The sequence below is a fragment of the Echiichthys vipera genome, assembly GCF_963691815.1.
Source record: "Echiichthys vipera genome assembly, chromosome: Y".
Taxonomy (NCBI): domain Eukaryota; kingdom Metazoa; phylum Chordata; class Actinopteri; order Perciformes; family Trachinidae; genus Echiichthys; species Echiichthys vipera.
Genome location: NC_139849.1, coordinates 473,609 through 544,706, shown reverse-complemented (window position 1 = coordinate 544,706; position 71,098 = coordinate 473,609). Strand labels below are relative to the sequence as shown.

At 38.8% G+C, this 71,098-nt stretch overlaps 2 protein-coding genes across 2 annotated transcripts; one reads left to right on the top strand and one right to left on the bottom strand.

The window, feature by feature from the left end:
- Window positions 1–14,624: 14,624 nt before the first annotated feature.
- On the top strand, window positions 14,625–29,185 carry LOC310966188 (MKRN2 opposite strand protein-like; the record flags this gene model as incomplete). The annotated part of the gene is made up of 4 exons (XM_083940046.1): window positions 14,625–14,926; window positions 16,159–16,208; window positions 16,334–16,502; window positions 28,901–29,185. The coding sequence occupies 4 exons, from the start codon at window positions 14,625–14,627 to the stop codon at window positions 29,121–29,123; spliced, it is 744 nt and encodes a 247-aa protein (XP_083796172.1). The 3' UTR covers window positions 29,124–29,185.
- Window positions 29,186–33,378: 4,193 nt separating this feature from the next.
- Window positions 33,379–46,650, bottom strand: sec13 (SEC13 homolog, nuclear pore and COPII coat complex component). Its single transcript, XM_083939995.1, has 9 exons — window positions 46,552–46,650; window positions 46,295–46,339; window positions 45,201–45,316; window positions 44,971–45,122; window positions 43,573–43,706; window positions 38,556–38,689; window positions 36,888–37,008; window positions 35,650–35,796; window positions 33,379–34,068 (listed from the first exon to the last, which is right to left on the bottom strand). Exons 1-9 carry the CDS (start codon window positions 46,552–46,554, stop codon window positions 33,958–33,960), a joined length of 963 nt encoding a protein of 320 aa, XP_083796121.1. The 5' UTR covers window positions 46,555–46,650; the 3' UTR covers window positions 33,379–33,957.
- Window positions 46,651–71,098: the final 24,448 nt, after the last annotated feature.

Below are 71,098 nucleotides of genomic sequence, written 5' to 3'. Positions count from 1 at the left end.
TGTTAAATAAAAACATAAAGTACCCGACTTCACTTGAGTCACACATTGATTTTGATCATTTTACAGATGTTTAACGGTCAAATTGACCCCGAGAATAAATGGTGTTAGTCAAATTTGAGGGCAACAGGAGGGTTAAGGTGCTACACCGACTTCATTTCTCAAGGGACAAACTGGCAAGAATTTATCAGGGTACTGATCCGACTTGCCCTCGATGTAAACCAGCCAACATAAGTCGTATGTTCTGCCGTTGTCCCAGGCTCAAAAAGTTCTGGCTCAAAATTTTTGAAACTTTTTCATCCATTTCCAACACAGACATAGAGCCTGATCCTCTGACAGCTATATTTGGTGTAGCACAACTCACGTGTGCTCAAAGGAAAGGAAAGGAAAGGAAAAAACGACAAAAAAAAAAAAAAAAACGACAAAAAAAAACAAAAAAACGCAAAAAGACGCGAAAAAACACAAAAAAGACGCAAAAAAGACGTAAAAAAGACGCAAAAAAGACGAAAAAAAGACCAAAAAACGAAAAAAAAGACAAAAAATACGACAAAAAGACGTCTTTTTTGCAACCTAACCCCAACCCTGTTTTTTCGTACTTGAATCCCTTTCGTAAAATCGCTGTTTATTCGCAGACGTTTTCGGTCGTTTCCGACTTTTTTTCCGATGCTAACCGAGTGTCGACTGAAAACACCACAAAAACGACTGAAAACACATGAAAACACCACAAAACGACTGAAAACACATGAAAACACCACAAAACGACTGAAAACACATGAAAACACCACAGAAACGACTGAAAACAGGTGAAAACACCACAAAAACGACTGAAAACACCACAAAAACGACTGAAAACACATGAAAACACCACAAAACGACTGAAAACACATGAAAACACCACAGAAACGACTGAAAACAGGTGAAAACACCACAAAAACGACTGAAAACACCACAAAAACGACTGAAAACAGATGTAAACACCACAAAACGACTGAAAACACATGAAAACACCACAGAAACGACTGAAAACAGGTGAAAACACCACAAAAACGACTGAAAACACCACAAAAACGACTGAAAACAGATGTAAACACCACAAAAACGACTGAAAACACATGAAAAAACCACAAAACAACTGAAAACACATGAAAACACCACAGAAACGACTGAAAACAGGTGAAAACACCACAAAACGACTGAAAACACATGAAAACACCACAGAAACGACTGAAAACACATGAAAACACCACAAAACGACTGAAAACACATGAAAACACCACAGAAACGACTGAAAACAGGTGAAAACACCACAAAACGACTGAAAACACATGAAAACACCACAGAAACGACTGAAAACAGGTGAAAACACCACAAAAACGACTGAAAACACCACAAAAACGACTGAAAACACATGAAAACACCACAAAAACGACTGAAAACAGGTGAAAACACCACAGAAACGACTGAAAACAGGTGAAAACACCACAAAAACGACTGAAAACACCACAAAAACGACTGAAAACAGGTGAAAACACCACAAAAACGACTGAAAACACCACAAAACCACATGAAAACACATGAAAACACCACAAAAACGACTGAAAACAGGTGAAAACACCACAAAAACGACTGAAAACACCACAAAAACGACTGAAAACACATGAAAACACCACAGAAACGACTGAAAACAGGTGAAAACACCACCAAAACGACTGAAAACACCACAAAACGACTGAAAACAGATGAAAACACCACAAAAACGACTGAAAACACCACAAAAACAACTGAAAACACGTGAAAAGTAGCATTGGATAAAAAGGCAAAACTGGATATGGAGAGATGGTCATCTCTTCCTATGTCAACATAAGTCACATGTTCTGCCGTTGTCCCAGGCTCAAAAAGTTCTGGCTCAAAATTTTTGAAACTTTTTCATCCATTTCCAACACAGACATAGAGCCTGATCTTCTCACGTGTGCTCAAAGGAAAGCAATAGCATTCTCTTCATTGCCAGAAGACTGATTTTATTTAACTGGATAAAGGCGACCCCGCCATCTCATGAACGGTGGGTAGAGGAGGTGATGGCACATCTTCAATTAGAGCGTCTTAGATTTGCTTTGCAGGGCAACACTAAGAGATACTTGAAGGTCTGGCAGCCTTTTATTTTTTATTTTGAACATGAGTTTTCATGTGTTCCAACATAATTAGCAGCTGCGATAACATGGACCAATACATGAGCAAAGCCCAGAAGGGCATTGCTAGAGACACCAGAGGAGAGGTGCTCCAGTTTGGGGCCCCCAGGGCGAGACCCTTGATGCTGTACCGGGGCACCTTGATGAGGAATGGGCTCCTGGGACGAGGGGACAGGATCAGGGTGAGAAGTCCAAGAACGAGTTTCAGGTATAAAAAAAACGTACAGCACCCGGCCCGGGCGGACACGATCCACGCCTACTGGCTAAGGAGACTCACAGCACTCCACGAGCGCAATGCAGCACTAATGAACCAGGTGCCGAGAGACGGGACCAAGAAGTGCTAACCAAAGGGCGAAGGGTCCTGATCATGAAGTACCCCATAAAGGGTGTAGTCCCCTCCGACTATCGGCCGATAACCTGTCTCTCCACAACACGGAAGCTCATATCCGGCATCATGGCGGCTAAGATGAGTGGGCACATGGACCAATACATGAGCAAAGCCCAGAAGGGCATTGGTAGAGACACCAGAGGAGCCGAACACCGGCTCCTGGTTGACAGGAGAGTCGCCCAAGACCGCGAGTCCCGACACACCAACCTGTGCACAGCCTGGACTGATCACCAGAAAGCCTACATTTCGGTGCCCCACACGCGGATCACGAAAGGCTCGAAGTTGTACAACATCACCAGGACTCCAAGAGCCTTCGTTGCAAACTCGATGGGGACGTGGAAAACCACACTCGAGGCCACTTGCACAAGTATCCATCAGATGTGGCATCTAACAAGGAGATGCTCTGTCCCCACTGCTGTTCTGCAGAGGTCTGAACCCCCTAGGCCAAATAATCCGCCTCAAGAATGGAGCTACGATCAGTCACGTCCTCTACATGGATGACATCACGCTGTACTCTAAGAAGGAATGGGACATTAGTTCCCTGATCCACACCACCAGGATCTACAGCGATGACATTGGGATGTCATCCGCCCTCGTGAAATGTAATCGGATGTCCTTCATTCATGACAATCGACCCAAGTCCTTCATCCAAGACGATCAACCCACGGCCTTCATCTCGATCAACCCTCTCATCATTCCCTAAACCCTCTTTTCATCCCACCTAAACGCACCCTCACCCCACCTTCTTGCATTCCCAAGCTATCACAATTAAACTTCTCCAATATTGTATAATGGTGTGGTCTTGTTAGTTAACTTTGCAGACATCCGTATAGAACACATCCGCCTTGGAGTAGGTCACTACCTCAAACACACACACACAGACACACACACACACACAATTTCCGATCATCAACCCAATGATTTTCCGTAAACATTTAGCTCATTTCAAAGAGCTCTGGTTTGTCTATGCCTCACACGGGTCACCAAAGAATGTCGGGAATAATATGAAGGAAGGAAAAAATCCAACCATAAGGATTAAGCCTTTATATGAATTAATCACCCTCTTAATTATTAATAAGGCTAATTATTTTGACTTGTTAAAAAGGCACCATCCCCTCTATTTCATTTCACCCCTGCATAAACGTGTTAATCAGACCTACGCAACACAGAACCCCATATCACTCCAAACACTCACCATCGGCAGATGACCACCTCATCCCCGTCATCCAGACCAAACGTGCTGGATACATCTTCTCCCCCATCATCCCAACTCCTAAAGTATGTTAGCAAATTTGGATTCCAGGTCCCAAATACCCTCTGGTCATCCCAAAAAGCGATATCGGAACAGTCCATTCTCGTCTCATCCAATGAAGTGTTGGGTGTTGATGAACACACATCAAGGTGGAACCCCCCCTCTGAGGTCCGCTCCCCAGGGCAGGTGTGAAATCCACACAAACCTCAAACCTCTTTGCACAATTCATCCCCGACGATCGACCCACGTCCTTCATCCCCAACGATCGACCCACGACCTTCATCCTCGACGTTCAACTCATTATCTTCATCCCCGACGATCGACCCTTGTCCTTCATCCCCGATGATGGACCCACGACATTCATCCTCGACGTTCGACCCCCTAACCCTAACCCTAACCCTACCTTGGATTACCACGGGCAAATGGCGAGCTCGAACAGGAAACGAGGAAAGCGGCAACTTTCAAATACTTCCAGCAAGAAAGACAAGTCCCGGGCAATAAACAGCTGCGCCCTGCCAGTGATCAGATACCCTGCGGGAATAATCAGGTGGCCAAAGGACGAGATTCAGAGCACAGATGTTAAGACCTAGTAGCATCTCACCACGCATGGCAGGTTCCATACCAAATCCAGCACCCTGAGACTGTACGCACGCCGTAAGGAAGGAGGCCGTGGACTAGTCTAAATTCAAGCTCCATGAACACATCAAGGATAAGGCCCCCACAGATGACGTACTCAGTGAATGTCTCAGACAAGGGCGAGCAAATGAGGAGGTGCTGGAGGAGGAGCCAACATGGGAGGACAAGCCCCTACACGACAAGTACCACCGGAACATCACTGAGGTGGCTGATCTCAAGAAGTCCTACCAGTGGCTAGAGAGGGCCGGCCTACAAGACAGCACTGAGGCACTCGTCATGGCTGCACAGGAGCAGGCCCTGTGCACCAGAGCGATAGAGGCCCAGATAGACCACACCAGACAAGACCAAAGGTGCAGGTCGCGCAAAGAGGCGCCTGAACTACTTATTAGGTATTAAACCTTCACTAAAGTTTAGCCTAATCCAAAATTAAAAATGTTATTAATTAATATAAATGCTTAATCTTTATGGTGGGATCTATCTCACCTTTGTATCATTCCCTATATTTCTGGTGCCCCGTGTGAGGCATAGACAAACCACAGCTCTTTTATAGCGCCCGAACCAAACCAACTGTGGGGTAGAAATTGGTTTGTACAGGCGTCTCTGGATCGAGGCATTTTGTAATGTGGTGATGCCTTTAAGGGTGGGTAGGTGTAGTGTAGGTATATATGACAGTGATTTGGGGTCTGGAAAATAACTTGTAAAGATTGATTGATGACTTAATTGATTTCAATTAAAGATGGTACGGTCCATGGAAGGAGCTAGGCCTTTAAATCGAGGGGTTCGACACTGCCTTGCGACCTTTTTTGTCAACATTTTAAGGCTAGACCGCCCCTTTTCCAGGCAAACTACCCTCACCACCGAGTGTGACAGTGGTGGGATGGCCACCCAAAAGGTCCCGGGGGGGGGGGGGTGGGGGCAAAGGAAAATACAAACCGGGAGCAAGACAGCTAAACTTAAAGCAGAACCTGAACCAGCCACAGAGGCTGAAGAATGGCAGACTGAATCGGATGATGATGATGAGGAGGAACCCTTATCCCAGAAAGAATGGGATGATGACCAGCCAATATTCCCGCCTTGCCCTGCAGCGTCGCCGAAGCAGGGGTTGGTTACTCTGCTACCTCGGTTTCTGGGCGCTCATGGGGTTGGGAAGAAGCAATCTTATGGGAACTCCGAGGTCTGCGGACAGCCATGAGCGGTGGCCGTCAGTCGCCTTCACACCCAGTACCAAAGCCGCAGCCACCAGAACCGGCTCCACGGAAGGACCCCAAGTTGCTTCCATTCCAGTTTGGTGAAAACTACCTCCTCCGCTTTGAGCGGATTGCCAGAACTTGGGCGTGGCCAGAGATTGAGTGGGCATACAGACTTGTGCGTTCATTGACGGGAAAGGCGTTGGAGGCCTACCCCAGGGAGAGGCACCGACTGAAACCTACCAACGCTTGAAAGTCCTGTATCAACGTTGGATCGAGCCAGACCACTGCAGCGTGGAGGGCATCGGAGAAGCCATCGTGTTGGAGCGGCTGCTAAGAGTGTTTCCATCCGACATCTGCACGTGGGTCAAGGAGAGAGAGCCGTCACCGGTTTAGAGGCGGCGAAGCTTTCAACCCAGTATGTCAATGCCCGGAGGCTAGTACTGACCAGGTCCTGACAGCGGCCGCCAAACAGAGGACAAGGAGACGACCGGCAAGAGGGTCAGAAGTTGGGTAACTATGGGAACCGAGGGAAGGTGTGCGTCAGCAGAGGGGGACAGCAGACTAAGGCCAGTCAGGGGACAGGGGGGGGGTGGGGGCTTGTAGATCTGAGCAACAGCAGCCTGGCCACAAACTACCTTCACTCTAGGCCAGAGTGTGACAGGCATCATACCAGCGAGCTAGGCTCTTCACAGGTTCCTAGGCGATGTGGAAGCGGTGGTTTGACGGCTTCCCCTTGACATTGGAGACGCTCCCGGACTTGCTCGGCTTGATCTTCATGCTACCCAACTCTTTGTTGTCCTTGTTTGTCCTGGAGGAATAAAAGTGTTCATTCAAATGAATGTTTGCGTGTGGGATGATAATAATGAGACAGAGTGACGTGTTGTTCAAGCGTGTTTGTGGAACAGATCAAGGAACAAACAGCCGGCAGCAGTCGGTGAACATGTGAGCAGAGACGAGCCCGGGGCTCCTCACGCCTCACTATTTATACCTGAGCAGGTGAACTGTGGAGTCATGAAGTGAGACGACTCGCTGCTGCAGACATGATGACTCCAAAGATCGCCCTGACCGTCGGTGAGTGCGCTCTTCATTCACTTCATCACGACAAAGCGACGCGGCGTCCGGATGCAGACGATACGGAGACGCGTCGCAGAGGAGCCAGCAGACGCCATTGTTGTTGTTGTGTGTAAAAATGTTGGTCACATAAAGTTTGATTGTGTTTAACCAGTGTTTATTACAGCGTCTCCCACAGCCAATCAGAGTCACATGTTCAGTTCCAGGAGCAGGAAGCTGTGGCTCCTTCACAATAAGAGCCCTATGTGTGTAACGAGTGTGTGTGTGTGTTTCAGCCCTGGCAGCTGGACTCCTCCTGCTTTCTGTAACTGGTGAGAAAGTCACACACACACACACACACACACACACACACTTTGATCAAATGTTGTGGTTGTTGACACACTGAGGACGACAGGAAACAGGAAACACGTCCAAACTGTTCATTTGTGTGTTTCAGACGCTCGACCCTCCGAGTCACAGGACGACTACAGGTGAGGACACGTCCTCATGTCTTCTCACACGTCCCTGTCTCACACCACGTCTGAGCTTTCATTCATGCGTTCACTCACTCCCTTATTCAAGGAGTCTGTATTTATGGACTTCTTCAGCTGATGTTTAGACGTTCTCCACTCATCGTTTGACTCTGTCCTCGTTCATGTTGTTGTCTCTTTGTCCGTACGTTCATGTTTCCGTGTCCTCCGCTGTAGTTCCGACCTCGCTGAGATGGAAAACGAACTGCAGCAGCAGGAAATGGTAAAACCCCCACCTTTCATTTGTGCTCGTCATCATTATCGTCCACGCTAAAATCCTCTGTTTTAAATCCGACTGTGGTTCCTTCTTCAGATGACCGTGGAGGAGATGGTCGGCGCGGTGTCCGAGGCGTTGGAAGGGTAAGAAGCGTGTTTTAAATTTTTAGATTGGACGCACTAAAGTTCGGCGCCAAACGTGGCGTCCGTATTGAGTGTGAGGGAGCCCGGAGGGGACACTTGTGTGATGATGAAGTGATGTGTTTGGTGAAGTCATGAAGCTGCTGAACTGACACAAACCCTCTTGTGTGTCTCCTGCTGCTGTTTAGAGCTCCGGCGCTCAAAACCACGTAAGAAACGTTTGAGTAACACGATGAAGAGTATGAGGAGGAGGAGGAGGAGGAGGAGGTCACCAACTACAAAGACTGAATGCACCTGATTGGACGCTGCTGGGGCTCAACGTTCACTAAACACTGGATGTGATTGGTTCCCAGTTGAATGTCTCACACAGATCATGACGATGCTCAGATATGATGAGATGTCTCCTCTCATACAAACGTGAAGTGATGAAGTGATGTCACATGGATCCAGATCATCTGGGACACATCCATGACTGTGTTATTCACCGATCAGCTGATCCATGGGAACCAATCACATCAAGTCATTAGTTCAACACGAGCAACAGGAAGTCCTGATCCTCGCTCAGTCATCACTTTATTGTTTCTTCACATTTGACTCTCAAATATTTTGCTCATATTTTGTGTGAAGTCATAATGGAAATGCTCTTCTGTTTCTTCTGCTGCAGGTTTGACAATTACATGAAAGCGCTGAAGGTAAAACGCACCTTCATCATCTTCTTCTTCTTCTTCTTCTTCTTCTTCTTCTTCAAATCATTTCACATCATTCCTCTTATTGTTGTTTCAGGCGTAGACGACGACGGACGAGAAAATCACGGAAGTCAAGACGCCGAGTAAGAAATCAATCAAACCAAACAAACGACCCGTCAACCGTGTCCGTTTAATCACAGTTTTAAAATCTCGAAGTTTTCTCTCTCTGATCGTGTGTGCTAACATATTAGCCATAGCAGGAATGCGCGTCTTGGTGCTATGAGCCCCAGAAGTTTAAGACTTATAAGTCCTGGTGCTACATTGGGCGGGTTCTCTTAAAGGAGACAAGAATGTCGACATTTTGGGATGAATGATAACTGAGTGAAAAGGAACGGAAGCTAGAGGAGATTTAGTCGAAAGGAACTGAACACTAGAGCCAGAGAGAGGCAAGATCAAAGGGTTTCTGTACACACACACAATTTCTGATCATCAACCAATGTTTGTCTGTAAATATTCAGCTCATTTCAAAGAGCTGTGGTTTGTCTATGCCTCACACGGGGCACCAAAGAATATAGGGAATGATATAGTTGCAGCGGTAAGAGGCGACTAAAAAATGTACAGAAGAAGAATAAAAATTAATTACAAAGATCAGTTTAACAAAGGCTGGAACAACAACAACAACAATAATAATAATAAAAACAGGTTTAAAGGGAAAGTGTTGATGTTGACAGAAGACAGAAACTAACAAGTTTGTTCTTGTGTTTTCACTCTGATCCTGTTCAGGAGTGGAAGGAAGCATCTGCTCCGACTGAAGCATGATGTGTGAACTCTAGCTACATCATCTACATCTCTACATCATCCATGCATAGAGTATATATATATATTCATATACTCAACTATATATATGCTGAACTTGTTCCTGTAGAGAAACTCTTTCTTTTCCTCTGATAATGTTAATAAATGCAAATGAAAGAATCTGCACACTCCACTGTCTGAGTTATTTATCCAAACATGAAATGATCCTGGAAACACGCTCAACAACTGTGATGAAATATTTTAACCCAAGCTCCGCCTCTTAAAAGTACTCCATTACCTCAGAGTTCTTCCTCTCATTTTAGTCTGGCAACTAAAGAGTTAACTCCTCAGGGTAACAGCTGTTCAATTCAAAAAACTTTATTTGTCCCCCGGGGGGAAATTCAGGGCACAGAAACATTCAGCTCATTTCAAAGAGCTGTGGTTTGTCTATGTCTCGCACGGGGCACCAAATATGTAGGGACTGATATGAAGGGAAGATAGATCATACAATGAAAACACCACAAAAACGACTAAAAACACATGGAAACACCACAAAAACGATAAAAAATAGTTGTAAACACCACAAAAACGACTGAAAACGGATGAAAACACCACAAAAAGTGACAAAAACAACTGAAAACAGATGAAAACACCACAAAACGAGTAAAAACAGATGAAAACACCACAAAAACGAGTTAAAACGGATGAAAACACCACAGAAACGACTGAAAACCGATGAAAACACCACAAAAACGACTAAAAACAGATGAAAACACCGCAAAAACAGCTACAAACAGAAAAAAACACCACAAAAACGACTAAAAACAGATGAAAACACCATAAAAACGACTGAAAAAAGGTGAAAACACCACAAAAATGACTAAAAACAGATGAAAACACCACAAAAACTAATGAAAACACATCAAAACTCCACAAAAGTGACTGAAAAAAGATGAAAACACCACAAAATTGACTAAAAACAGATGAAAACACCACAAAAACGACTGAGAACAGATGAAAACACCACAAAAACGAGTGAAAACGGATGAAAACACCACAAAAATGACTGAAAAAAGATGAAAACACCACAAAAACTACTGAAAACAGATGAAAACACCACTGAACGAGTGAAAACGGATGAAAACACCACAAAAACGACTGAAAACAGAGCAAAACACCACAAAAGTGACTGAAACCAGATGAAAACACCACAAAAACGACTAAAAACACATGGAAACACCACAAAAACGATTACAAATAGTTGGAAACACCACAAAAACGACTAGAAAGAGATGAAAACACCACAAAAACGACTGAAAACAGATGAAAACACCACAAAAACATTACAAAACGACTGAAAACAGATGAAAACACCTCAAAAACGATTGAAAACAGATGAAAACACCACAAAAACGACTGAAAACGGATGAAAAAAACACAAAAACGACTAAAACAATTGGAAACACCACAAAAACGACTGAAAACAGATGAAAACACCACAAAAAGTGACAAAAATGACTGAAAACAGATGAAAACACCACAAAAACGACTAAAAAGAGATGAAAACACCACAAAAACGACTGAAAACAGATGAAAACACCACAAAAACGACTAGAAAGAGATGAAAACACCACAAAAACGACTGAAAACGGATGAAAACACCACAAAAACGACTAAAAAGAGATGAAAACACCACAAAAACGACTGAAAACAGATGAAAACACCACAAAAACGACTGAAAACAGATGAAAACAGCACAAAAACGACTGAAAACGGATGAAAACACCACAAAAACGACTAAAAAGAGATGAAAACACCACAAAAACGACTGAAAACAGATGAAAACACCACAAAAACGACTAAAAAGAGATGAAAACACCACAAAAACGACAGAAAACAGATGAAAACAGCACAAAAATGGCTGTTAGGGGTTAGCTGTTAGCGGTAAGCAGTTAGCTGTTAGGGGTTAGCTGTTAGCGGTTAGCTGTTACCTGTTACTTGTTAGCGGTTAGCTGTTAGGGGTTACCTGTTAGCGGTAAGCAGTTAGCTGTTAGGAGTTAGCTGTTAGGGGTTAGCTGTTAACGGTTAGCTGTTAGCTGTTAGGGGTTAGCTCTTAGCGTTCAGCTGTCAGGGGTTAGCTGTTAGCGGTCAGCTGTTAGGGGTTAGCTTTTAGCAGTTAGCTGTTAGGGGCTAGCGGTTAGCTGTTAGGGGTTAGCTGTTAGGGGTTAGCTTTTAGCTGTTAGGGGTTAGCGGTTAGCTGTTAGCAGTTAGCTGTTAGGGGGTAGCTGTTAGCGGATAGCTGTTAGGGGTTAGCGGTTAGGGGTTAGCGTTTAGCTGTTAGGGGTTAGCGGTTAGCTGTTAGCAGTTAGCTGTTAGGGGGTAGCTGTTAGCGGATAGCTGTTAGGGGTTAGCGGTTAGGGGTTAGCGGTCAGATGTTAGCGAATAGCAGTTAGCTGTTAGCTGTTAGGGGTTAGCTGTTAGGGGGTTAGCTGTTAGTTGTTAGCGTTTAAGGAGGTGACAGGTGAGACATGTAAGGTAACAGGTGAGACAGGTAAGAAGACAGGTGAGACATGTGAGGTGACGGGTGAGACAGGTAAGGTGAGACAGGTAAGGTGACAGGTGAGACAGGTAAGGTGACAGGTGAGACAGGTAAGGTAAGACAGGTAAGGTGACAGGTGAGACAGGTAAGGTGACAGGTGAGACAGGTAAGGTGACAGGTGAGACAGGTAAGGTAACAGGTGAGACAGGTGAGGTGACAGGTGAGATAGGTGAGGTAACAGGTGAGACAGGTAAGGTGAGACAGGTGAGACAGCATAATTAGCATTAGCATTAGCATTAGCGCTAGCAGGTGAGACAGGTAAGGTGAGACAGGTAAGCAGGTCGACGCCTGTTCCCATGACGACGTCTCCAACACAGTCCGAAGGTCACCTGCTCCGTTTCACGGCAGCTGCGACCTGATTGGCCGAGAGCGGGCGGTGATGTCACCTGATAGGCTGTAACCTAGCAACCAGGTGTGTGACCCAGAGGGGGGGGGGGGGGGGAGAGAGGGAACAGACGACGGAGCGAAGGAGAAGAAGACACGTCAGAGAGAGAGAGAGAAGAAAGGAGGAGAAGACACGTCAGAGAGAGAGAGAGAGAAGAAAGGAGGAGAAGAAGACACGTCAGAGAGAGAGAGAGAAGAAAGGAGGAGAAGAAGACACGTCAGAGAGAGAGAGAGAGAGAAGAAAGGAGGAGAAGAAGACACGTCAGAGAGAGAGAGAGAGAAGAAAGGAGAAGAAGACACGTCAGAGAGAGAGAGAGAGAAGAAAGGAGGAGAAGAAGACACGTCAGAGAGAGAGAGAGAAGAAAGGAGGAGAAGAAGACACGTCAGAGAGAGAGAGAGAGAAGAAAGGAGGAGAAGAAGACACGTCAGAGAGAGAGAGAGAGAAGAAAGGAGGAGAAGAAGACACGTCAGAGAGAGAGAGAGAGAAGAAAGGAGGAGAAGAAGACACGTCAGAGAGAGAGAGAGAGAAGAAAGGAGGAGAAGAAGACACGTCAGAGAGAGAGAGAGAGAGAAGAAAGGAGGAGAAGAAGACACGTCAGAGAGAGAGAGAGAGAAGAAAGGAGGAGAAGAAGACACGTCAGAGAGAGAGAGAGAGAGAAGAAAGGAGGAGAAGAAGACACGTGAGGAAGAAAGGAGGAAGTAAAGGAGGAGAAGAGGAAGTAAAGGAGGAAGTAAAGGAGGAGAAGAGGAAGTAAAGGAGGAAGTAAAGGAGGAAATAAGGAAGTAAAGGAGGAAGTAAAGGAGGAAAAGAGGAAGAAAAGGAGGAAGTAAAGGAGGAAGTTAAGGAGGAACTAAAGGAAGTAAAAGAGGAAGTAAAGGAGGAAATAAAGGAGGAAGTAAAGGAGGAAGTCAAGGAGGAAGTAAAGGAGGAACAAAAGAAAGTAAAGGAGGAAGTAAAGGAGGAAGTAAAGGAAGTAAAGGAGGAATTAAAGGAAATAAAGGAGGAAGTAAAGGAAGTAAAGGAGGAAGTAAAGGAAGTAAAGGAGGAACTAAAGGAAGTAAAGGAGGAAGTAAAGGAGGAAATAAAGGAGGAAGTAAAGGAGGAACTAAAGGAAGTAAAGGAGAACTAAAGTAAAGGAAGTAAAGGAGGAAGTAAAGGAGGAAAAGAGGAAGTAAAGGAGGAACTAAAAGAGGAAGTAAAGGAGAAAGTAACGGAGGAAGTAAAGGAGGAAGTAAATGAGCAGCAGAGGAAATAAAGGAGGAAATAAAGGAAGTAGAGGAGGAAGTAAAGGAGGAAGTAAAGGAAGTAAAGGAGGAAGTAAAGGAGGAAGTAAAGGAAGTAAAGGAGGAAGTAGAGGAGGAACTAAAGCAAGAAAAGGAGGAAGTAAAGGAGCAGCAGAGGAAATAAAGGAGGAAATAAAGGAGGAAGTTAAGTAGGAAGTAACGGAGGAAGTAAAGGAGGAAGTAAAGGAGGAAGTAAAGGAAGTAAAAGGAAGTAAAGGAGGAACAAAAGGAACTAAAGGAAGTAAAGGAGGAAGTAAAGGAGGAAGTAAAGGAAGTAAAGGAGGAAGTAAAGGAGAAAGTAAAGGAGGAAGTAAAGGAGGAAGTAAAGGAAATAAAGGAGGAAGTAAAGGAAGTAAAGGAAGTAAAGGAGGAACTAAAGGAAGAAGTGAAGGAGGAAAAGGAGGAAGTAAAGGAGGAACTAAAGGAAGAAGTGAAGGAAGTAAAGGAGGAAGTAAAGGAGCAGCAGAGGAAGTAAAGAAAGTAAAGGAGAAAGTAAAGGAAGTAAAGGAGGAAGTAAAGGAAGTAAGGAGGAACTAAAGGAAGTAAAGGAGGAAGTAAAGGAGGAAGTAAAGGAAGTAAAGGAGGAAGTAAAGGAAGTAAAAGAAGGAAGTAAAGGAGGAACTAAAGGAGAAACTAAAGGAGGAAGTAAAGGAAGTAAAGGAGGAAGTAAAGGAGGAAGTAAAGGAAGTAAAGGAAGTAAAGGAGGAACTAAAGGAAGTAAAGGAGGAAGTAAAGGAGGAAAAGGAGGAGGTAAAGGAGGAAGTAAAGGAAGTAAAGGAGGAAGTAAAGGAAGTAAAGGAGGAAGTAAAGGAGAAAGTAAAGGAGGAAGTAAAGGAAGTAAAGGAGGAAGTTACGGAGGAAAAGAGGAAGTAAAGGAGGAACTAAAGGAGGAAGTAAAGGAGGAAGTAGAGGAGGAACTAAAGCAAGTAAAGGAGGAAGTAAAGGAGCAGCAGAAGGAAATAAAGGAGGAAGTAAAGGAAGTAAAGGAGGAAGTAAAGGAGGAAAAGAGGAAGTAAAGGAAGTAAAGGAGGAACTAAAGGAAGTAAAGGAGGAACTAAAGAAAGTAAAGGAGGAAGTAAAGGAGGAACTAAAGGAAGTAAAGGAGGAAGTAAAGGAGGAAGTAAAGGAGGAAGTAAAAGAGGAAGTAAAGGAGGAACTAAAGAAGGAACTAAAGGAAGAGGTAAAGGAGGAAGTAAAGGAAGTAAAGGAGGAAGTAAAGGAGAAGAGGAAGTAAAGGAGGAAGTAAAGGAGGAAGTAAAGGAGGAAGTAAAGGAGGAGAAGAAGAGGGGGATGACGGAGGACGGGCTGCTCCTCCTCACCCACTGTCACACGCAGATCTTCTGCCTCTCGGTGCCGGACGAGTGTCCGAGCTGCGGGGAGGAGCTGAGGGGGAGGAGCCAGCAGGAGGGGGAGGGGCCTGCGGTGGGAGGGGCCAATAGGAGAGCGAGGAGTCAGCGGGAGGGGGAGGGGTCTGCGAGAGGAGGAGGGGCCTGTAGGAGGGGGAGGGGCCTGCTGGAGGCGCCCGTCCGCCTCCACTCCCCCCTCAGGGACGGCCACCAGAGCAGCTGCTGCCTGCTGGTGCACACACACAGGTACACACACACACACACACACACACAGGTACACACACAAACACACACACAGGTACACACACACACACACACACATATACACATACACTCATGTTTTTGTCATCATTTTGTTGTGTTTTCATGTGTTTTCAGGCGTTTTTGTGGCGTTTTCATGTGTTTTTAGTCGTTTTGTCATGTTTTTGTGGTGTTTTCATGTGTTTTCAGGCGTTTTTATGGTGTTTTCATCCTTTTTTAGTCGTTTTTGTGGTGTTTTCGTCTGTTTTTAGTCGTTTTCTCATCTTTTGGTGGTGTTTCCATGTGTTCCAAGGCGTTTTTATGGTGTTTTCATCCGTTTTTTGTTGTTTTTGTCACGTTTTTGTGGTGTTTTCATGGAAAGATGAACAGATGAAAATACCACAAAAACGACTGAAAACACATGAAAACACCACAAAAACGATCGAAAACACATGAAAACACCACAAAAACGACTGAAAACAGATGACAACACAAAAAAACGATCAAAAACACATGAAAACACCACAAAAACGACTGAAACCAAATGAAAACACCACAAAAACGATCGAAAACACATAATAACACCACAAAAACGACCAAAAACATATGAAAACACCACAAAAACGACTGAAAACACATGAAAACACCACAAAAACGACTGAAAACAAATGAAAACACAACAAAAACGATCGAAAACACATAAAAACACCACAAAAACAACTAAAAACTGATGAAAACACCACAAAAACGACTGAAAACAGATGAAAACACCACAAAAACGACTAAAAACGACTGAAAACACATGAAAACACCACAAAAACGACTGAAAACACACAAAAACACCACAAAAACAACTGAAAACACATGAAAACACCACAAAAACGACTGAAAACAGATGAAAACACCACATAAACGATCAAAAACACATGAAAACACCACAGAAACTACTGAAAAAACATGAAAACACCATAAAAACGACTGAAAACAGATGAAAACACCACAAAAACGACTAAAAACTGATGAAAACACCACAAATACGACTGAAAACAGATGAAAACACCACAAAAACGACTGAAAACACCACAAAAACGACTGAAAACAGATGAAAACACCACATAAACGCCTGAAAACACATGTTAACGTGTGTGTGTGTGTGTGTGTGTGTGTGTGTGTGTGTGTTTGTGTGTGTGTGTGTGTGTGTGTGTGTGTGTGTGTGTGTGTGTGTGTGTGTCCCTCAGCGACTTCGACGGGACGTCCGAACTCCACACCGGCATCTCCAACACCTCAGGTACGAACGTGACGCCGCGTTCACACACACACACACACACACACACACACACACATTTAACCCAGGCGCGTGTGTGTGTGTGTGTGTGTGTGTGTGTGTGTGTGTGTGTGTGTGTGTGTGTGCAGGGCTCGTGTATAACTACACTCGTGCCGGAGTGTGTCGGGACGCCAGCGGGTGGGAGCGCTGCGTCAGCGTTCCTCTGGTGCGGCCCGACATGTTCCACCTGCGGGCGCAGTGGGACCAGGACCTGGAGCGCTTCTCTGAGGGGCCCATGTGGGACCCCGCCTGGACCAGGTGAAAAATTGTGACAAAAACGACCAAAAGAGGATGAAAACACCATAAAAACGCCTGAAAACACCACAAAACATGACAGAAACGACTGAACACAGATGAAAACGCCACAAAAACGACCAAAACCAGATGAAAACACCACAAAAACGACTAAAATTAGATGAAAACACCATAAAAACGCCTGAAAACACCACAAAACATGACAAAAACGACTGGAAACACATAGAAAACACCACAAAAACGCCCAAAAACAGATGAAAACACCACAAAAACGACCAAAAACAGATGAAAACGCCACAAAGGACGCAGGTGAGCCTCACACCTGTTTTCATCTGTTTTAAATCGTTTTTGTGGTGTTTTCATGTGTTTTTGGTCGTTTTTGTGGTGTTTTCATGTGTTTTTGGTCGTTTTTGTGGTGTTTTCATCTGTTTCTAGTCGTTTTTGTGGTGTTTTCATCTGTTTCTAGTCGTTTTTGTGGTGTTTTCATGTGTTTTTGGTCGTTTTTGTGGTGTTTTCATCTGTTTCTAGTCGTTTTTGTGGTGTTTTCATCTGTTTCTAGTCGTTTTTGTGGTGTTTTCATGTGTTTTTGGTCGTTTTTGTGTTTTTTTCATCTGTTTTAAGTCGTTTTTGGGGTGTTTTCATCGGTTTATAGTCGTTTTTGTGGCGTTTTCATCTGTTTTCAGTCGTTTTTGTGGTGTTTTCATGTGTTTTTGGTCGTTTTTGAGGTGTTTTCATCTGTTTCTAGTCGTTTTTGTGGTGTTTTCATGTGTTTTTGGTCGTTTTTGTGGTGTTTTCATCTGTTTCTAGTCGTTTTTGTGGTGTTTTCATGTGTTTTCAGTCGTTTATGTGGCGTTTTCATCTGTTTTTGGTCGTTTTTGTGTTTTTTTCATCTGTTTTAAGTCGTTTTTGGGGTGTTTTCATCGGTTTATAGTCGTTTTTGTGGCGTTTTCATCTGTTTTTAGTCGTTTTTGTGGTGTTTTCATCTGTTTTAAGTCGTTTATGTGGCGTTTTCATCTGTTTTTGGTCGTTTTTGTGTTTTTTTCATCTGTTTTAAGTCGTTTTTGGGGTGTTTTCATCGGTTTATAGTCGTTTTTGTGGCGTTTTCATCTGTTTTTAGTCTTTTTTGTGGTGTTTTCATCTGTTTTAAGTCGTTTTTGTGGCGTTTTCATCTGTTTTTAGTCGTTTTTGTGGTGTTTTCATCCATTTTTAGTCGTTTTGTGGTGTTTTCATCTGTTTTTAGTCGTATTTGTGGTGTTTTCATCTGTTTTTAGTCGTTTTCTCATCTTATTGTCGTGGTTCATGTGTTTTAAGGCGTTTTTGTGGTGTTTTCATCTGTTTTCAGTCGTTTTTGTGGTGTTTTCAACGGTTTTTGTGTTTTTTTCATGTGTTTTCAGTCGTTTTTGTGGTGTTTTCATTTCTCAAAAAAAGATGAAAACACCACAAAACATGACAAAAACGACTAAAACCAGATGAAAACTCTCTGAGGGGCCCATGTGGGACCCCGCCTGGACCAGGTAAAAAATTGTGACAAAAACGACTCAAAACGCCTGAAAACACCACAAAACATGACAAAAACGACTGGAAACAAATAGAAACACCACAAAAAGATGAGAAAACGACGAAAAACAGATGAAAACACCACAAAACGCCTGAAAACACATGAAAACACACAAAAAATGACAAAAAATGGATGAAAAATACACAAAAACGCCTGAAAACACCACAAAACATGACAAAAACGACTGAATACAGATGAAAACACCACAAAAATGCCTTAAAACACATGAAAACGCCACAAAAACGACCAAAACCAGATGAAAACACCACAAAAACGACCAAAAACAGATGAAAACGCCACAAAGGACGCAGGTGAGCCTCACACGTGACACAGTTGAGCCTCACACCTGTTTTCATGTTTTAAGTCGTTTTTGTGGTGTTTTCATGTGCTTTAGGTCGTTTTTGTGGCGTTTTCATCTGTTTTCAGTCGTTTTTGTGGTGTTTTCATGTGTTTTTGGTCGTTTTTGTGGTGTTTTCATCTGTTTCTAGTCGTTTTTGTGGTGTTTTCATCTGTTTTTAGTCGTTTTTGTGGTGTTTTCATGTGTTTTTGGTCGTTTTTGTGGTGTTTTCATCTGTTTCTAGTCGTTTTTGTGGTGTTTTCATCTGTTTCTAGTCGTTTTTGTGGTGTTTTCATGTGTTTTTGGTCGTTTTTGTGGTGTTTTCATCTGTTTCTAGTCGTTTTTGTGGTGTTTTCATGTGTTTTCAGTCGTTTATGTGGCGTTTTCATCTGTTTTTGGTCGTTTTTGTGTTTTTTTCTTCTGTTTTAAGTCGTTTTTGGGGTGTTTTCATCGGTTTATAGTCGTTTTTGTGGCGTTTTCATCTGTTTTTAGTCTTTTTTGTGGTGTTTTCATCTGTTTTAAGTCGTTTTTGTGGCGTTTTCATCTGTTTTTAGTCGTTTTTGTGGTGTTTTCATCCATTTTTAGTCGTTTTGTGGTGTTTTCATCTGTTTTTAGTCGTATTTGTGGTGTTTTCATCTGTTTTTAGTCGTTTTCTCATCTTATTGTCGTGGTTCATGTGTTTTAAGGCGTTTTTGTGGTGTTTTCATCTGTTTTCAGTCGTTTTTGTGGTGTTTTCATCGGTTTTTGTGTTTTTTTCATGTGTTTTCAGTCGTTTTTGTGGTGTTTTCATCTCTCAAAAAAAGATGAAAACACCACAAAACATGACAAAAACGACTAAAACCAGATGAAAACACCACAAAAACGACTAGAAACAGATGAAAACGCAACAAAAACGACGTAAACCAGATGAAAACAACACAAAAACGATTAAAAACAGATGAAAACGCCACAGAAACGCCTGAAAAAACATGAAAACACCACAAAAACGACTAAAAATGGATGAAAAAAAACACAAAAACGACGTAAACCAGATGAAAACGCCACAAAAACGACTAAAAACAGATGAAAACACCACAAAAATGACAAAAAAACAGACGAAAACACCAAACAAATGCCTGTAAACACATGAAAACACTCCAAAACGCCTAAAAACACATGAAAACGCCACAAAAACGACTGAAAACAGATGAAAACGCCACAAAAACGACTAAAAACAGATGAAAACACCACAAAAACGACTAAAAACAGACGAAAACGCCACAAAAACGACTAAAAACAGACGAAAACGCCAAAAGAACGCCTGAAAACAGATGAAAACACCACAAAAACGACTAAAAACAGATGAAAAACACCACAGAAACACATGAAAACGCCACAAAAACGACTAAAAACAGACGAAAACGCCAAAAGAACGCCTGAAAACACATAAAAACGCCACAAAAACGACTATAAACAGATGCAAACACCACAAAAACGACTAAAAACAGATGAAAACACCAAAAAAATGACTAAAAACAGATGAAACACAACAAAAACGACTAAAAACAGATGAAAAACGCCACAGAAACACATGAAAACGCCACAAAAACGACTAAAAAACGCCTATAAACACATGAAAACACCACAAAAACGACTAAAAAACGCCTATAAACACATGAAAACGCCACAGAAACGCCTGAAAACACATGAAAACACCACAAAACAACTAAAAACACATGAATACCCAACAAAAACGACCAAAAACAGATGAAAACGCCACAAAAACGCCTGAAAACACATGAAAACACCCCAAAACGACTAAAAACAGATGAAAACACCACAAAAACGACTGAAAACAGACGAAAACGCCACAAAAACGCCTGAAAACACATGAAAACGCCACAGAAACGCCTGAAAACACATGAAAACACCACAAAAACGCCTGAAAACACATGAAAACACCACAAAAACGACTAAAAACAGGTCGTTTTTGTGGCGTTTTCATCTGTTTTCAGTCGTTTTTGTGGTGTTTTCATGTGTTTTTGGTCGTTTTTGTGGTGTTTTCATCTGTTTCTAGTCGTTTTTGTGGTGTTTTCATCTGTTTTTAGTCGTTTTTGTGGTGTTTTCATGTGTTTTTGGTCGTTTTTGTGGTGTTTTCATCTGTTTCTAGTCGTTTTTGTGGTGTTTTCATCTGTTTCTAGTCGTTTTTGTGGTGTTTTCATGTGTTTTTGGTCGTTTTTGTGGTGTTTTCATCTGTTTCTTGTCGTTTTTGTGGTGTTTTCATGTGTTTTCAGTCGTTTATGTGGCGTTTTCATCTGTTTTTGGTCGTTTTTGTGTTTTTTTCATCTGTTTTAAGTCGTTTTTGGGGTGTTTTCATCGGTTTATAGTCGTTTTTGTGGCGTTTTCATCTGTTTTTAGTCGTTTTTGTGGTGTTTTCATCCATTTTTAGTCGTTTTGTGGTGTTTTCATCTGTTTTTAGTCGTATTTGTGGTGTTTTCATCTGTTTTTAGTCGTTTTCTCATCTTATTGTCGTGGTTCATGTGTTTTAAGGCGTTTTTGTGGTGTTTTCATCTGTTTTCAGTCGTTTTTGTGGTGTTTTCATCGGTTTTTGTGTTTTTTTCATGTGTTTTCAGTCGTTTTTGTGGTGTTTTCATCTCTCAAAAAAAGATGAAAACACCACAAAACATGACAAAAACGACTAAAACCAGATGAAAACACCACAAAAACGACTAGAAACAGATGAAAACGCAACAAAAACGACGTAAACCAGATGAAAACAACACAAAAACGATTAAAAACAGATGAAAACGCCACAGAAACGCCTGAAAAAACATGAAAACACCACAAAAACGACTAAAAATGGATGAAAAAAAACACAAAAACGACGTAAACCAGATGAAAACGCCACAAAAACGACTAAAAACAGATGAAAACACCACAAAAACGACTAAAAACAGATGAAAACGCCACAAAAACGACTATAAACAGATGAAAACACCACAAAAATGACAAAAAAACAGACGAAAACACCAAACAAATGCCTGTAAACACATGAAAACACTCCAAAACGCCTGAAAACACATGAAAACGCCACAAAAACGACTGAAAACAGATGAAAACGCCACAAAAACGACTAAAAACAGATGAAAACACCACAAAAACGACTAAAAACAGACGAAAACGCCACAAAAACGACTAAAAACAGACGAAAACGCCAAAAGAACGCCTGAAAACAGATGAAAACACCACAAAAATGACTAAAAACAGATGAAATACCACAAAAACGACTAAAAACAGATGAAAAACACCACAGAAACACATGAAAACGCCACAAAAACGACTAAAAACAGACGAAAACAGATGCAAACACCACAAAAACGACTAAAAACAGATGAAAACACCAAAAAAATGACTAAAAACAGATGAAACACAACAAAAACGACTAAAAACAGATGAAAAACGCCACAGAAACACATGAAAACGCCACAAAAACGACTAAAAAACGCCTATAAACACATGAAAACACCACAAAAACGACTAAAAAACGCCTATAAACACATGAAAACGCCACAGAAACGCCTGAAAACACATGAAAACACCACAAAACGACTAAAAACACATGAATACCCAACAAAAACGACCAAAAACAGATGAAAACGCCACAAAAACGCCTGAAAACACATGAAAACACCCCAAAACGACTAAAAACAGATGAAAACACCACAAAAACGACTGAAAACAGACGAAAACGCCACAAAAACGCCTGAAAACACATGAAAACGCCACAGAAACGCCTGAAAACACATGAAAACACCACAAAAACGCCTGTAAACACATGAAAACACTCCAAAACGCCTGAAAACACATGAAAACGCCACAAAAACGACTGAAAACAGATGAAAACGCCACAAAAACGACTAAAAACAGATGAAAACACCACAAAAACGACTAAAAACAGACGAAAACGCCACAAAAACGACTAAAAACAGACGAAAACGCCAAAAGAACGCCTGAAAACAGATGAAAACACCACAAAAATGACTAAAAACAGATGAAATACCACAAAAACGACTAAAAACAGATGAAAAACACCACAGAAACACATGAAAACGCCACAAAAACGACTAAAAACAGACGAAAACAGATGCAAACACCACAAAAACGACTAAAAACAGATGAAAACACCAAAAAAATGACTAAAAACAGATGAAACACAACAAAAACGACTAAAAACAGATGAAAAACGCCACAGAAACACATGAAAACGCCACAAAAACGACTAAAAAACGCCTATAAACACATGAAAACACCACAAAAACGACCAAAAAACGCCTATAAACACATGAAAACGCCACAGAAACGCCTGAAAACACATGAAAACACCACAAAACGACTAAAAACACATGAATACCCAACAAAAACGACCAAAAACAGATGAAAACGCCACAAAAACGCCTGAAAACACATGAAAACACCCCAAAACGACTAAAAACAGATGAAAACACCACAAAAACGACTGAAAACAGACGAAAACGCCACAAAAACGCCTGAAAACACATGAAAACGCCACAGAAACGCCTGAAAACACATGAAAACACCACAAAAACGCCTGAAAACACATGAAAACACCACAAAAACGACTAAAAACAGGTCGTTTTTGTGGCGTTTTCATCTGTTTTCAGTCGTTTTTGTGGTGTTTTCATGTGTTTTTGGTCGTTTTTGTGGTGTTTTCATCTGTTTCTAGTCGTTTTTGTGGTGTTTTCATCTGTTTTTAGTCGTTTTTGTGGTGTTTTCATGTGTTTTTGGTCGTTTTTGTGGTGTTTTCATCTGTTTCTAGTCGTTTTTGTGGTGTTTTCATCTGTTTCTAGTCGTTTTTGTGGTGTTTTCATGTGTTTTTGGTCGTTTTTGTGGTGTTTTCATCTGTTTCTTGTCGTTTTTGTGGTGTTTTCATGTGTTTTCAGTCGTTTATGTGGCGTTTTCATCTGTTTTTGGTCGTTTTTGTGTTTTTTTCATCTGTTTTAAGTCGTTTTTGGGGTGTTTTCATCGGTTTATAGTCGTTTTTGTGGCGTTTTCATCTGTTTTTAGTCGTTTTTGTGGTGTTTTCATCCATTTTTAGTCGTTTTGTGGTGTTTTCATCTGTTTTTAGTCGTATTTGTGGCGTTTTCATCTGTTTTCAGTCGTTTTTGTGGTGTTTTCATGTGTTTTTGGTCGTTTTGTGGTGTTTTCATCTGTTTCTAGTCGTTTTTGTGGTGTTTTCATCTGTTTTTAGTCGTTTTTGTGGTGTTTTCATGTGTTTTTGGTCGTTTTTGTGGTGTTTTCATCTGTTTCTAGTCGTTTTTGTGGTGTTTTCATCTGTTTCTAGTCGTTTTTGTGGTGTTTTCATGTGTTTTTGGTCGTTTTTGTGGTGTTTTCATCTGTTTCTAGTCGTTTTTGTGGTGTTTTCATGTGTTTTCAGTCGTTTATGTGGCGTTTTCATCTGTTTTTGGTCGTTTTTGTGTTTTTTTCATCTGTTTTAAGTCGTTTTTGGGGTGTTTTCATCGGTTTATAGTCGTTTTTGTGGCGTTTTCATCTGTTTTTTGTCTTTTTTGTGGTGTTTTCATCTGTTTTAAGTCGTTTTTGTGGCGTTTTCATCTGTTTTTAGTCGTTTTTGTGGTGTTTTCATCCATTTTTAGTCGTTTTGTGGTGTTTTCATCTGTTTTTAGTCGTATTTGTGGTGTTTTCATCTGTTTTTAGTCGTTTTCTCATCTTATTGTCGTGGTTCATGTGTTTTAAGGCGTTTTTGTGGTGTTTTCATCTGTTTTCAGTCGTTTTTGTGGTGTTTTCATCGGTTTTTGTGTTTTTTTCATGTGTTTTCAGTCGTTTTTGTGGTGTTTTCATCTCTCAAAAAAAGATGAAAACACCACAAAACATGACAAAAACGACTAAAACCAGATGAAAACACCACAAAAACGACTAGAAACAGATGAAAACGCAACAAAAACGACGTAAACCAGATGAAAACAACACAAAAACGATTAAAAACAGATGAAAACGCCACAGAAACGCCTGAAAAAACATGAAAACACCACAAAAACGACTAAAAATGGATGAAAAAAAACACAAAAACGACGTAAACCAGATGAAAACGCCACAAAAACGACTAAAAACAGATGAAAACACCACAAAAATGACAAAAAAACAGACGAAAACACCAAACAAATGCCTGTAAACACATGAAAACACTCCAAAACGCCTAAAAACACATGAAAACGCCACAAAAACGACTGAAAACAGATGAAAACGCCACAAAAACGACTAAAAACAGATGAAAACACCACAAAAACGACTAAAAACAGACGAAAACGCCACAAAAACGACTAAAAACAGACGAAAACGCCAAAAGAACGCCTGAAAACAGATGAAAACACCACAAAAATGACTAAAAACAGATGAAATACCACAAAAACGACTAAAAACAGATGAAAAACACCACAGAAACACATGAAAACGCCACAAAAACGACTAAAAACAGACGAAAACGCCTAAAAAACGCCTGAAAACACATAAGAACGCCACAAAAACGACTATAAACAGATGCAAACACCACAAAAACGACTAAAAACAGATGAAAACACCACAAAAATGACTAAAAACAGATGAAACACAACAAAAACGACTAAAAACACATGAAAACACCACAAAAACGCCTGAAAACACATGAAAACACCACAAAAACGACTAAAAACAGGTCGTTTTTGTGGCGTTTTCATCTGTTTTCAGTCGTTTTTGTGGTGTTTTCATGTGTTTTTGGTCGTTTTTGTGGTGTTTTCATCTGTTTCTAGTCGTTTTTGTGGTGTTTTCATCTGTTTCTAGTCGTTTTTGTGGTGTTTTCATGTGTTTTTGGTCGTTTTTGTGGTGTTTTCATCTGTTTCTAGTCGTTTTTGTGGTGTTTTCATGTGTTTTCAGTCGTTTATGTGGCGTTTTCATCTGTTTTTGGTCGTTTTTGTGTTTTTTTCATCTGTTTTAAGTCGTTTTTGGGGTGTTTTCATCGGTTTATAGTCGTTTTTGTGGCGTTTTCATCTGTTTTTAGTCTTTTTTGTGGTGTTTTCATCTGTTTTAAGTCGTTTTTGTGGCGTTTTCATCTGTTTTTAGTCGTTTTTGTGGTGTTTTCATCCATTTTTAGTCGTTTTGTGGTGTTTTCATCTGTTTTTAGTCGTATTTGTGGTGTTTTCATCTGTTTTTAGTCGTTTTCTCATCTTATTGTCGTGGTTCATGTGTTTTAAGGCGTTTTTGTGGTGTTTTCATCTGTTTTCAGTCGTTTTTGTGGTGTTTTCATCGGTTTTTGTGTTTTTTTCATGTGTTTTCAGTCGTTTTTGTGGTGTTTTCATCTCTCAAAAAAAGATGAAAACACCACAAAACATGACAAAAACGACTAAAACCAGATGAAAACACCACAAAAACGACTAGAAACAGATGAAAACGCAACAAAAACGACGTAAACCAGATGAAAACAACACAAAAACGATTAAAAACAGATGAAAACGCCACAGAAACGCCTGAAAAAACATGAAAACACCACAAAAACGACTAAAAATGGATGAAAAAAAACACAAAAACGACGTAAACCAGATGAAAACGCCACAAAAACGACTAAAAACAGATGAAAACACCACAAAAACGACTAAAAACACATGAAAACACCACAAAAACGACTAAAAACAGATGAAAACACCACAAAAACGACTAGAAACAGATGAAAACGCAACAAAAACGACGTAAACCAGATGAAAACAACACAAAAACGATTAAAAACAGATGAAAAAAAACACAAAAACGACGTAAACCAGATGAAAACGCCACAAAAACGACTAAAAACAGATGAAAACACCACAAAAATGACAAAAAAACAGACGAAAACACCAAACAAATGCCTGTAAACACATGAAAACACTCCAAAACGCCTAAAAACACATTAAAACGCCACAAAAACGACTGAAAACAGATGAAAACGCCACAAAAACGACTAAAAACAGATGAAAACACCACAAAAACGACTAAAAACAGACGAAAACGCCACAAAAACGACTAAAAACAGACGAAAACGCCAAAAGAACGCCTGAAAACAGATGAAAACACCACAAAAATGACTAAAAACAGATGAAATACCACAAAAACGACTAAAAACAGATGAAAAACACCACAGAAACACATGAAAACGCCACAAAAACGACTAAAAACAGACGAAAACGCCTAAAAAACGCCTGAAAACACATAAAAACGCCACAAAAACGACTATAAACAGATGCAAACACCACAAAAACGACTATAAACAGATGCAAACACCACAAAAACGACGTAAACCAGATGAAAACGCCACAAAAACGACTAAAAACAGATGAAAACACCACAAAAACGACTAAAAACACATGAAAACACCACAAAAACGACTAAAAACAGATGAAAACACCACAAAAACGACTAAAAACAGATGAAAACACCACAAAAACGACTAGAAACAGATGAAAACGCAACAAAAACGACGTAAACCAGATGAAAACAACACAAAAACGATTAAAAACAGATGAAAAAAAACACAAAAACGACGTAAACCAGATGAAAACGCCACAAAAACGACTAAAAACAGATGAAAACACCACAAAAATGACAAAAAAACAGACGAAAACACCAAACAAATGCCTGTAAACACATGAAAACACTCCAAAACGCCTAAAAACACATTAAAACGCCACAAAAACGACTGAAAACAGATGAAAACGCCACAAAAACGACTAAAAACAGATGAAAACACCACAAAAACGACTAAAAACAGACGAAAACGCCACAAAAACGACTAAAAACAGACGAAAACGCCAAAAGAACGCCTGAAAACAGATGAAAACACCACAAAAATGACTAAAAACAGATGAAATACCACAAAAACGACTAAAAACAGATGAAAAACACCACAGAAACACATGAAAACGCCACAAAAACGACTAAAAACAGACGAAAACGCCTAAAAAACGCCTGAAAACACATAAAAACGCCACAAAAACGACTATAAACAGATGCAAACACCACAAAAACGACTATAAACAGATGCAAACACCACAAAAACGACTAAAAACAGATGAAACACAACAAAAACGACTAAAAACAGATGAAAAACGCCACAGAAACACATGAAAACGCCACAGAAACGCCTGAAAACACATGAAAACACCACAAAACGACTAAAAACAGATGAAAACACCACAAAAACGACTGAAAACAGACGAAAACGCCACAAAAACGCCTGAAAACACATGAAAACGTCTCCGTCTCTCTCTCACCCGTCTCTCTCACCCGTCTCTCTCTCACCCGTCTCTCTCTCACCTGTCTCTCTCTCTCACCCCTCTCTCTCTCACCCGTCTCTCACCCGTCTCTCTCTCACCCCCCTCTCTCTCACCCGTCTCTCTCACCCATCTGTCTCACCCCTCTTTCTCTCACCCCTCTCTCTCTCACCCGTCTCTCTCTCACCCGCCTCTCTCTCACCCTTCTCTCTCACCCCTCTCTCTCTCACTCGTCTCTCTCTCACCCGTCTCTCTCTCACCCGTCTCTCTCTCTGACCCGTCTCTCTCTCACCCGTCTCTCTCTCACCCGTCTCAGTCTCACCCGTCTCTCTCTCACCCGTTTCTCTCTCACCCGTCTCTCTCTCACCCCTCTTTCTCTCACCCGTCTCTCTCTCACCCGTCTCTCTCACCCATCTCTCTCACCCGTCTCTCTCTCACCCGTCTCTCTCTCACCCGCCTCTCTCTCACCCGTCTCTCTCTCACCCGTCTCTCTCTCTCACCCGTCTCTCTCTCACCCGCCTCTCTCTCACCCCTCTCTTCCTCACCCATCTCTCTCTCACCCGTCTCTCTCTCACCCCTCTCTCTCTCACCCGTCTCTCTCTCACCCGCCTCTCTCTCACCCGTCTCTCTCTCACCCGTCTCTCTCTCACCCCTCTCTCTCTCACCCCTTTCTCTCTCACCCGTCTCTCTCTCACCCGTCTCTCTCTCACCCCTCTCTCTCTCACCCCTTTCTCTCTCACCTGTCTCTCTCTCACCCGTCTCTCTCTCATCCCTCTCTCTCTCACCTCTCTCTCTCACCCGCCTCTCTCTCACCCGTCTCTCTCTCACCCGTCTCTCTCTCACCCGTCTCTCTCTCACCCGTCTCTCTCTCACCCCTCTCTCTCACCCGTCTCTCTCTCACCCCTCTCTCTCTGACCCGTCTCTCTCTCACCCCTCTCTCTCTCACCCATCTCTCTCTCACCCGTCTCTCTCTCCCCCATCTCTCTCACCCGTCTCTCTCTCACCCGTCTCTCTCTCACCCGTCCCTCTCACCCGTCTCTCTCTCTCTCTCTCTCACCCGTCTCTCTCTCACCTGTCTCTCTCTCACCCGTCTCTCTCTCTCACCCGTCTCTCTCACCCGTCTCTCTCACCCGTCTCTCTCACCCGTCTCTCTCACCCGTCTCTCTCTCACCCGTCTCTCTCTCACCCGTCTCTCTCTCACCCGTCTCACCCTCAGCTTCGACGAGGAGCGCCACAACTGCTTCACGTTCTGCCTCGCCTTCGTCAACGGCGTCCTGGCGGCGGAGGGGCGGGGCCCCGTGAGCGCCGAGGCCTTCACCCGCGACCACGTCCTGCCGAGGGTGAGGCGGGCCGCCCGGTTCGCCGCGCTGCACCGCCACCTCAGGACAAACCGCTACTACGTGGTGGACAGACGGGAGGAGAGACAGGTGGACCCATGACAGTCTCAACTTGCACCTGAAGGATCCAGGGTCGCCGGTTCGAGTCCCCACTGTGTGAAACCGCGTACGGAGCGTGGACCGGTGGGCCTGCGCTGCCGAGGTGCCTTTGAGCAACCCCCCCCCAACTGCTCAGGGGGGGCGGCGGTTCACCGGCAGCCCCCCCCCTCTCGCTCCGACGTCTCTCCAGAGGGTCGCCGGTTCGAGTCCCTGTGTAACTGACGCATCAGATGAATAACGATGAATTAAAGGTTTTCACTCTTTACGTCTTGTTGCCTTCATTGCGTCCTGTGTTAGCTTTAGCATTAGCATTAGCATTAGCTTTAGCATTAGCTTAAGCATTAGCTTTAGCATTAGCGCTAGCTTTCCAGTTACAGATATGAACCGGGGCGCATTTGCATCCCGTCCAAAGCGAGGGGAAAGGCGGCCGCCATGGGGCATCGAACCGGCGGACTCGTGGACCATGTTTATGCTCCTAGAGGACACTTTAGCACACGTTTATGATCCTAGAGGACACTTTAGCACACGTTTATGCTCCTAGAGGACACTTTAACACACGTTTATGCTCCTAGAGGACACTTTAACACACGTTTATGCTCCTAGAGGACACTTTAACACATGTTTATGCTCCTAGAGGACACTTTAACACACGTTTATGCTCCTAGAGGACACTTTAGCACACGTTTATGCTCCTAGAGGACACTTTAGCACACGTTCATGCTCCTAGAGGACACTTTAACACACGTTTATGCTCCTAGAGGACACTTTAGCACACGTTTATGCTCCTAGAGGACACTTTAACACACGTTTATGCTCCTAGAGGACACTTTAACACACGTTTAGGCTCCTAGAGGACACTTTAACACACGTTTATGCACCTAGAGGACACTTTAACACACGTTTATGCTCCTAGAGGACACTTTAACACACGTTTATGCTCCTAGAGGACACTTTAACACATGTTTATGCTCCTAGAGGACACTTTAACACACGTTTATGCTCCTAGAGGACACTTTAGCACACGTTCATGCTCCTAGAGGACACTTTAACACACGTTTATGCTCCTAGAGGACACTTTAGCACACGTTTATGCTCCTAGAGGACACTTTAACACACGTTTATGCTCCTAGAGGACACTTTAACACACGTTTAGGCTCCTAGAGGACACTTTAACACAAGTTTAGGCTCCTAGAGGACACTTTAACACAAGTTTAGGCTCCTAGAGGCCACTTTAGCACACGTTTATGCTCCTAGAGGACACTTTAGCACAAGTTTAGGCTCCTAGAGGACACTTTAGCACACGTTTATGCTCCTAGAGGACACTTTAGCACAAGTTTAGGCTCCTAGAGGACACTTTAGCACACGTTTAGGCTCCTAGAGGACACTTTAACACACGTTTAGTCTCCTAGAGGACACTTTAACACAAGTTTAGTCTCCTAGAGGACACTTTAACACAAGTTTAGGCTCCTAGAGAACACTTTAGCACACGTTTAGTCTCCTAGAGGACACTTTAACACAAGTTTAGGCTCCTAGAGGACACTTTAGCACACGTTTATGCTCCTAGGACACTTTAACACAAGTTTAGGCTCCTAGAGGACACTTTAGCACACGTTTAGGCTCCTAGAGGACACTTTAACACAAGTTTAGGCTCCTAGAGGACACTTTAACACACGTTTATGCTCCTAGAGGACACTTTAACACACGCTCATGCTCCTAGAGGACACTTTAGCAGACGTTTATGCTCCTAGAGGACACTTTAACACACGTTTATGCTCCTAGAGGACACTTTAACACACGTTTATGCTCCTAGAGGACACTAACACACATTTATGCTCCTAGAGGACACTTTAACACACGTTTATGCTCCTAGAGGACACTTTAGCACACGTTTAGGCTCCTAGAGGACACTTTAACACACGTTTATGCTCCTAGAGGACACTTTAGCACACGTTTATGCTCCTAGAGGACACTTTAACACACCTTTATGCTCCTAGAGGACACTTTAACACACGTTTATGCTCCTAGAGGACACTTTAGCACACGTTTATGCTCCTAGAGGACACTTTAGCACACGTTTACTCATAGAGGACACTTTAGCACACGTTTATGCTCCTAGAGGACACTTTAGCACACGTTTAGGCTCCTAGAGGACACTTTAACACACGTTTATGCTCCTAGAGGACACTTTAGCACACGTTTATGCTCCTAGAGGACACTTTAACACACGTTTATGCTCCTAGAGGACACTTTAGCACACGTTTACTCCTAGAGGACACTTTAGCACACGTTTATGCTCCTAGAGGACACTTTAACACACGTTTATGCTCCTAGAGGACACTTTACCACACGTTTATGCTCCTAGAGGACACTTTAGCACACGTTTATGCTCCTAGACACTTTAACACAAGTTTAGTCTCCTAGAGGACACTTTAACACACGTTTAGTCTCCTAGAGGACACTTTAGCACACGTTTATGCTCCTAGAGGACACTAACATACGTTTATGCTCCTAGAGGACACTTTAACACACGTTTATGCTCCTAGAGGACACTCTAGCACAAGTTTATGCTCCTAGAGGACACTATAGCACACGTTTACTCCTAGAGGACACTTTAACACACGTTTATGCTCCTAGAGGACACTTTAACACACGTTTATGCTCCTAGAGGACACTTTAGCACACGTTTATGCTCCTAGAGGACACTTTAACACACGTTTAGGCTCCTAGAGGACACTTTAACACACGTTTATGCTCCTAGAGGACACTTTAGCACACGTTTACTCCTAGAGGATACTTTAGCACACGTTTATGCTCCTAGAGGACACTTTAACACACGTTTATGCTCCTAGAGGACACTTTAACACACGTTTATGCTCCTAGAGGACACTTTAACACACGTTTATGCTCCTAGAGGACACTTTAACACACGTTAATGCTCCTAGAGGACACTTTAGCACACGTTTATGCTCCTAGAGGACACTAATACACGTTAATGCTCCTACAGGACACTTTAGCACACGTTTATGCTCCTAGAGGACACTTTAACACACGTTTATGCTCCTAGAGGACACTTTAACACACGTTTATGCTCCTAGAGGACACTTTAACACACGTTTAGTCTCCTAGAGGACACTTTAGCACACGTTTATGCTCCTAGAGGACACTAATACACGTTAATGCTCCTACAGGACACTTTAGCACATCTTTACTGCTACTTCCTGTTTAGCTTGACGGCTTCTTCCTGTTTAGCTCTACTGCTTCTTCCTGTTTAGCGCTCGAGGCTACTTCCTGTTTAGCTTTACGGCTTCTTCCTGTTTAGCTTTACTGCTTCTTCCCGTTTAGCGCTCCCGGCTACTTCCCGTTAAGCGCTCCAGGCTACTTCCTGTTTAGCGCTCCCGGCTACTTCCCGTTTAGCGCTCCCGGCTACTTCCCGTTAAGCGCTCCAGGCTACTTCCCGTTTAGCGCTCCAGCCTACTTCCCGTTTAGCTTTGCAGCTACTTCCTGTTTAGCTTAACTGCTTCTTCCCGTTTAGCGCTCCAGGCTACTTCCTGTTTAGCTCTCAAGGCTACTTCCTGTTTAGCTTTACAGCTTCTTCCTGTTTAGCTTTACGGCTTCTTCCTGTTGAGCTTTACTGCTACTTCCTGTTTAGCGCCCCTGCTACTTCCTGTTTAGCGCCCCTGCTACTTCCCGTTTAGCCCTCCCGCTACTTCCCGTTTAGCCCTCCCGGCTACTTCCCGTTAAGCGCTCCAGGCTACTTCCCGTTTAGCGCTCCCGGCTACTTCCCATTTAGCGCTCCCGGTTACTTCCCGTTTAGCGCTCCCGGCTACTTCCCGTTTAGCGCTCCCGGCTACTTCCCGTTGAGCGCTCCAGGCTACTTCCCGTTGAGCGCTCCAGGCTACTTCCCGTTGAGCGCTCCAGGCTACTTCCTGTTTAGAGCTCCAGGCTACTTCCTGTTTAGCGCTCCAGGCTACTTCCTGTTTAGCTTTACTGCTTCTTCCTGTTTGGCTTTACTGCTTCTTCCTGTTTGGCTTTACTGCTTCTTCCTGTTTGGCTTTACTGCTTCTTCCTGTTTGGCTTTACTGCTTCTTCCTGTTTAGCTTTACGGCTTCTTCCTGTTTAGCGCTCAAGGCTACTTCCTGTTTAGCGCTTACGGCTTCTTCCTGTTTAGCTTTACTGCTACTTCCTGTTTAGCTTCACTGCTACTTCCTGTTTAGCTTTACGGCTACTTCCTGTTTAGCTCTAAAGCTACTTCCTGTAGAAACGAAGAAACACAAACACTTTATTTTCATCATAATTATTTTATTACATCAAATATGAAAAACACATTCACGATCTCGCGCCCGATTGGCCGACCGGTTGTCGCGGCAATGCCGTGATGTCAATTCAGGTTACCGTGGCAACAGACACGCTACCGACGACCGGCCTGTCGTTGTCGAATGTGCGCTCATCAACAGTTCGCTAAATAAATTTACCGTCAGGACGTTTGACGCAACGTTTAGAATTAAGGGCGGATTCGAACCGACGGTCCGTCCGCACCGCGCCCAAGCACGCGCTGTACACTTGACCACGCTTGGTGGTAGTAAAGCACGGACACACGAGCACGAGCGTTGGCGGTCTGATTCTGTTTAAACGCAACTGTGTCTCTGTCGCCGCTGAACCGGTGAATGCCGGCGGTTCGATGCCGAGGCGGAATGTTTAAAAGCAGATTTGGTCGATGAACGGTGTGAACGGACGGTGCCAGGGCGCACGAAACGGTTGTCAAGCGGGACAGACGTGTTTGATTATGTCGTGTGTGTGTGTGTGTGTGTGTGTGTGTGTCTGTGTGTGTGTGTGTGTGTCACTGCTCGTTCTGTTGCGTGTCTGTGATGGTGGAGACGGCGCCCTGGCCCTTGCTGACGTCGCTGATGCACGCCCACTGACCGTCCATCGACTCCTTCCACAGCGTCACCTGAGAGACACACACACACACACACACACACACACACACACACACACACACACACACACACACACACACACACACACACACACACACACACACACACACACACACACACACACACACACACACACACACACGTATGAAGAGAAGTCTGTTTATAGTCGTTTTGTGGCGTTTTTGTGGTGTTTTCATCTGTTTTAGGTCGTTTTTGTGGTGTTTTCATCTGTTTTTATGGTGTTTTCATGTGTTTTTGTGGTGTTTTCATCTGTTTTCAGTCCTTTTTTGGGTGTTTTCATCTGTTTTTGTAATGTTTTCAACTGTTTGTAGTCGTTTTTGTGGTGTTTTCATCTGTTTTTGTGGTGTTTTCATCTCTTTTTGTGGTGTTTTCATCTGTTTTCAGTCGTTTTTGTGGTGTTTTCATCTGTTTTTAGTCGTTTTTGTGGTGTTTTCATCTGTTTTCGTGGAGTTTTCATCTGTTTTTGGTCGTTTTTCTGGTGTTTTCATCTGTTTTCAGTCGTTTTTGTGGTGTTTTCATCTGTTTTCAGTCGTTTTTGTGGTGTTTTCATCTGTTTTTAGTCATTTTTGTGGTGTTTTCATCTGTTTTTGGTCGTTTTTGTGGTGTTTTCATCTGTTTTTAATCGTTTTTGTGGTGTTTTCATCTGTTTTTAATCGTTTTTGTGGTGTTTTCATCTGTTTTTATGATGTTTTCATGTGTTTTTGTGGTGTTTTCATCTGTTTTTGTGGTGTTTTCATGTGTTTTCGTGGTGTTTTCATGTGTTTTTGTGTTGTTTTCATGTGTTTTTGTGCTATTTTCATGTGTTTTTGTGGTGTTTTCATGTGTTTTAGTGGTGTTTTCATGTGTTTTTGTGGTGTTTTCATGTGTTTTAGTGGTGTTTTCACCTGTTTTTGTGGTGTTTTCATCTGTTTTTGTGGTGTTTTCATCTGTTTTTGTGGTTTTTTCACCTGTTTTTGTGGTGTTTTCATGTGTTTTAGTGGTGTTTTCATGTGTTTTTGTGGTGTTTTCATGTGTTTTAGTGGTGTTTTCACCTGTTTTTGTGGTGTTTTCATCTGTTTTTGTGGTGTTTTCATCTGTTTTTGTGGTTTTTTCACCTGTTTTTGTGGTGTTTTCACCTGTTTTCACATGTTTTCACGTCTTTTTGTGGTGTTTTCACGTGTTTTTGTGGTGTTTTCACCTGTTTTAGTGGTGTTTTCATCTGTTTTTGTGGTGTTTTCACCTGTTTTTGTGGTGTTTTCACCTGTTTTTGTGGTGTTTTCATCTGTTTTTGTGGTGTTTTCATCTGTTTTTGTGGTGTTTTCATCTGTTTTTGTGGTGTTTTCATCTGTGTGTGTCTGTGTGTGTGTGTGTCAGTGAGTTTGTCTCTGTGTGTGTGTGTGTGTCTCTCTCTGTGTGTGTGTCTGTGTGTCTGTGTGTGTGTGTGTGTGTCTCTCTGTGTGTGTGTGTGTGTGTGTGTGTCTCTCTGTGTGTGTGTGTGTGTGTGTCTCTCTGTGTCTGTGTGTGTGTGTGTCTCTCTGTGTGTGTGTCTCTGTGTGTGTGTGTGTGTGTGTATGTGTGTGTGTGTCTCTCACCTTGTTGTCTCCTCCAGACACAGCCAGGATGTTCCCGGTGATGGACCAGCTCACGTGCCAAACCACGTCGTTGAACTTGTGGAGCAGTTTGGTCGTCCACGTGTTTCCCGCCGGGTCGTCACACGTCCAGATGAACACGCGTCCGTCCTGAGAGACGGAGAAGAACAAACTTTTAACCTTAACGATGTAACGTTTTAAAGCATCTTACTTACTTAATTATAACGGTACTTATTGTGCAGGACGTCGATCTGAAGTGTGGGTGTGATACTTTCTTTACTACAGGGTAGATTAGCAGCATCGTTCTGCAATTAATAATTAGTAATTTTATTTTAATTTAATTTTAATATTATTTTTACTTATTTTATTTAAATTTTATTTGTATTTAGTTTATTTTATTTAAATTTTATTCATTTAATTTAAATATCTTTTAATTTTATTTTAATTCTTATTTATTTTCATCTGATTTTTATTTTTTTATTTTGACTTTGTTCATTTAATTTTAATATCTTTTAATTTTATTTTAATTTTTATTTATTTAATTTTTATTTAATTTTATTGAATTTTTATTTATTTAATTATATTTTTACTTATTTTATTTAATCTTTATTTAATTTTTATTTATTTTATTTTTATTTTATTTTTATTTTTTTTCTCTTTTAATTTTATTTTTATTTTATTTTACTTTTAATTTACTTTATTTTAATTTTATTTGTATTTATTTAATTTAATTTTAATTTATTTTAATTTATTTAATTTTATTTAAATTTAATTTTAATTTATTTTTATTTAATTTAATTTAATTTAATTTTTATTTTTATTATTTAATTTTGATTTAATTTTAATTTATTTAATTTTTTTCTCTTTTAATTTTATTTCAATTTTTATTTATTTTATTTTATTTAAATTTTTATTTTTATTATTTAATTTTAATTTAATTTTAATTTATTTAATTTTTTTTCTCTTTTAATTTTATTTCAATTTTTATTTATTTTATTTTATTTTTATTTAATTTTAATTTAATTTTAATTTATTTAATTTTTTTTCTCTTTTAATTTTATTTCATTTTTATTTAATTTTAATTTATTTAATTTTAATTTAATTTTTAATTTATTTTAATTGTAATTTTTTATTTATTTTATTTTAATTTAATTGTAATTTTTCTCGCGTTGAGTTAAAAGAGCCTAACCCGTCGGTCGGTCGTCGCCGGTTCGATTCCCTCTAACCCCGGCGTGACTCACCTGGGAGCAGCTGGCGATGGTGCTGGCGGGCAGACCGATGGACGGGGCCCAGCCCACGTCTCTCACCCAGTCGCTGTGAGCCTCCAGCTTCTGGTCCTCCTTCCACTGACCGTCCTCCTCCCTGGGGACACACACAGGCCTTAGTGCACCACAGACACACAACCACAGACACACACAGGCCTTAGTGCACCACAGACACACAACAGACACACACGACAGACACACAACCACAGACACACAACAACGACGTGCGTCACAACAGCGACAAAAAGACACAAAATGGCACAAAAAGACACAAAACGACGACAAAAAGACACAAAACGACGACAAAAAGACACAAAACGGCACAAAACGACGACAAAAAGACACAAAACAACACAAAAAGACACAAAAATACACAAAACAACTAAAAAAAGACACAAAACGATGAAAAAGACACAAAAGAGACAAAAAAAGACACAAAAAGACACAAAAAGACGACAAAAAGACACAAAACGACGACAAAAAGACAAAAAACGACGACAAAAGACGACAAAAAGACACAAAAAGACGACAAAAAGACACAAAAAGACGACAAAAAGACACAAAACGACACAAAAAGACGCAAAAAGACACAAAATGACAACAAAAAGACACAAAAAGACACAAAACGATGACAAAAAGACACGACAGACACACAACGACAGACACACGACAGACACACACGACGACAGACAAACAACGACAGACACACACAGGCCTTAGTGCACGACAGACACACAACGACAGACACACAACGACAGACACACAACGACAGACACACAACCACAGACACACACGACAGACACACAACGACAGACACACAACCACAGACACACACGACAGACACACGACGACAGACACACAACGACAGACACACAACGACAGACACACACGACAGACACACACAGGCCTTAGTGCACGACAGACACACAACAGACACACACGACAGACACACAACGACGTGCGTCACAACGGTGACAAAACGACGATAAAAAGACACAAAACGACGACAAAAAGACACAAAAAGACACAAAAAGACACAAAAAGACACAAAGACACAAAACGACACAAAAGGCGACAAAACGACGACAAAAAGACACAAAAAGACACAAAAAGACACAAAAAGACACAAAAAGACACAAAAACGACACAAAAAGACACAAAAAGACACAAAAACGACACAAAAAGACACAAAAAGACACAAAAAGACACAAAAAACGATAAAAAGACACAAAACAACGACAAAAGACAAAAAGACACACACATCAGACACAACGACAGACACACAACAACAGACACTAAACGACGACAAAAAGACACAAAAAGTCACAAAAAGACACAAAACAACTAAAATAAGACACAAAAAGACACAAACACACACAAAAGACGACAAAAAGACACAAAAAGACACAAAACAACTAAAAAAAGACACAAAAAGACACAAAAAAGACACAAAACAACTAAAAAAAGACACAAAAAGACACAAAAAAAGACACAAAAAGACACAAAAAGAAACCGGAACCTTCTCGCTGTGAGGCGACAGTGCTGCCCACTGTTCCACCGTGTCGCCTCTCTGAGAGCTGTTAACTCACGTGTTTGAACCCTTTACGTTAATAATATTAATAATAATAAATATTCCGAACTTACTTCCAGAGTTTGACGAGGTTGTCGCAGCCTCCGGAGACGAAGCGTTTGACGTAGTTGGGCTTCTGCGTGGACGGCTGATCCACGAGGCTGCCGGGGACGACGGCGGGCGCCCAGCTCACCGCGTTACAGCCGATCTGCGGAGGAGGACGCAAAGTCACGTTAGTGGAGGCGGAGCCGTCGGGGTGTGGGTCCGCGGTGACTCCGCGCACGAACGCACTCACGGGGTGCTGAGCTTCTTAACGTCATTTTGCATCTTTTTTTAGCCGTTTTGCATCTATTTTAGCCATTTTGCATCTATTTTTAGCCATTTTGCATCTTTTTGCCTCTCTCTTTAGCCATTTTGCATCTCTCTTGAGCCATTTTGCATCTCTCTTGAGCCATTTTGCATCTCTCTTGAGCCATTTTGCATCTCTCTTGAGCCATTTTGCATCTCTCTTGAGCCATTTTGCATCTATTTTTAGCCATTTTGCATCTATTTTTAGCCATTTTGCATCTTTTTGCATCTCTCTTGAGCCATTTTGCATCTATCTTTGGCCATTTTGCATCTATCTATAGCCATTTTGCATCTCTCTTTAGCCATTTTGCATCTATCTTTAGCCATTTTGCATCTCTCTTTAGCCATTTTGCATCTTTTTGCCTCTATCTTTAGCCATTTTGCATCTATTTTTAGCCATTTTGCATCTTTTTGCATCTCTCTTTAGCCATTTTGCATCTCTCTTGAGCCATTTTGCATCTCTCTTGAGCCATTTTGCATCTCTCTTGAGCCATTTAGCATCTCTCTTGAGCCATTTTGCATCTCTCTTGAGCCATTTTGCATCTCTCTTGAGCCATTTTGCATCTCTCTTGAGCCATTTTGCATCTATTTTTAGCCATTTTGCATCTATTTTTAGCCATTTTGCATCTATTTTTAGCCATTTTGCATCTATTTTTAGCCATTTTGCATCTTTTTGCATCTCTCTTTAGCCATTTTGCATCTCTCTTTAGCCATTTTGCATCTATCTTTAGCCATTTTGCATCTATCTTTAGCCATTTTGCATCTTTTTGCCTCTATCTTTAGCCATTTTGCATCTCTCTTTAGCCATTTTGCCTCTATCTTTAGCCATTTTGCATCTTTCTTTAGCCATTTTGCATCTTTTTGCCTCTATCTTTAGCCATTTTGCATCTATTTTTAGCCATTTTGCATCTTTTTGCATCTCTCTTGAGCCATTTTGCATCTCTCTTGAGCCATTTTGCATCTATTTTTAGCCATTTTGCATCTATTTTTAGCCATTTTGCATCTTTTTGCATCTCTCTTTAGCCATTTTGCATCTCTCTTTAGCCATTTTGCATCTCTCTTTAGCCATTTTGCATCTCTCTTTAGCCATTTTGCATCTATCTTTAGCCTTTTTGCCTCTATCTTTAGCCATTTTGCATCTTTCTTTAGCCATTTTGCATCTTTTTGCATCTATCTTTAGCCTTTTTGCATCTATCTTTAGCCATTTTGCATCTATCTTTAGCCATTTTGCATCTATCTTTAGCCATTTTGCATCTATCTTTAGCCATTTTGCATCTATCTTTAGCCATTTTGCATCTATCTTTAGCCATTTTGCATCTATCTTTAGCCATTTTGCATCTTTTTGCATCTATTTTTAGCCATTTTGCATCTTTTTGCCTCTATTTTTAGCCATTTTGCATCTTTTTGCATCAATTTTTAGCCATTTTGCATCTATTTTTAGCCATTTTGCATCTTTTTGCCTCTATTTTTAGCCATTTTGCATCTTTTTGCATCTATTTTTAGCCATTTTGCTTCTTTTTGCATCTATTTTTAGTCATTTTGCATCTTTTTGCCTCTATTTTTAGCCATTTTGCATCTCTCTTTAGCCATTTTGCCTCTATCTTTAGCCATTTTGCATCTTTCTTTAGCCATTTTGCATCTTTTTGCCTCTATCTTTAGCCATTTTGCATCTATTTTTAGCCATTTTGCATCTTTTTGCATCTCTCTTGAGCCATTTTGCATCTCTCTTGAGCCATTTTGCATCTATTTTTAGCCATTTTGCATCTATTTTTAGCCATTTTGCATCTTTTTGCATCTCTCTTTAGCCATTTTGCATCTCTCTTTAGCCATTTTGCATCTCTCTTTAGCCATTTTGCATCTCTCTTTAGCCATTTTGCATCTTTTTGCCTCTATCTTTAGCCATTTTGCATCTATCTTTAGCCTTTTTGCCTCTATCTTTAGCCATTTTGCATCTCTCTTTAGCCATTTTGCATCTTTTTGCATCTATCTTTAGCCATTTTGCATCTATCTTTAGCCATTTTGCATCTATCTTTAGCCATTTTGCATCTATCTTTAGCCATTTTGCATCTATCTTTAGCCATTTTGCATCTCTCTTGAGCCATTTTGCATCTATTTTTAGCCATTTTGCATCTATTTTTAGCCATTTTGCATCTATTTTTAGCCATTTTGCATCTTTTTGCATCTCTCTTTAGCCATTTTGCATCTCTCTTTAGCCATTTTGCATCTCTCTTTAGCCATTTTGCATCTCTCTTTAGCCATTTTGCATCTCTCTTTAGCCATTTTGCATCTTTTTGCCTCTATCTTTAGCCATTTTGCATCTATCTTTAGCCTTTTTGCCTCTATCTTTAGCCATTTTGCATCTTTCTTTAGCCATTTTGCATCTTTTTGCATCTATCTTTAGCCATTTTGCATCTATCTTTAGCCATTTTGCATCTATCTTTAGCCATTTTGCATCTCTCTTTAGCCATTTTGCATCTCTCTTTAGCCATTTTGCATCTATCTTTAGCCATTTTGCATCTCTCTTTAGCCATTTTGCATCTCTCTTTAGCCATTTTGCATCTATCTTTAGCCATTTTGCATCTATTTTTAGCCATTTTGCATCTTTTTGCATCTCTCTTTAGCCATTTTGCATCTCTCTTTAGCCATTTTGCATCTCTCTTTAGCCATTTTGCATCTCTCTTTAGCCATTTTGCATCTTTTTGCCTCTATCTTTAGCCATTTTGCATCTATCTTTAGCCTTTTTGCCTCTATCTTTAGCCATTTTGCATCTTTCTTTAGCCATTTTGCATCTTTTTGCATCTATCTTTAGCCATTTTGCATCTATCTTTAGCCATTTTGCATCTATCTTTAGCCATTTTGCATCTATCTTTAGCCATTTTGCATCTATCTTTAGCCATTTTGCATCTATCTTTAGCCATTTTGCATCTCTCTTGAGCCATTTTGCATCTATTTTTAGCCATTTTGCATCTATTTTTAGCCATTTTGCATCTATTTTTAGCCATTTTGCATCTTTTTGCATCTCTCTTTAGCCATTTTGCATCTCTCTTTAGCCATTTTGCATCTCTCTTTAGCCATTTTGCATCTCTCTTTAGCCATTTTGCATCTTTTTGCCTCTATCTTTAGCCATTTTGCATCTATCTTTAGCCTTTTTGCCTCTATCTTTAGCCATTTTGCATCTTTCTTTAGCCATTTTGCATCTTTTTGCATCTATCTTTAGCCATTTTGCATCTATCTTTAGCCATTTTGCATCTATCTTTAGCCATTTTGCATCTCTCTTTAGCCATTTTGCATCTATCTTTAGCCATTTTGCATCTCTCTTTAGCCATTTTGCATCTCTCTTTAGCCATTTTGCATCTATCTTTAGCCATTTTGCATCTATCTTTAGCCATTTTGCATCTCTCTTTAGCCATTTTGCATCTCTCTTTAGCCATTTTGCATCTCTCTTTAGCCATTTTGCATCTATCTTTAGCCATTTTGCATCTCTCTTTAGCCATTTTGCATCTCTCTTTAGCCATTTTGCATCTATCTTTAGCCATTTTGCATCTATCTTTAGCCATTTTGCATCTATCTTTAGCCATTTTGCATCTATCTTTAGCCATTTTGCATCTTTTTGCATCTATTTTTAGCCATTTTGCATCTTTTTGCCTCTATTTTTAGCCATTTTGCATCTTTTTGCATCAATTTTTAGCCATTTTGCATCTATTTTTAGCCATTTTGCATCTTTTTGCCTCTATTTTTAGCCATTTTGCATCTTTTTGCATCTATTTTTAGCCATTTTGCTTCTTTTTGCATCTATTTTTAGTCATTTTGCATCTTTTTGCCTCTATTTTTAGCCATATTTGCATCTTTTTGCATCTATTTTTAGCCATTTGGCATCTTTTTGCATCTATTTTTAGCCATTTTGCTTCTTTTTGCATCTATTTTTAGCCATTTTGCTTCTTTTTGCATCTATTTTTAGTCATTTTGCATCTTTTTGCCTCTATTTTTAGCCATTTTGCATCTTTTTGCATCTATTTTTAGCCATTTTGCTTCTTTTTGCATCTATTTTTAGTCATTTTGCATCTTTTTGCATCTATTTTTAGCCATTTTGCATCTTTTTGCATCTATTTTTAGCCATTTTGCCTCTATTTTTAGCCATTTTGCACCTTTCTGCCTCTATTTTTAGCCATTTTGCATCTTTTTGCATCTATTTTTAGCCATTTTGCCTCTATTTTTAGCCATTTTGCATCTTTTTGCATCTATTTTTAGCCATTTTGCATCTTTTTACGTCTATTTTTTTGTCATTAATGGACGCGGACCCATCAGGGTGTGGCTCCGCGGTGACTCCGCGCACTAACGTAACTCACGGTGTACGTGGAGTCTCCGCGGTAACTCCGCGCACTGACTCACGGTGTACGTGGAGTCACCGCGGACCCATCAGGTGTGGCTCCGCGGTGACTCCGCGCACTAACGTAACTCACGGTGTGCGCGGAGTCACCGCGGACCCATCAGGTGTGGCTCCGCGGTGACTCCGCGCACTAACGTAACTCACGGTGTGCGTGGAGTCACCGCGGACCCATCAGGTGTGGCTCCGCGGTGACTCCGCGCCCTAACGTAACTCACGGTGTGCGTGGAGTCACTGCGGACCCATCAGGTGTGTCTCTGCGGTGACTCCGCGCATGCACTGACTCACGGTGTACGCGGAGTCACCGCGGACCCATCAGGTGTGTCTCCGCGGTGACTCCGCGCACTAACGTAACTCACGGTGTGCGCGTTGCTGATCTTCTTGACGTCCCACTGCTGGTCCCCGGTGAACGTGAGCAGGGAGATGGCCCCGTCGGAGCTGCCGCACGCCAGGATCAAACCGAAGTCGTACGGGCCCCAGCACACCGAGTTCACTGCACACACACACACACACACAAGGGGATTAGAGGAGGGGGGCTCCCACTGTGCCACCGTGCCGTGCTTTAGAAGAGGAAGAGGGAGAAGGAGAAGAAGAAGGAGGAGGAGGAGGAGGAGGAGAAGAAGAAGAAGAAGAAGGAGAAGAAGAAGGAGAAGAAGAGGAAGAGGAAGAAGGAGAAGAAGAGGAAGAAGAAGAGGAAGAAGAAGAAGAAGAAGAAGAGGAAGAAGGAGAAGAAGAAGAGGAAGAAGAGGAAGAAGGAGAAAAAGAAGAAGAGGAAGAAAAGGAAGAAGAAGAAGAAGAAGAAGAAGAGGAAGAAGAAGACACGAACACGAGGTAGAAACCAACATGGTTAACGCGGACACTCCGCGGACACACCGCAGACACTCCGCAGACATTACGCGGAGGGTCCGCGGAGTGTCTGCGGAGTGTCTGCGGTGTGTTTGCGGAGTGTCTGCGGTGTGTTTGCGGAGTGTCTGCGGAGTGTCTGCGGTGTGTTTGCGGTGTGTTTGCGGTGTGTTTGCGGTGTGTTTGCGGAGTGTCCGCGGAGTGTCTGCGGTGTGTTTGCGGAGTGTTTGCGGAGTGTTTGCGGAGTGTTTGCGGAGTGTTTGCGGAGTGTTTGCGGTGTGTTTGCGGAGTGTCTGCGGAGTGTCTGCGGAGTGTCTGCGGTGTGTTTGCGGTGTGTCTGCGGAGTGTTTGCGGTGTGTCTGCGGTGTGTTTGCGGAGTGTTTGCGGAGTGTTTGCGGAGTGTCTGCGGTGTGTTTGCGGTGTGTCTGCGGTGTGTTTACGGTGTGTCTGCGGAGTGTCTGCGGAGTGTCTGCGGTGTGTTTGCGGAGTGTCTGCGGAGTGTCTGCGGTGTGTTTGCGGAGTGTCTGCGGAGTGTTTGCGGTGTGTTTGCGGAGTGTCTGCGGTGTGTTTGCGGTGTGTCTGCGGTGTGTTTGCGGAGTGTCTGCGGTGTGTTTGCGGAGTGTTTGCGGTGTGTCTGCGGTGTGTCTGCGGTGTGTTTGCGGTGTGTCTGCGGAGTGTCTATGGTGTGTTTGCGGTGTGTTTGCGGTGTGTTTGCGGAGTGTCTGCGGTGTGTTTGCGGTGTGTTTGCGGAGTGTCTGCGGTGTGTTTGCGGTGTGTTTGCGGTGTGTCTGCGGAGTGCCTGCGGAGTGTCTGCGGTGTGTCTGCGGTGTGTTTGCGGAGTGCCTGCGGTGTGTTTGCGGTGTGTTTGCGGAGTGTCTGCGGTGTGTTTGCGGAGCCTCCGCGGAGCCACCCACCTGACGACTCGTGTCCGCAGTACTCGTACATCTTGTCCCAGGAGCCGCCCTCCTCCTTCCACACGATGACCTTGCGGTCGTAGGAGCACGACGCCAGGACGTTGCCGAACATCGGGTGGGCCCACGCCACCTGCCACACGGGGCCCTCGTGCCTGCGCGGAGACACGCAGACGATAAACATAACCCCACAGATTAATAATCCCAAATTATGGATATTTTAAAAATCGTACCCTCGGAGGTCGGCGACCAGAATCTGGCCGCCGTTGCGGACGTCGAAGATCTTGACGGTGCGGTCGGAGGAGCAGGTGGCGAGGCGCGTGCCGTAGTAGTCCATCTGGGCGTCGTGCTGGAAACAAGACGCGCCGCAAAAACAGATGAAAACACCACAAAAACAACTAAAAACAGATGAAAACACCACAAAAACGACCAAAAACTGATGAAAACACCACAAAAACATGACAAAATGACTTAAAACAGATGAAAACACCAGAAAAACGACTGAAAACAGATGAAAACACCACAAAAACGACTGAAAACAGATGAAAACACCACAAAAACGACTAAAAACAGATGAAAACACCACAAAAACAGATGAAAACATCACAAAAACAGATGAAAACACCACAAAAACGACTCAAAACAGATGAAACACCACAAAAACATGACAAAACGACTAAAAACAGATGAAAACACCACAAAACAGATGAAAACACGACAAAAACGACTAAAAACAGATGAAAACACCACAAAAACGACTAAAAACAGATAAAAACACCACAAAAATAGATGAAAACACGACAAAAACGACTAAAAACAGATGAAAACACCACAAAAACGACTAAAAACAGATAAAAACACCACAAAAACAGATGGAAACACCACAAAAACGACTTAAACAGATGAAAACACCACAAAAACGACTAAAAACACCCAAAAAACGACCAAAAACAGATGAAAACACCAATAAAACGACTTAAACAGATGAAAACACCACAAAAACGACTAAAAACACCCAAAAAACACCCAAAAACAGATAAAAACACCACGAAACAGATGAAAACACCACAAAAACGACTAAAAACCGATGAATACACAACAAAAACAGATGAAAACACCACGAAAACGTAACAAAGAGACTAAAAACAGATGAAAACGACTAAAAATATTCATTGAAGGTGTGTGTGTGTGTGTGTGTAAAGTGTCCTGACGTCACCGTTGCTCTGATTTGACACTTTAAACAACATTGAATTGAAATGAATGAACCAATGCTAACGTTAGCTTAAAGTAGCTAGCAGCTAGCTAAACACAAAATATAGCAACTCACGATCATGTCCTCGTGCGACGTGTCCACCGTGTTGATAACAGACACCTGCGGTTCAGAAAACACACGGAAACGGCATTAAAACGGCATTAAAACGACGTAAAAACACACATACAGGACGTTTCGTTACAGGTTTAGCTGCTTCGTTAGCATGTTTGCTAACGTCAGGGCTAACAGGGCACGTCAGCAACTAGCAGTCAGCGTTAAGCGTCACTTAACCGTCATTAGCGTGCGGCTTAATGTGAAGTTAGTAAACTCACCATGACGGCGGCAAAAGCAGAAAACGCTACAAACGATAAACGCGGTTCAGCAGCTGATCCGACGTGGCACCAGGCGCAGAGGTGCGACGGCTGTTTCCTTCCGTGGGAAACGTCGAAGAAAGGTTCCGCCCCCCGGAAGTGACGTTATATTTTTAAAACTAGCTTAAATGATGCGATTTAAATACGTATAAAATAAATAACGACGTTTTAGTGGTGTTTTCATCTGTTTTAGTGGTGTTTTCATCTGTTTCAGTGGTGTTTTCATGTGTTTTAGTGGTGTTTTCATCTGTTTTAGTGGTGTTTTCATCTGTGCTAGTGGTGTTTTCATGTGTTTTTGTGGTGTTTTCATCTGTTTTTGTGGTGTTTTCATCTGTTTTAGTGGTGTTTTAATCTGTTTTAGTGGTGTTTTCATCTGTTTTTGTGGTGTTTTCATCTGTTTTAGTGGTGTTTTCATTTGTTTTAGTGGTGTTTTCATCTGTTTTAGTGGTGTTTTCATTTGTTTTAGTGGTGTTTTCATCCGTTTTAGTGGTGTTTTCATCTGTTTTTGTGGTGTTTTCATCTGTTTTTGAGGTGTTTTCATGTGTTTTTGTGGTGTTTTCATGTGTTTTTGTGGTGTTTTCATGTGTTTTTGTGGTGTTTTCATCTGTTTATGTGGTGTTTTCATGTGTTTTAGTGGTGTTTTCATCTGTTTATGTGGTGTTTTCATGTGTTTTAGTGGTGTTTTCATCCGTTTTTGTGGTGTTTTCATCTGTTAAAGTCATTTTTGTGGTGTTTTCATGTGTTTTTGTGGTGTTTTCATCTGTTTATAGTCGTTTTTGTGGTGTTTTCATCTGTTTTAGTGCTGTTTTCATGTGTTTTTGTGGTGTTTTCATCTGTTTTTGTGGTGTTTTCAACTGTTTTTGTGGTGTTTTCATCTGTTTTCGTCTGTTTTTGTGGTGTTTTCATCTGTTTATGTGGTGTTTTCATCTGTTTTCAGTCGTTTTTGTGGTGTTTTCATCTGTTTTTGTGGTGTTTTCATCTGTTTTTGTGGTGTTTTCATCCGTTTTTGTGGTGTTTTCATCTGTTTTTGTGGCGTTTTCATGTGTTTTAGTGGTGTTTTCATCTGTTTTTGTGGTGTTTTCATCTGTTTTTGTGGTGTTTTCATCTGTTTTAAGTCGTTTTTGTGTTGTTTTCATCCGTTTTAGTGGTGTTTTCATCTGTTTTTGTGGTGTTTTCTTCTGTTTTAGTGGTGTTTTCATCTGTTTTTGTGGTGTTTTCATTTGTTTTTGTGGTGTTTTCATCTGTTTTTGTGGTGTTTTCATCTGTTTTAGTTGTGTTTTCATCTGTTTTAGTGGTGTTTTCATCTGTTTTTGTGGTGTTTTCTTCTGTTTTAGTGGTGTTTTCATTTGTTTTTGTGGTGTTTTCATCTGTTTTTGTGGTGTTTTCATCTGTTTTAGTTGTGTTTTCATCTGTTTTAGTGGTGTTTTCATCTGTTTTTGTGGTGTTTTCATCTGTTTATGTGGTGTTTTCATGTGTTTGAGTGGTGTTTTCATCTGTTTTAAGTTATTTTTTGTGGTGTTTTCATCTGTTTTTGTGGTGTTTTCATCTGTTTTTAGTCATTTTTGTGGTGTTTTCATCTGTTTTAGTGGTGTTTTCGTCTGTTTTTGTTGTGTTTTCATCTGTTTTAGTGGTGTTTTCATCTGTTTTTGTGGTGTTTTCATCTGTTTTAGTGGTGTTTTCATCCGTTTTTGTGGTGTTTTCATCTGTTTTAGTGGTGTTTTCATCTGTTTTTGTGGTGTTTTCATCTGTTTTTAGTCGTTTTAGGGGTGTTTTCATCTGTTTTAGTGGTGTTTTCATCAGTTTTAGTGGTGTTTTCATCTGTTTTTGTGGTGTTTTCATCTGTTTTAGTGGTGTTTTCATCAGTTTTTGTGGTGTTTTCAACTGTTTTAGTGCTGTTTTCAACTGTTTTAGTGGTGTTTTCATCAGTTTTTGTGGTGTTTTCAACTGTTTTAGTGGTGTTTTCAACTGTTTAAGTGGTGTTTTCATCTCTTTTTGTGGTGTTTTCATCTGTTTATAGTGGTGTTTTCAACTGTTTAAGTGGTGTTTTCATCCTTTTTGTGGTGTTTTCATCTGTTTAAGTGGTGTTTTCATCCTTTTTGTGGTGTTTTCATCTGTTTTAGTGGTGTTTTTAGTCGTTTTTGTGTTGTTTTCATCTGTTTTTAGTCGTTTTTGTGGTGTTTTCATCTGTTTTAAGTCGTTTTCATCTGTTTTTGTGGTGTTTTCATCTGTTTTTGTGGTGTTTTCATCTGTTTTAGTGGTGTTTTCATCAGTTTTTGTGGTGTTTTCAACTGTTTTAGTTGTGTTTTCAACTGTTTTAGTGGTGTTTTCATCAGTTTTTGTGGTGTTCTCAACTGTTTTAGTGGTGTTTTCATCTGTTTTAGTGGTGTTTTCATCAGTTTTTGTGGTGTTTTCAACTGTTTAAGTGGTGTTTTCATCCTTTTTGTGGTGTTTTCATCTGTTTATAGTGGTGTTTTTAGTCGTTTTTGTGGTGTTTTCATCTGTTTTAAGTCGTTTTCATCTGTTTTTGTGGTGTTTTCATCTGTTTGAGTCGTTTTTGTGGTGTTTTCATCATTTTTTGTGGTGTTTTCATCTGTTTTTGTGGTGTTTTCAACTGTTTTAGTGGTGTTTTCAACTGTTTTAGTGGTGTTTTCAACTGTTTAAGTGGTGTTTTCATCTGTTTATAGTGGTGTTTTTAGTCGTTTTTGTGGTGTTTTCATCTGTTTTAAGTCGTTTTCATCTGTTTTTGTGGTGTTTTCATCTGTTTGAGTCGTTTTTGTGGTGTTTTCATCATTTTTTGTGGTGTTTTCATCTGTTTTTGTGGTGTTTTCATCCGTTTTTGTGGTGTTTTCATCTGTTTTTGTGGTGTTTTCATCTGTTTTTGTTTTGTTTTCATCTGTTTTGGTGGTGTTTTCATCTTTTTTTAGATGTTTTCATCCGTTTTAGTGGTGTTTTCATCTTTTTTTAGATGTTTTCATCTGTTTTTGTGGTGTTTTCATCTGTTTTTAGTCGTTTTTGTGGTGTTTTCATGTGTTTTTGTGGTGTTTTCATCTGTTTATGTGGTGTTTTCATGTGTTTTAGTGGTGTTTTCATGTGTTTTTGTGGTGTTTTTATCTGTTTATGTGGTGTTTTCATGTGTTTTAGTGGTGTTTTCATGTGTTTTTGTGGTGTTTTCATCTGTTTATGTGGTGTTTTCATCTGTTTATGTGGTGTTTTCATGTGTTTTAGTGGTGTTTTCATCTGTTTATGTGGTGTTTTCATGTGTTTTAGTGGTGTTTTCATCCGTTTTTGTGGTGTTTTCATCTGTTAAAGTCATTTTTGTGGTGTTTTCATGTGTTTTTGTGGTGTTTTCATCTGTTTATAGTCGTTTTTGTGGTGTTTTCATCTGTTTTAGTGCTGTTTTCATGTGTTTTTGTGGTGTTTTCATCTGTTTTTGTGGTGTTTTCAACTGTTTTTGTGGTGTTTTCATCTGTTTTCGTCTGTTTTTGTGGTGTTTTCATCTGTTTATGTGGTGTTTTCATCTGTTTTCAGTCGTTTTTGTGGTGTTTTCATCTGTTTATGTGGTGTTTTCATCTGTTTTTGTGGTGTTTTCATCCGTTTTTGTGGTGTTTTCATCTGTTTTTGTGGCGTTTTCATGTGTTTTAGTGGTGTTTTCATCTGTTTTTGTGGTGTTTTCATCTGTTTTTGTGGTGTTTTCATCTGTTTTTGTGGTGTTTTCATCTGTTTTAAGTCGTTTTTGTGTTGTTTTCATCCGTTTTAGTGGTGTTTTCATCTGTTTTTGTGGTGTTTTCTTCTGTTTTAGTGGTGTTTTCATCTGTTTTTGTGGTGTTTTCATTTGTTTTTGTGGTGTTTTCATCTGTTTTTGTGGTGTTTTCATCTGTTTTAGTTGTGTTTTCATCTGTTTTAGTGGTGTTTTCATCTGTTTTTGTGGTGTTTTCTTCTGTTTTAGTGGTGTTTTCATTTGTTTTTGTGGTGTTTTCATCTGTTTTTGTGGTGTTTTCATCTGTTTTAGTTGTGTTTTCATCTGTTTTAGTGGTGTTTTCATCTGTTTTTGTGGTGTTTTCATCTGTTTATGTGGTGTTTTCATGTGTTTGAGTGGTGTTTTCATCTGTTTTAAGTTATTTTTTGTGGTGTTTTCATCTGTTTTTGTGGTGTTTTCATCTGTTTTTAGTCATTTTTGTGGTGTTTTCATCTGTTTTAGTGGTGTTTTCATCTGTTTTAGTGGTGTTTTCATCTGTTTTTGTGGTGTTTTCATCTGTTTATGTGGTGTTTTCATGTGTTTGAGTGGTGTTTTCATCTGTTTTAAGTTATTTTTTGTGGTGTTTTCATCTGTTTTTGTGGTGTTTTCATCTGTTTTTAGTCATTTTTGTGGTGTTTTCATCTGTTTTTGTGGTGTTTTCATCTGTTTTTAGTCATTTTTGTGGTGTTTTCATCTGTTTTAGTGGTGTTTTCATCTGTTTTTGTGGTGTTTTCATCTGTTTTAGTGGTGTTTTCATCAGTTTTTGTGGTGTTTTCAACTGTTTTAGTGGTGTTTTCAACTGTTTTAGTGGTGTTTTCATCAGTTTTTGTGGTGTTTTCAACTGTTTTAGTGGTGTTTCTAACTGTTTTAGTGGTGTTTTCATCTGTTTTTGTGGTGTTTTCATCTGTTTTAGTGGTGTTTTCATCCGTTTTTGTGGTGTTTTCATCTGTTTTAGTGGTGTTTTCATCTGTTTTTGTGGTGTTTTCATCTGTTTTTAGTCGTTTTAGGGGTGTTTTCATCTGTTTTAGTGGTGTTTTCATCAGTTTTAGTGGTGTTTTCATCTGTTTTTGTGGTGTTTTCATCTGTTTTAGTGGTGTTTTCATCAGTTTTTGTGGTGTTTTCAACTGTTTTAGTGCTGTTTTCAACTGTTTTAGTGGTGTTTTCATCAGTTTTTGTGGTGTTTTCAACTGTTTTAGTGGTGTTTTCAACTGTTTAAGTGGTGTTTTCATCCTTTTTGTGGTGTTTTCAACTGTTTAAGTGGTGTTTTCATCCTTTTTGTGGTGTTTTCAACTGTTTAAGTGGTGTTTTCATCCTTTTTGTGGTGTTTTCATCTGTTTTTAGTCGTTTTTGTGTTGTTTTCATCTGTTTTTAGTCGTTTTTGTGGTGTTTTCATCTGTTTTAAGTCGTTTTCATCTGTTTTTGTGGTGTTTTCATCTGTTTTTGTGGTGTTTTCATCTGTTTTAGTGGTGTTTTCATCAGTTTTTGTGGTGTTTTCAACTGTTTTAGTTGTGTTTTCAACTGTTTTAGTGGTGTTTTCATCAGTTTTTGTGGTGTTCTCAACTGTTTTAGTGGTGTTTTCATCTGTTTTAGTGGTGTTTTCATCAGTTTTTGTGGTGTTTTCAACTGTTTTAGTTGTGTTTTCAACTGTTTTAGTGGTGTTTTCATCAGTTTTTGTGGTGTTTTCATCAGTTTTAGTGGTGTTTTCAACTGTTTAAGTGGTGTTTTCATCCTTTTTGTGGTGTTTTCATCTGTTTATAGTGGTGTTTTTAGTCGTTTTTGTGGTGTTTTCATCTGTTTTAAGTCGTTTTCATCTGTTTTTGTGGTGTTTTCATCTGTTTGAGTCGTTTTTGTGGTGTTTTCATCATTTTTTGTGGTCTTTTCATCTGTTTTTGTGGTGTTTTCATCCGTTTTTGTGGTGTTTTCATCTGTTTTTGTTTTGTTTTCATCCGTTTTTGTGGTGTTTTCATCTGTTTTGGTGGTGTTTTCATCTGTTTTTGTTTTGTTTTCATCCGTTTTTGTGGTGTTTTCATCTGTTTTGGTGGTGTTTTCATCTTTTTTTGTTTTGTTTTCATCCGTTTTTGTGGTGTTTTCATCTGTTTTAGTGGTGTTTTCATCTGTTTTTGTTTTGTTTTCATCCGTTTTTGTGGTGTTTTCATCTGTTTTGGTGGTGTTTTCATCTTTTTTTAGATGTTTTCATCCGTTTTAGTGGTGTTTTCATCTTTTTTTAGATGTTTTCATCTGTTTTTGTGGTGTTTTCATCTGTTTTTAGTCGTTTTTGTGGTGTTTTCATGTGTTTTTGTGGTGTTTTCATCTGTTTTAGTGGTGTTTTCATCTGTTTTTAGTCGTTTTCATGTTTTTAGTCGTTTCTGTGGTGTTTTCATGTGTTTTTGTGGTGTTTTCATGTGTTTTTGTGGTGTTTTCATCTGTTTTTAGTCGTTTTGTCACGTTTTTGTGGTGTTTTCATCTGTTTTTAGTCGTTTTGTCACGTTTTTGTGGTGTTTTCATCTGTTTTTGTGGTGTTTTCATCTTTTTTTGTGCTGTTTTCATCTGTTTTTGTGGTGTTTCAGCAACTAGCAGTCAGCGTTAAGCGTCACTTAACCGTCATTAGCGTGCGGCTTAATGTGAAGTTAGTAAACTCACCATGACGGCGGCAAAAGCAGAAAACGCTACAAACGATAAACGCGGTTCAGCAGCTGATCCGACGTGGCACCAGGCGCAGAGGTGCGACGGCTGTTTCCTTCCGTGGGAAACGTCGAAGAAAGGTTCCGCCCAACCGGAAGTGACGTCATATTTTAAAAACTAGCTTAAATGATGCGATTTAAATACGTTTAAAATAAATAACCACGTTTTAGTGGTGTTTTCATCTGTTTTAGTGGTGTTTTCATGTGTTTTAGTGGTGTTTTCATCTGTTTTAGTGGTGTTTTCATCTGTTTTAGTGGTGTTTTCATCTGTTTTTGTGGTGTTTTCATCTGTTTTTGTGGTGTTTTCATCTGTTTTAGTGGTGTTTTCATCTGTTTTAGTGGTGTTTTCATCTGTTTTAGTGGTGTTTTCATGTGTTTTTGTGGTGTTTTCATGTGTTTTTGTGGTGTTTTCATCTGTTTAAGTGGTGTTTTCATCTGTTTTAGTGGTGTTTTCATCTGATTTAGTGGTGTTTTCATCTGATTTAGGGGTGTTTTCATCTGTTTTAGTGGTGTTTTCATGTGTTTTTGTGGTGTTTTCATCTGTTTTTGTGGTGTTTTCATCTGATTTAGGGGTGTTTTCATCTGTTTTAGTGGTGTTTTCATGTGTTTTTGTGGTGTTTTCATCTGTTTTTGTGGTGTTTTCATCTGATTTAGGGGTTTTTTCATCTGTTTTAGTGGTGTTTTCATCTGATTTAGTGGTGTTTTCATCTGATTTAGGGGTGTTTTCATCTGTTTTAGTGGTGTTTTCATGTGTTTTTGTGGTGTTTTCATCTGTTTTTGTGGTGTTTTCATCTGTTTTTGTGGTGTTTTCATCTGTTTTAGTGGTGTTTTCATCTGTTTTTGTGGTGTTTTCATCTGTTTTTGTGGTGTTTTCATCTGTTTTTGTGGTGTTTTCATCTGTTTTTGTGGTGTTTTCATCTGTTTTTGTGGTGTTTTCAACTGTTTTAGTGGTGTTTTCATCAGTTTTTGTGGTGTTTTCATGTGTTTTTGTGGTGTTTTCATCTGTTTTAGTGGTGTTTTCATGTGTTTTTGTGGTGTTTTCATCTGTTTTTGAGGTGTTTTCATCTGTTTTTGTGGTGTTTTCATGTGTTTTTGTGGTGTTTTCATCTGTTTTTGTGGTGTTTTCATGTGTTTTTGTGGTGTTTTCATCTGTTTTCGTCTTTTTTGTGTTGTTTTCATCTGTTTTTGTGGTGTTTTAATCTGTTTTAGTGGTGTTTTCATTTGTTTTAGTGGTGTTTTCATCTGTTTTAGTGGTGTTTTCATCTGTTTTAGTGGTGTTTTCATCTGTTTTTGTGGTGTTTTCATCTGTTTTTGTGGTGTTTTCATCTGTTTTAGTGGTGTTTTCATCTGTTTTAGTGGTGTTTTCATGTGTTTTTGTGGTGTTTTCATCTGTTTTTGTGGTGTTTTTATCTGTTTTTGTGGTGTTTTCATCTGTTTTTGTGGTGTTTTTATCTGTTTTTATGGTGTTTTCATTTGTTTTTGTGGTGTTTTTATCTGTTTTTATGGTGTTTTCATCTGTTTTAAGTCGTTTTCATCTGTTTTTGTGGTGTTTTCATTTGTTTTTGTGTTGTTTTCATCTGTTTTTGTGTTGTTTTCATCTGTTTTAGTGGTGTTTTCATGTGTTTTTGTGGTGTTTTCATCTGTTTTTGTGGTGTTTTCATGTGTTTTTGTGGTGTTTTCATCTGTTTTTGTGGTGTTTTTATCTGTTTTTGTGGTGTTTTCATCTGTTTTTGTGTTTTTTTGGTGTTTTCATCTGTTTTAGTGGTGTTTTCATCTGTTTTAGTGGTGTTTTCATCTGTTTTAAGTCGTTTCTGTGGTGTTTTCATCTGTTTTTAGTCTTTTTCATCTGTTTTTGTGGTGTTTTCATCTGTTTTTGTGGTGTTTTCATCTGTTTGTAGTCGTTTTCATCTGTTTTTGTGGTGTTTTCATCTGTTTTAGGTCGTTTTTGTGGTGTTTTCATCTGTTTTTAGTCGTTTTCATCTGTTTTTAGTCGTTTTTGTGGTGATTTCATCTGTTTTAGTCGTTTTCATCTGTTTTCAGTCGTTCTTGTGGTGTTTTTATCCGTTTTTGTGGTGTTTTCATCTGTTTTTGTGGTGTTTTCATCTGTTTTTAGTCTTTTTTTTGGTGTTTTCATCTGTTTTAGTCGTTTTCATCTGTTTTAAGTCGTTTCTGAGGTGTTTTCATCTGTTTTTGTGGTGTTTTCATCAATTTTTGAGGTGTTTTCATCTTTTTTTGTGGTGTTTTCATCTGTTTTAGTCGTTTTTGTGGTGTTTTCATCTATTTTTGTGGTGTTTTCATCTGTTTTTGTGGTGTTTTCATCTGTTTTTGTGGTGTTTTCATCTGTTTTTGTGGTGTTTTCATCTGTTTTAAGTCGTTTTTGTGGTGTTTTCATCTATTTTTGTGGTGTTTTCATCTGTTTTTAGTCTTTTTTTGGTGTTTTCATCTGTTTTTGTGGTGTTTTCATCTGTTTCAAGTCGTTTTTGTGGTGTTTTCATCTGTTTTAAGTCGTTTCTGAGGTCTTTTCATCTGTTTTTGTGGTGTTTTCATCTGTTTTAGTGGTGTTTTCATTTGTTTTAGTGGTGTTTTCATCTGTTTTAGTGGTGTTTTCATTTGTTTTAGTGGTGTTTTCATCTGTTTTAGTGGTGTTTTCATTTGTTTTTGTGGTGTTTTCATCTGTTTTTAGTCGTTTTCATCTGTTTTTAGTCGTTTTTGTGGTGATTTCATCTGTTTCAAGTCGTTTTTGTGGTGTTTTCATCTGTTTTAAGTCGTTTTTGTCGTGTTTTTGTGGTGTTTTCATCTGTTTTTGTGGTGTTTTCATCTGTTTTTGTGGTGTTTTCATCTGTTTTAGGTCGTTTTTGTGGCGTTTTCATCTGTTTTTGTGGTGTTTTTGTCTGTTTTTAGTCGTTTTTGTGGCGTTTTCATCTGTTTTTGTGGTGTTTTTGTCTGTTTTTATGGTGTTTTCATCTGTTTTTAGTCATTTTTTCATGTTTTTGTGGTGTTTTCATCATTTTTTAGTCGTTTTTGTGGTGTTTTCATCTGTTTTTAGTCATTTTTTCATGTTTTTGTGGTGTTTTCATCTGTTTTTAGTCGTTTTTGTGGCGTTTTCATCTGTTTTTGTGGTGTTTTCATCTGTTTTTATGGTGTTTTCATCAGTTTTTAGTCGTTTTTGTGGTGTTTTCATCTGTTTTCTTGGTGTTTTCACCTGTTTTTGTGGTGTTTTCATCTGTTTTTGTGGTGTTTTCAACTGTTTTAGTCGTTTCTGTGGTGTTTTCATCCGTTTTTTGTGGTGTTTTCGTCTGTTTTTAGTCGTTTTTGTCGTGTTTTCGTCTGTTTTTAGTCGTTTTTGTCGTGTTTTCATCTGTGTTAGTCGTTTTTGTGGTGTTTTCGTCTGTTTTTGTGGTGTTTTCATCTGTTTTAAGTCGTTCTTGTGGTGTTTTCATCTGTTTATGTGGTGTTTTCATGTGTTTTAGTGGTGTTTTCATCTGTTTTAGTGGTGTTTTCATGTGTTTTTGTGGTGTTTTCATCTGTTTTTGTGGTGTTTTTATCTGTTTTTGTGGTGTTTTCATCTGTCTTTGTGGTGTTTTCATCTGTTTTTGTGGTGTTTCATCTGTTTTAAGTCGTTTTCATCTGTTTTTGTGGTGTTTTCATCTGTTTTTGTGTTGTTTTCATCTGTTTTAGTGGTGTTTTCATGTGTTTTTGTGGTGTTTTCATGTGTTTTTAGTCGTTTCTGTGGTGTTTTCATCTGTTTTTAGTCTTTTTTAGTGTTTTCATCTGTTTTTGTGGTGTTTTCATCTGTTTTTGTGGTGTTTCCATCTGTTTTAGTGGTGTTTTCATCTGTTTTAGTGGTGTTTACATGTGTTTTTGTGGTGTTTTTATCTGTTTTTGTGGTGTTTTCATCTGTCTTTGTGGTGTTTTCATCTGTTTTTGTGGTGTTTCATCTGTTTTAAGTCGTTTTCATCTGTTTTTGTGGTGTTTTCATGTGTTTTTGTGTTGTTTTCATCTGTTTTTGTGTTGTTTTCATCTGTTTTAGTGGTGTTTTCATCTGTTTTAGTGGTGTTTACATGTGTTTTTGTGGTGTTTTTATCTGTTTTTGTGGTGTTTTCATCTGTCTTTGTGGTGTTTTCATCTGTTTTTGTGGTGTTTCATCTGTTTTAAGTCGTTTTCATCTGTTTTTGTGGTGTTTTCATCTGTTTTAAGTCATTTTTAGTGTTTTCATCTGTTTTTGTGGTGTTTTCATCTGTTTTCAGTCGTTTTCATCTGTTTTTGTGGTGTTTTCATCTGTTTTAGGTCGTTTTTGTGGTGTTTTCATCTGTTTTTAGTCGTTTTCATCTGTTTTTAGTCGTTTTTGTGGTGATTTCATCTGTTTTTAGTCGTTTTTGTGGTGATTTCATCTGTTTTTAGTAGTTTTCATCTGTTTTCAGTCGTTTTTGTGGTGTTTTCATCTGTTTTTAATCGTTTTTGTCATGTTTTTGTGGTGTTTTCATCTGTTTTTGTGGTGTTTTCATCTGTTTTAGTGGTGTTTACATGTGTTTTTGTGGTGTTTTCATCTGTTTTTGTGGTGTTTTTATCTGTTTTTGTGGTGTTTTCATCTGTTTTTGTGGTGTTTCATCTGTTTTAAGTCGTTTTCATCTGTTTTTGTGGTGTTTTCATGTGTTTTTGTGTTGTTTTCATCTGTTTTTGTGTTGTTTTCATCTGTTTTAGTGGTGTTTTCATCTGTTTTAGTGGTGTTTTCATCTGTTTTTGTGGTGTTTTCATCTGTCTTTGTGGTGTTTTCATCTGTTTTTGTGGTGTTTCATCTGTTTTAAGTCGTTTTCATCTGTTTTTGTGGTGTTTTCATCTGTTTTAAGTCATTTTTAGTGTTTTCATCTGTTTTTGTGGTGTTTTCATCTGTTTTCAGTCGTTTTCATCTGTTTTTGTGGTGTTTTCATCTGTTTTAGGTCGTTTTTGTGGTGTTTTCATCTGTTTTTAGTCGTTTTCATCTGTTTTTAGTCGTTTTTGTGGTGATTTCATCTGTTTTTAGTCGTTTTTGTGGTGATTTCATCTGTTTTTAGTCGTTTTCATCTGTTTTCAGTCGTTTTTGTGGTGTTTTCATCTGTTTTTAATCGTTTTTGTCATGTTTTTGTGGTGTTTTCATCTGTTTTTGTGGTGTTTTCATCTGTTTTTGTGGTGTTTCATCTGTTTTAAGTCGTTTTCATCTGTTTTTGTGGTGTTTTCATCTGTTTTAAGTCATTTTTAGTGTTTTCATCTGTTTTTGTGGTGTTTTCATCTGTTTTCAGTCGTTTTCATCTGTTTTTGTGGTGTTTTCATCTGTTTTAGGTCGTTTTTGTGGTGTTTTCATCTGTTTTTAGTCGTTTTCATCTGTTTTTAGTCGTTTTTGTGGTGATTTCATCTGTTTTTAGTCGTTTTTGTGGTGATTTCATCTGTTTTTAGTCGTTTTCATCTGTTTTCAGTCGTTTTTGTGGTGTTTTCATCTGTTTTTAATCGTTTTTGTCATGTTTTTGTGGTGTTTTCATCTGTTTTTGTGGTGTTTTCATCTGTTTTAGTGGTGTTTACATGTGTTTTTGTGGTGTTTTCATCTGTTTTTGTGGTGTTTTTATCTGTTTTTGTGGTGTTTTCATCTGTTTTTGTGGTGTTTCATCTGTTTTAAGTCGTTTTCATCTGTTTTAGTGGTGTTTTGATGTGTTTTTGTGGTGTTTTCATTTGTTTTAGTGGTGTTTTCATCTGTTTTTGTGGTGTTTTCATCTGTTTTAAGTCATTTTTAGTGTTTTCATCTGTTTTTGTGGTGTTTTCATCTGTTTTAAGTCATTTTTAGTGTTTTCATCTGTTTTTGTGGTGTTTTCATCTGTTTTCAGTCGTTTTTGTCGTGTTTTTGTGGTGTTTTCATCTGTTTTTGTGGTGTTTTCGTCTTTTTTTGTGGTGTTTTCATCTGTTTTAAGACGTTTTTGTGGTGTTTTCATGAGTTTTCAGTCGTTTTTGTGGTGTTTTCATCTGTTTTTGTGGTGTTTTCGTCTGTTTTAAATCGTTTTTCTGGTGTTTTCATCTGTTTTTAATTGTTTTGACATGTTTTTGTGGTGTTTTCATCTGTTTTTAATTGTTTTGTCATGTTTTTGTGGTGTTTTCATCTGTTTTTAGTTGTTTTTTTTGGCGTTTTCATCTGTTTTTGTCTGTTTTTAGTCGTTTTTATGGTGTTTTCATCATTTTTTAGTCGTTTTTGTGGCGTTTTCATCTGTTTTTGTGGTGTTTTCATCTGTTTTTAATCATTTTTGTGGTGTTTTCATCTGTTTTTATGGTGTTTTCATCTGTTTTTGTGGTGTTTTCAACTGTTTTCTTGGTGTTTTCACCTGTTTTTGTGGTGTTTTCATCTGTTTTTGTGGTGTTTTCAACTGTTTTAGTCGTTTCTGTAGTGTTTTCATCCGTTTTTTGTGGTGTTTTCATCCGTTTTTAGTCGTTTTTGTGGTGTTTTCGTCTATTTTAAATCGTTTTTGTGGTGTTTTCATCTGTTCTAAGTCGTTTTTGTAGTGTTTTCATCTGTTTTTGTGGTGTTTTCATCTGTTTTTAGTCGTTTTTGTCGTGTTTTCATCTGTGTTAGTCGTTTTTGTGGTGTTTTCATCTGTTTTTAGTTTATTTGTCACGTTTTTGTGAAGTTTTCCTCTATTTTAAGTCGTTTTTGTGGTGTTTTCATCTGTTTTTGTGGTGTTTTCATCTGTTTTTGTGGTGTTTTCATCTGTTTGTAGTCGTTTTCATTTGTTTTTGTGGTGTTTTCATCTGTTTTAGGTCGTTTTTGTGGCGTTTTCATCTGTTTTTGTGGTGTTTTTGTCTGTTTTTAGTCGTTTTTGTGGCGTTTTCATCTGTTTTTGTGGTGCTTTTGTCTGTTTTTAGTCGTTTTTATGGTGTTTTCATCTGTTTTTAGTCATTTTTTCATGTTTTTGTGGTGTTTTCATCATTTTTTAGTCGTTTTTGTGGTGTTTTCATCTGGTTTTAGTCATTTTTTCATGTTTTTGTGGTGTTTTCATCTGTTTTTAGTCGTTTTTGTGGCGTTTTCATCTGTTTTTGTGGTGTTTCATCTGTTTTTATGGTGTTTTCATCAGTTTTTAGTCGTTTTTGTGGTGTTTTCATCTGTTTTCTTGGTGTTTTCACCTGTTTTTGTGGTGTTTTCATCTGTTTTTGTGGTGTTTTCAACTGTTTTAGTCGTTTCTGTGGTGTTTTCATCCGTTTTTTGTGGTGTTTTCGTCTGTTTTTAGTCGTTTTTTTCGTGTTTTCATCTGTGTTAGTCGTTTTTGTGGTGTTTTTGTCTGTTTTTGTGGTGTTTTCATCTGTTTTAAGTCGTTCTTGTGGTGTTTTCATCTGTTTATGTGGTGTTTTCATGTGTTTTAGTGGTGTTTTCATCCGTTTTAGTGGTGTTTTCATGTGTTTTTGTGGTGTTTTCATCTGTTTTTGTGGTGTTTTTATCTGTTTTTGTGGTGTTTTCATCTGTCTTTGTGGTGTTTTCATCTGTTTTTGTGGTGTTTCATCTGTTTTAAGTCGTTTTCATCTGTTTTTGTGGTGTTTTCATCTGTTTTTGTGTTGTTTTCATCTGTTTTAGTGGTGTTTTCATGTGTTTTTGTGGTGTTTTCATGTGTTTTTGTGGTGTTTTCATCTGTTTTAGTGGTGTTTTCATCTGTTTTAGTGGTGTTTTCATCTGTTTTTAGTCGTTTCTGTGGTGTTTTCATCTGTTTTTAGTCTTTTTTAGTGTTTTCATCTGTTTTTGTGGTGTTTTCATCTGTTTTTGTGGTGTTTTCATCTGTTTTAGTGGTGTTTTCATCTGTTTTAGTGGTGTTTACATGTGTTTTTGTGGTGTTTTTATCTGTTTCTGTGGTGTTTTCATCTGTCTTTGTGGTGTTTTCATCTGTTTTTGTGGCGTTTCATCTGTTTTAAGTCGTTTTCATCTGTTTTTGTGGTGTTTTCATTTGTTTTTGTGGTGTTTTTATCTGTTTTTGTGGTGTTTTCATCTGTCTTTGTGGTGTTTTCATCTGTTTTTGTGGTGTTTCATCTGTTTTAAGTCGTTTTCATCTGTTTTTGTGGTGTTTTCATTTGTTTTTGTGGTGTTTTCATCTGTTTTTAGTCTTTTTCATCTGTTTTTGTGGTGTTTTCATGTGTTTTTGTGGTGTTTTCATGTGTTTTTGTGGTGTTTTCATTTGTTTTAGTGGTGTTTTCATCTGTTTTAGTGGTGTTTTCATCTGTTTTTGTGGTGTTTTCATCTGTTTTTTTGGTGTTTTCATCTGTTTTAGTGGTGTTTTCATCTGTTTTTAGTCTTTTTCATCTGTTTTTGTGGTGTTTTCATCTGTTTTTGTGGTGTTTTCATCTGTTTTAAGTCATTTTTAGTGTTTTCATCTGTTTTTGTGGTGTTTTCATCTGTTTTCAGTCGTTTTCATCTGTTTTTGTGGTGTTTTCATCTGTTTTAGGTCGTTTTTGTGGTGTTTTCATCTGTTTTTAGTCGTTTTCATCTGTTTTTAGTCGTTTTTGTGGTGATTTCATCTGTTTTTAGTCGTTTTTGTGGTGATTTCATCTGTTTTTAGTCGTTTTCATCTGTTTTCAGTCGTTTTTGTGGTGTTTTCATCTGTTTTTAATCGTTTTTGTCATGTTTTTGTGGTGTTTTCATCTGTTTTTGTGGTGTTTTCATCTGTTTTAGTGGTGTTTACATGTGTTTTTGTGGTGTTTTCATCTGTTTTTGTGGTGTTTTCATCTGTTTTAGTGGTGTTTACATGTGTTTTTGTGGTGTTTTCATCTGTTTTAGTGGTGTTTACATGTGTTTTTGTGGTGTTTTCATCTGTTTTTGTGGTGTTTTTATCTGTTTTTGTTGTGTTTTCATCTGTTTTTGTGGTGTTTCATCTGTTTTAAGTCGTTTTAATCTGTTTTAGTGGTGTTTTCATGTGTTTTTGTGGTGTTTTCATTTGTTTTAGTGGTGTTTTCATCTGTTTTTGTGGTGTTTTCATCTGTTTTAAGTCATTTTTAGTGTTTTCATCTGTTTTTGTGGTGTTTTCATCTGTTTTAAGTCATTTTTAGTGTTTTCATCTGTTTTTGTGGTGTTTTCATCTGTTTTCAGTCGTTTTTGTCGTGTTTTTGTGGTGTTTTCATCTGTTTTTGTGGTGTTTTCGTCTTTTTTTGTGGTGTTTTCATCTGTTTTAAGACGTTTTTGTGGTGTTTTCATCTGTTTTTAGTCGTTTTTGTGGTGTTTTCATCTGTTTTTAGTCGTTTTTGTGGTGTTTCTTCTGTATTTGGTCATTTTGTCATGTTTTTGTGGTGTTTTCATGAGTTTTCAGTCGTTTTTGTGGTGTTTTCATCTGTTTTTGTGGTGTTTTCGTCTGTTTTAAATCGTTTTTCTGGTGTTTTCATCTGTTTTTAATTGTTTTGACATGTTTTTGTGGTGTTTTCATCTGTTTTTAATTGTTTTGTCATGTTTTTGTGGTGTTTTCATCTGTTTTTAGTTGTTTTTTTTGGCGTTTTCATCTGTTTTTGTCTGTTTTTAGTCGTTTTTATGGTGTTTTCATCATTTTTTAGTCGTTTTTGTGGTGTTTTCATCTGTTTTTAGTCGTTTTTGTGGCGTTTTCATCTGTTTTTGTGGTGTTTTCATCTGTTTTTAATCATTTTTGTGGTGTTTTCATCTGTTTTTATGGTGTTTTCATCAGTTTTTAGTCGTTTTTGTGGTGTTTTCATCTGTTTTCTTGGTGTTTTCACCTGTTTTTGTGGTGTTTTCATCTGTTTTTGTGGTGTTTTCAACTGTTTTAGTCGTTTCTGTAGTGTTTTCATCCGTTTTTTGTGGTGTTTTCATCCGTTTTTAGTCGTTTTTGTGGTGTTTTCGTCTATTTTAAATCGTTTTTGTGGTGTTTTCATCTGTTCTAAGTCGTTTTTGTAGTGTTTTCATCTGTTTTTGTGGTGTTTTCATCTGTTTTTAGTCGTTTTTGTCGTGTTTTCATCGGTGTTAGTCGTTTTTGTGGTGTTTTCATCTGTTTTTATGGTGTTTTCATCTGTTTTTGTGGTGTTTTCATCTGTTTTTAGTTGATTTGTCACGTTTTTGTGAAGTTTTCCTCTATTTTAAGTCGTTTTTGTGGTGTTTTCATCTGTTCTTGTGGTGTTTTCATCTGTTTTTGTGGTGTTTTCATCTGTTTTTGTGGTGTTTTCATCTGTTTTTAGTCGTTTTTGTCGTGTTTTCATCTGTGTTAGTCGTTTTTGTGGTGTTTTCATCTGTTTTTATGGTGTTTTCATCTGTTTTTGTGGTGTTTTCATCTGTTTTTAGTTGATTTGTCACGTTTTTGTGAAGTTTTCCTCTATTTTAAGTCGTTTTTGTGGTGTTTTCATCTGTTTTTATGGTGTTTTCATCTGTTCTTGTGGTGTTTTCATCTGTTTTTGTGGTGTTTTCGTCTGTTTTTGTGGTGTTTTCATCTGTTTTAAGTCGTTTTTGTGGTGTTTTCATCTGTTCTTGTGGTGTTTTCATCTGTTTTTGTGGTGTTTTCGTCTGTTTTTGTGGTGTTTTCAACTGTTTTTATGGTGTTTTCATCTGTTTTTGTGGTGTTTTCATCTGTTTTAAGTCGTTTTTGTGGTGTTTTCGTCTGTTTTTGTGGTGTTTTCATCTGTTTTAAGTCGTTTTTGTGGTGTTTTCATCTGTTTTAAGTCGTTTTTGTGGTGAACTTAATCGAAAACCGAATGAGGACAAGACTAAGTGACCCCCCCCCCCCCCCAACAAATGCAACAAAACAAAACATATTTCCATATTTTTATGACTACACTGTAAGAAAAAAAACTGGCAGCTGTGGTTGCCAGAATAATATTGTAAAAAATAATTTTACTGAATATTTCTGCTTCTTTTAGTAAAGGGTTGTTTCATGTAATATATTTTGTCGTACTAATAGCAATGTTTTATAGTGAAATAAACATCTACATGACTGAGCGCTTCTATATTTGATGGTTACAATTAAACTGCACTTTCTTTTTATGTTTGACTTTTACCATAAATGTGAAGACAACTGTAACCTGTGGTATGCAGCAACTTTTAGAAAAACAAATACAATACCAACTTGTCATTTCAAAGCCCCATTTTATTATTTCAAAAAGGTACAAAAGAGTACAACCAGACTGTCACAACTTTCTTTAAACTACTATTTTCATCTGTTTTTGTGGTGTTTTCATCTGTTTTTAATCATTTTTGTGGTGTTTTCATCTGTTTTTGTGGTGTTTTCATCTGTTTTTGTGGTGTTTTCATCTGTTCTTGTGGTGTTTTCGTCTGTTTTTGTGGTGTTTTCGTCTGTTTTTGTGGTGTTTTCATCTGTTTTAAGTCGTTTTTGTGGTGTTTTCATCTGTTTTTAGTCGTTTTTGTGGTGTTTTCGTCTGTTTTTGTGGTGTTTTCGTCTGTTTTTGTGGTGTTTTCGTCTGTTTTTGTGGTGTTTTCATCTGTTTTAAGTCGTTTTTGTGGTGTTTTCGTCTGTTTTTGTGGTGTTTTCATCTGTTTTAAGTCGTTTTTGTGGTGAACTTAATCGAAAACCGAATGAGGACAAGACTAAGTGACCCCCCCCCCCCCCCCCCAACAAATGCAACAAAACAAAACATATTTCCATATTTTTATGACTACACTGTAAGAAAAAAAAACGTTGTTTTTACGGAAAAAAAACTGGCAGCTGTGGTTGCCAGAATAATATTGTAAAAAATAATTTTACGGAATATTTCTGCTTCTTTTAGTAAAGGGTTGTTTCATGTAATATATTTTGTCGTACTAATAGCAATGTTTTATAGTGAAATAAACATCTACATGACTGACCGCTTCTATATTTGATGGTTACAATTAAACTGCACTTTCTTTTTATGTTTGACTTTTACCATAAATGTGAAGACAACTGTAACCTGTGGTATGCAGCAACTTTTAGAAAAACAAATACAATACCAACTTGTCATTTCAAAGCCCCATTTTATTATTTCAAAAAGGTACAAAAGAGTACAACCAGACTGTCACAACTTTCTTTAAACTACTATTTTCATCTGTTTTTGTGGTGTTTTCATCTTTTTTTAATCATTTTTGTGGTGTTTTCATCTGTTTTTGTGGTGTTTTCATCAGTTTTTAGTCGTTTTTGTGGTGTTTTCATCTGTTTTTAATCATTTTTGTGGTGTTTTCATCTGTTTTTATGGTGTTTTCATCTGTTTTCAGTCGTTTTTGTGGTGTTTTCATCTGTTTTTGTGGTGTTTTCATCTGTTTTCAGTCGTTTTTGTGGTGTTTTCATCTGTTTTTAGTCGTTTTTATGGTGTTTTCATCTGTTTTTATGGTGTTTTCACCTGTTTTTGTGGTGTTTTCATCTGTTTTTGTGGTGTTTTCATCTGTTTTTGTGGTGTTTTCATCTGTTTTTGTGGTGTTTTCATCTGTTTTTATGGTGTTTTCATCAGTTTTTAATCATTTTTGTGGTGTTTTCATCTGTTTTTATGGTGTTTTCATCAGTTTTTAGTCGTTTTTGTGGTGTTTTCATCTGTTTTTATGGTGTTTTCATCAGTTTTTAGTCGTTTTTGTGGTGTTTTCATCTGTTTTCTTGGTGTTTTCACCTGTTTTTGTGGTGTTTTCATCTGTTTTTGTGGTGTTTTCAACTGTTTTAGTCGTTTCTGTAGTGTTTTCATCCGTTTTTTGTGGTGTTTTCATCCGTTTTTAGTCGTTTTTGTGGTGTTTTCGTCTGTTTTAAATCGTTTTTGTGGTGTTTTCATCTGTTTTTAATTGTTTTGTCATGTTTTTGTGGTGTTTTCATCTGTTTTTAGTCGTTTTTGTGGCGTTTTCATCTGTTTTTGTCTGTTTTTAGTCGTTTTTATGGTGTTTTCATCATTTTTTAGTCGTTTTTGTGGTGTTTTCATCTGTTTTTAGTCATTTTTTCATGTTTTTGTGGTGTTTTCATCTGTATTTAGTCGTTTTTGTGGCGTTTTCATCTGTTTTTAATCATTTTTGTGGTGTTTTCATCTGTTTTTAATCATTTTTGTGGTGTTTTCATCTGTTTTTATGGTGTTTTCATCAGTTTTTAGTCGTTTTTGTGGTGTTTTCATCTGTTTTCTTGGTGTTTTCACCTGTTTTTGTGGTGTTTTCACCTGTTTTTGTGGTGTTTTCAACTGTTTTAGTCGTTTCTGTAGTGTTTTCATCCGTTTTTTGTGGTGTTTTCATCCGTTTTTAGTCGTTTTTGTGGTGTTTTCGTCTGTTTTAAATCGTTTTTGTGGTGTTTTCATCTGTTCTAAGTCGTTTTTGTAGTGTTTTCATCTGTTTTTGTGGTGTTTTCATCTGTTTTTAGTCGTTTTTGTCGTGTTTTCATCTGTGTTAGTCGTTTTTGTGGTGTTTTCATCTGTTTTTATGGTGTTTTCATCTGTTTTTGTGGTGTTTTCATCTGTTTTTAGTTGATTTGTCACGTTTTTGTGAAGTTTTCCTCTATTTTAAGTCGTTTTTGTGGTGTTTTCATCTGTTTTAAGTCGTTTTTGTGGTGTTTTCATGTGTTCTTGTGGTGTTTTCATCTGTTTTTGTGGTGTTTTCATCTTTTTTTAATCATTTTTGTGGTGTTTTCATCTGTTTTTATGGTGTTTTCATCAGTTTTTAGTCGTTTTTGTGGTGTTTTCATCTGTTTTCTTGGTGTTTTCACCTGTTTTTGTGGTGTTTTCATCTGTTTTTGTGGTGTTTTCAACTGTTTTAGTCGTTTCTGTGGTGTTTTCGTCTATTTTAAATCGTTTTTGTGGTGTTTTCATCTGTTTTTTGTGGTGTTTTCATCCGTTTTTAGTCGTTTTTGTGGTGTTTTCGTCTATTTTAAATCGTTTTTGTGGTGTTTTCATCTGTTTTTAGTCGTTTTTGTGGTGTTTTCGTCTGTTTTAAATCGTTTTTGTGGTGTTTTCATCTGTTCTAAGTCGTTTTTGTAGTGTTTTCATCTGTTTTTGTGGTGTTTTCATCTGTTTTTAGTCGTTTTTGTCGTGTTTTCATCTGTGTTAGTCGTTTTTGTGGTTTTTTCATCTGTTTTTATGGTGTTTTCATCTGTTTTTGTGGTGTTTTCATCTGTTTTTAGTTGATTTGTCACGTTTTTGTGAAGTTTTCCTCTATTTTAAGTCGTTTTTGTGGTGTTTTCATCTGTTTTTATGGTGTTTTCATCTGTTTTTGTGGTGTTTTCATCTGTTTTTAGTTGATTTGTCACGTTTTTGTGAAGTTTTCCTCTATTTTAAGTCGTTTTTGTGGTGTTTTCATCTGTTCTTGTGGTGTTTTCATCTGTTTTTGTGGTGTTTTCATCTGTTTTTGTGGTGTTTTCATCTGTTTTTGTGGTGTTTTCATCTGTTTTTGTGGTGTTTTCGTCTGTTTTTGTGGTGTTTTCATCTGTTTTAAGTCGTTTTTGTGGTGTTTTCGTCTGTTTTTGTGGTGTTTTCATCTGTTTTAAGTCGTTTTTGTGGTGAACTTAATCGAAAACCGAATGAGGACAAGACTAAGTGACCCCCCCCCCCCCCCCCAACAAATGCAACAAAACAAAACATATTTCCATATTTTTATGACTACACTGTAAGAAAAAAAACGTTGTTTTTACGGAAAAAAAACTGGCAGCTGTGGTTGCCAGAATAATATTGTAAAAAATAATTTTACTGAATATTTCTGCTTCTTTTAGTAAAGGGTTGTTTCATGTAATATATTTTGTCGTACTAATAGCAATGTTTTATAGTGAAATAAACATCTACATGACTGAGCGCTTCTATATTTGATGGTTACAATTAAACTGCACTTTCTTTTTATGTTTGACTTTTACCATAAATGTGAAGACAACTGTAACCTGTGGTATGCAGCAACTTTTAGAAAAACAAATACAATACCAACTTGTCATTTCAAAGCCCCATTTTATTATTTCAAAAAGGTACAAAAGAGTACAACCAGACTGTCACAACTTTCTTTAAACTACTATTTTCATCTGTTTTTGTGGTGTTTTCATCTTTTTTTAATCATTTTTGTGGTGTTTTCATCTGTTTTTGTGGTGTTTTCATCAGTTTTTAGTCGTTTTTGTGGTGTTTTCATCTGTTTTTGTGGTGTTTTCATCTGTTTTTGTGGTGTTTTCATCTTTTTTTAATCATTTTTGTGGTGTTTTCATCTGTTTTTGTGGTGTTTTCATCAGTTTTTAGTCGTTTTTGTGGTGTTTTCATCTGTTTTCTTGGTGTTTTCATCTGTTTTTGTGGTGTTTTCATCTGTTTTTGTGGTGTTTTCATCTTTTTTTAATCATTTTTGTGGTGTTTTCATCTGTTTTTATGGTGTTTTCATCAGTTTTTATGGTGTTTTCATCAGTTTTTAGTCGTTTTTATGGTGTTTTCATCAGTTTTTAGTCGTTTTTGTGGTGTTTTCATCTGTTTTTATGGTGTTTTCATCAGTTTTTATGGTGTTTTTGTGGTGTTTTCATCTGTTTTCTTGGTGTTTTCACCTGTTTTTGTGGTGTTTTCATCTGTTTTTGTGGTGTTTTCATCTGTTTTAGTCGTTTCTGTAGTGTTTTCATCCGTTTTTAGTCGTTTTTGTGGTGTTTTCGTCTGTTTTAAATCGTTTTTGTGGTGTTTTCATCTGTTCTAAGTCGTTTTTGTAGTGTTTTCATCTGTTTTTGTGGTGTTTTCATCTGTTTTCTTGGTGTTTTCACCTGTTTTTGTGGTGTTTTCATCTGTTTTTGTGGTGTTTTCAACTGTTTTAGTCGTTTCTGTGGTGTTTTCATCCGTTTTTAGTCGTTTTTGTGGTGTTTTCGTCTGTTTTAAAACGTTTTTGTGGTGTTTTCATCTGTTCTAAGTCGTTTTTGTAGTGTTTTCATCTGTTTTTGTGGTGTTTTCATCTGTTTTTAGTCGTTTTTGTCGTGTTTTCATCTGTGTTAGTCGTTTTTGTGGTGTTTTCAACTGTTTTAGTCGTTTCTGTAGTGTTTTCATCTGTTTTTGTGGTGTTTTCATCCGTTTTTAGTCGTTTTTGTAGTGTTTTCATCTGTTTTTGTGGTGTTTTCATCTGTTTTTAGTCGTTTTTGTCGTGTTTTCATCTGTGTTAGTCGTTTTTGTGAAGTTTTCCTCTATTTTAAGTCGTTTTTGTGGTGTTTTCATCTGTTTTTATGGTGTTTTCATCTGTTTTTGTGGTGTTTTCATCTGTTTTTAGTTGATTTGTCACGTTTTTGTGAAGTTTTCCTCTATTTTAAGTCGTTCTTGTGGTGTTTTCATCTGTTCTTGTGGTGTTTTCGTCTGTTTTTGTGGTGTTTTCATCTGTTTTAAGTCGTTTTTGTGGTGTTTTCATCTGTTCTTGTGGTGTTTTCATCTGTTTTTGTGGTGTTTTCATCTGTTCTTGTGGTGTTTTCGTCTGTTTTTGTGGTGTTTTCATCTGTTTTTAGTCGTTTTTGTGGTGTTTTCATCTGTTTTAAGTCGTTTTTGTGGTGTTTTCATGTGTTCTTGTGGTGTTTTCATCTGTTTTTGTGGTGTTTTCGTCTGTTTTTGTGGTGTTTTCATCTGTTTTTGTGGTGTTTTCATCTGTTTTAAGTCGTTTTTGTGGTGTTTTCATCTGTTCTTGTGGTGTTTTCATCTGTTTTTGTGGTGTTTTCATCTGTTCTTGTGGTGTTTTCATCTGTTTTTGTGGTGTTTTCGTCTGTTTTTGTGGTGTTTTCATCTGTTTTAAGTCGTTTTTGTGGTGTTTTCATCTGTTTTCTTGGTGTTTTCATCTGTTTTTGGTGGTGTTTTCATCTGTTTTTGTGGTGTTTTCACCTGTTTTTGTGGTGTTTTCATCTGTTTTTGTGGTGTTTTCAACTGTTTTAGTCGTTTCTGTAGTGTTTTCATCCGTTTTTTGTGGTGTTTTCATCCGTTTTTAGTCGTTTTTGTGGTGTTTTCATCTGTTCTAAGTCGTTTTTGTGGTGTTTTCATCTGTTTTTAGTCGTTTTTGTCGTGTTTTCATCTGTGTTAGTCGTTTTTGTCGTGTTTTTGTGGTGTTTTCATCTGTTTTTATGGTGTTTTCATCTGTTTTTGTGGTGTTTTCATCTGTTTTTAGTTGATTTGTCACGTTTTTGTGAAGTTTTCCTCTATTTTAAGTCGTTTTTGTGGTGTTTTCATCTGTTCTTGTGGTGTTTTCATCTGTTTTTGTGGTGTTTTCATCTGTTCTTGTGGTGTTTTCATCTGTTTTAAGTCGTTTTTGTGGTGTTTTCATCTGTTTTAAGTCGTTTTTGTGGTGTTTTCATCTGTTTTTGTGGTGTTTTCGTCTGTTTTTGTGGTGTTTTCATCTGTTTTAAGTCGTTTTTGTGGTGTTTTCATCTGTTTTTGTGGTGTTTTCGTCTGTTTTTGTGGTGTTTTCATCTGTTTTAAGTCGTTTTTGTGGTGAACTTAATCGAAAACCGAATGAGGACAAGACTAAGTGACCCCCCCCCCCCCCCCAACAAATGCAACAAAACAAAACATATTTCCATATTTTTATGACTACACTGTAAGAAAAAAAACGTTGTTTTTACGGAAAAAAAACTGGCAGCTGTGGTTGCCAGAATAATATTGTAAAAAATAATTTTACGGAATATTTCTGCTTCTTTTAGTAAAGGGTTGTTTCATGTAATATATTTTGTCGTACTAATAGCAATGTTTTATAGTGAAATAAACATCTACATGACTGACCGCTTCTATATTTGATGGTTACAATTAAACTGCACTTTCTTTTTATGTTTGACTTTTACCATAAATGTGAAGACAACTGTAACCTGTGGTATGCAGCAACTTTTAGAAAAACAAATACAATACCAACTTGTCATTTCAAAGCCCCATTTTATTATTTCAAAAAGGTACAAAAGAGTACAACCAGACTGTCACAACTTTCTTTAAACTACTATTTTCATCTGTTTTTGTGGTGTTTTCATCTTTTTTTAATCATTTTTGTGGTGTTTTCATCTGTTTTTGTGGTGTTTTCATCTGTTTTTAGTCGTTTTTGTGGTGTTTTCATCTGTTTTCTTGGTGTTTTCACCTGTTTTTGTGGTGTTTTCATCTGTTTTTATGGTGTTTTCATCAGTTTTTAGTCGTTTTTGTGGTGTTTTCATCTGTTTTCTTGGTGTTTTCACCTGTTTTTGTGGTGTTTTCATCTGTTTTTGTGGTGTTTTCAACT

Bases quoted from the DNA above. Each gene is read 5' to 3' on its own strand.
- sec13 (XM_083939995.1), bottom strand. The intron at 45,317-46,294 runs GTGAGTTGCTAT...TCTTGTTTCCAG, and splicing joins CGTCGCACGAGGACATGATC to CACGACGCCCAGATGGACTA. The intron at 35,797-36,887 runs GTGAGTCACGCC...TCCGTCTCTCAG, and splicing joins CCATCGCCAGCTGCTCCCAG to GACGGACGCGTGTTCATCTG.